Genomic DNA, 72,089 nt, shown 5'->3' on the forward strand with positions numbered 1-72,089 from the left:
GAGACTTCTGGTCATGGTGAGTCAGAGCGGTACAGGGTTCTCTAATGACTGACTATGAGCCAATAACCAGGAGGAAGGGGGGAGGAGAGGGAAGGGGAAGAAGGGAAGGGGGAGGAGGAGGGAAGGGAAGGGGGAGAAAGAGGGGGAAGGGGGAGAAAGAGGGAAGGGGGAGGGGAGGAGGAGGGAAGGGGGAGGAGGGGAGGAGGAGGGAAGGGGGAGAAAGAGGGGGAAGGGGGAGAAAGAGGGAAGGGGGAGGGGAGGAGGAGGGAAGGGGGAGGAGGGGAGGAGGAGGGAAGGGGGAGAAAGAGGGAAGGGGGAGGAGGGAAGGGGGAGGAGGGGAGGAGGAGGGAAGGCAGGGGATTGAGCTGGTGGTGTAAAAACTAGCTACTGCTGCTACTGGCTTCAGTTTCTCCTCTCCCACAGTGGAACATACACATAACTTAATGATCAGAGAGATACACCGCATGTAGAGAGAGGGAGAGAGTGAGCACAGGAGGACAGAAAGGGAGTGTGACAGAAAATAAAGACAGATATTGAGAGTGCTGAAGGAGAGTGACAGAGAGTGACAGTACAGAGAGAAAGAGAGGGAGGGAAGGAAAGAGAGGGAGAGATAGGGAGGGAGGGACTGACCAGAATGATGAAGGGAGGAGGGACGGGAGGAGGAAAGTAGAGGAGAGGAAGAGAGATATTGAAGGAGTCAGCACAGTTAGCGAGTGAGGGAGGGAGCCAGGGAGAAGAGAGAAAGAAAGAGGGAGCAAAAAAATAAAGAGCAAAAGAGGTACAGCTCAGCAAATCAGGGCTTTCAGCCAGTCACAGCTATTCCCTACTCAGCTGCTGTGTTCTAGCCAGAGAGGAGAGTTTCACTGCCTCTGAAAAGCGAGAGAGAGCAACAAAAAAAACAAGAGAAAGAGAGAGGGGAAATAGCTAACTCGCTGTGGAAGAGAGGGAGACAGAGAGAGAAAGAGCGAGAGAGCAAGGGAGACAGAGAGAGAGGCAGAGAGAGAGAAAGAGAGAGAGAGCGAGAGAGAGAGAGAGAGAGAGAGAGAGAGTGAAAGAGAGAGAGAAAGAATAAGAGGTTCTCTGTCCAGAGTTTAGGAGGAGAAAATGGATTCCGACTCGGGGGAGCAGAGTGAGGGGGATCTCCCAGGTAAGATTGCTTGCTAATGTGTGTGTGTGCTTGTGTATGTGGCTGCATTTATATGTGTGTATGTGTGTTTGTGTGTGTGTTTGTGTCTCTGTGTCTATTCAAACTTGTAGTAGGTAGAGGTTTCCACTAATGGTTAAAAGGTTAGGATTGGACTGTGATCTTTCCTGTGTTTATTTATCTCTGGTCTGTACATGCGGAGTTGCAGCCTGCCTTCCGCTCTGTGTGAGTCTGTAAGCCGGCTCAGTGTGTGAGCCGTGGCAATGATTAGCTGGCCAGGCAAGCTGAGACACGTGTGTGTGTGTGTGTGTGTGTGTGTGTGTGTGTGTGTGTGTGTGTGTGTGTGTGTGTGTGTGTGTGTGTGTGTGTGTGTGTGCGTGTGTGCGTGTGTGCGTGTGTGCGTGCGTGTGTACGTGTGTGTGTGTGTGTGTGTGTGTGTGTGTGTGTGGTGTGCGTGTGTGTGCGTGTGTGTGTGTGTGTGTGTGTGTGTGGTGCGTGTCAGTGAGTGTGTGCGTAGGTACGTACGTGCCTGTGTGTACATGATTGTGTGTGTGTCAAGCTATTAGATTTGATAATAATCAACACATCTTCTAGGGACCTCCTCTGTACTCTCCTCCCCTCAAGTCATGCTCTCAGAGGATACATCAATATTTAACAGGAGATGTCTGGGACTCAAACTAACAGACAGGTTCTATCTGACTACATGGACAGAGTGTGGCTCTCGTCTTACGTTCCAATACAGAGATCAATATATACACATAAGGTGTGTCCAAAATGGTACCCTATTCCCTATATAGCACACTACTTTAGAGCAGAGCTCTATAGTCCTTGGTCATAGTAGTGCACTAAAATGGGAATACAGTGCCATTTGGAACGCACACTTACAGATCTTAATAAAATCCATCTAAAGTTTGTAATTTCCACTTTAACATTTCAGACTTTATTTGCCCTAACAAAAAACCTACGAAGAAATTATAGTAATTATAACCCACATAATAATTCACATTTCCTGTTACTGCAGGATTATTTTCCTGGTGTATCAAACTGGCTGAAATGAAGACCCTACATCGGTATGGTTGTAAAGTCCAGGGGCAAGACCTGACTGTGGCAGTGAAAGGAGAACGTTAGCACTCCTGGTTGACAGGTTCTGGTTGTATGTTTTCCTTATGGCTATTTATAACGTAGCTGTGATCCTACAGAGAATTCCACTCAGGCAATACAACTGTCTTCAGAAGTCTCCAAGTGCGCAAACACACACACATATACTCAGACATCCAACCCATCATTAATCCAGCCAGGTCACTTGTGATACTTGTCAGTATTGGACGTCCATCCATGTGTGAGGATAGCGGGAGATGATGTGGAAACCGGCCACTAGGGGTAACAGTGAGTGTTTTGCTATGGTGGACGGGGATGGTGGAGGGGCGTAAGCATCTGCCTCTGATTCCAAGAGTTCCAATCCAGCGATAGAAAGTTTTCTTTTGATGTATTTTTTTAAGCCTATCCCAAACCTTAACCCTAACCTTAACCACTCAGAGTTAATGCCTAACCTTGAGAAAATGTGGAGTTAATGTCTGAACTTAACCCTAACCTTAAAAATTCAGAGTTCATGCCTAAATTTAACCTTAAACACTTAGAAATGTGATGTTTGGAACAACTTCCAAATGTTATGTTTGAGAAACGTGGATGGACGTCTAGTTGTGACGTGAGATTGTGAGAGCTGGTAGCATTAATCATAGGAATACTTTCAGAAGGCCTGTTTTCATAGTAATGCTGGTACATGGTGTAATATACAACAGGTGGTGTCCTCAGTATAGCTCCCTATGTCTGAAAGTCCCCTGTTCTTTACCATATCTCTAATGTCGTGGTTTGTCTTCAGTCACAGGACCCCTAACCTCTCTGAGCCCTGTGTGAAGGGCCGTGTTTACGTTTGGTCTGGTTTTTAAAATTGTTTGGGGAGACAGAGGCTTACTGTGCTGGAGGCATTAGGATATCCTTAAATACTACAGCATTCTCACTCGCCCCACATCTCACTGACTCTCTCCTCTCTCTCTTTAGTAACTCTTTCTCTCACTCGCCCCACATCTCACTGACTCTCTCCTCTCTCTCTTTAGTCACTCTTTCTCTCACTCTCCCCACATCTCACTGACTCTCTCCTCTCTCTCTTTAGTCACTCTTTCTCTCACTCTCCCCACATCTCACTGACTCTCTCTCTCCTCCTCTCTCTCTTTAGTCACTCTTTCTCTCTCTCCTCACATCTCGCTGACTCTCTCTCCTCTCTCTCTTTAGTCACTCTTTCTCTCTCTCCCCACATCTCACTGACTCTCTCTTTCTTTCTTTTGTGACTCTCTACCACCCCTATCTCTCTAACTCTCTTTCCCCTTTTTCCTGTCGCCTGTCTCTCTCTCTCTCTCTTGCCCCCCCTCTTCTACCCCTCTCTTTATCTATCTCTCTCCCTGGCATTTTAATCTTGCTCAAAGCAGAGGCTAGTGTCTAAAGCTGTGATCTTTCTTCAAATGCTTCTCTTTTTAGAGGGAATTATGCCTGAAGAAAGCTACAATACAGGACTCTTCAAACAACCATAATACTGTCTGTTAATATAGTAGGTAGGATAGGAGAGGGGAGAAGGGGAGGAGAGGGGGGGAGAAGGGGAGGAGGGGATGTTTGGTTCTGGGTATGGTCATAGCTGTGCTATATTTCTCTTTCTATGGTCTATTGACTTCTATCTACTCTCCTGGGCCCTGTGAACTCACTGGACTACTCTCTCTCTCTCTCTCTCTCTCTCTCTCTCTCTCACACTCGCACACACTCACACACACACACACACACACACACACACACACACACCTTTCCCATGGCACACATCCATTTACTGCCCTTCACACACATTATCCCTCTTGCAGCCCAAACACTCTTCTCCCCTCCTACAAACACACCCTTGAACACACATGCACATACATTGCCAAAATCCAGAAACTGGAAGCTGGAAAATCTTTCAAACTCAGAGAAGAGAGAGAGAGAGAGGAAAAGAAAGAGAGATGGAGGGAGGCCCTGACTGGAAAAGACGACTCAGGAGAAGAGAGAGAGAGAGGAAAAGAAAGAGAGATGGAGGGAGGCCCTGACTGGAAAAGACGACTCAGGAGAAGAGAGAGAGAGAGGAAAAGAAAGAGAGATGGAGGGAGGCCCTGACTGGAAAAGACGACTCAGGAGAAAGTGATTTTTCCTCTAGTTGCAGTAAAAGAAGAGTTTAGGTCATAAACGCCAGCGCACCTCGCAGCAGGGCCTGAAGTGTGTGTGTGTCTCTATGCATTCCACGGTCTGAGTCAGTTAGAATCCCTCATCTTATTCAGTTTAAAGAGGCAGACCCTTTACTGAAACATGGAATTACTCTTCACTTATAGGTTACAGGAAACACACACACACACACTGATCTTGCTTTTCACACCCGGATGACATCATTGGCTGTGGACTTTGCGGAGCCGGGCGGTCCAATGGAACCGCAGCAATCTCTTTGTGAGTGTGCGTGTCTGTGTGTGTTTGTGTGCATGTGTGTGTGTGTGTGTGGCTGTGTGATTTGCTGTGCATTTGAGTGTGTGTGAGTGTATGTGTGTGTGTGTGTGTGTGTGCGTGCGCATGTGTGTGTGAACCACAGTCGTTTCCTCCAGGCCTAGTGTAGTTGGTTAGTCAGTGGTATGGCAACCAGACTGACTATAGCAGCAGTCCCAAACCAACACTGGAGTAGACCTGATGCCTGATGGGACTGATGCCTGATGGGACTGATGCCTGATGGGACTGATGCCTGTTAGCAAAGACTGACTGATCCACTAGAACTCTGGTCAAAGTGCACTAGTCAAGGTGCACTGGTCAAAGTGCTCTGGTCAAAGTGCTCTGGACAAAGTACTCTAGTCAAAGTGCTCTGGACAAAGTACTCTGGTCAAAGTCCTCTAGTCAAAGTGCTCTGGTGAACGTGCTCTAGTCAAAGTGCTCTAGTCAAAGTGCTCTAGTGAAAGTGTTCTAGTCAAAGGGCTCTAGTCAAAGGGCTCTAGTCAAAAGTGCTCTGGTCAAAGTGCTCTGGTCAAAGTGCTCTAGTCAAGGTGCTCTGGTCAAAGTGCTCTAATCAAAGTGGTCAAAGTGCTCTGGTAAAATTGCTCTAATCAAAGTGCTCTAGTGAAAGTGCTCTGGTCAAGGTGTACTGGTCAAAGTGCTCTGGTCAAAGTGCTCTGGTCAAAGTGCTCTGGTCAAAGTGCTCTAGTCAAGGTGCTCTGGTCAAAGTGCTCTAGTCAAAGTGCTCTAGTCAAAGTGCTCTAGTCAAGGTGCTCTAGTCAAGTTGCTCTGGTTAAAGTGCTCTGGTCAAAGTGCTCTGGTCAAAGTGCTCTGGACAAAGTACTCTGGACAAAGTGCTCTGGACAAAGTACTCTGGTCAAAGTCCTCTAGTCAAAGTGCTCTGGTGAACGTGCTCTAGTCAAAGTGCTCTAGTGAAAGTGTTATAGTCAAAGGGCTCTAGTCAAAGGGCTCTAGTCAAAAGTGCTCTGGTCAAAGTGGTCTGGTCAAAGTGCTTTAGTCAAGGTGCTCTGGTCAAAGTGCTCTAATCAAAGTGGTCAAAGTGCTCTGGTAAAATTGCTCTAATCAAAGTGCTGTAGTGAAAGTGCTCTGGTCAAAGTGCTCTGGTCAAAGTGCTCTAGTCAAAGTGCTCTGGTCAAAGTGCTCTGGTCAAAGTGCTCTAGACAAAGTGCTCTGGTCAAAGTGCTCTAGTCAAAGAGCTCTAGTCAAAGTGCTCTGGTCAACATGCTCTGGTCAAAGTGCTCTAATCAAAGTGCTCTGCTCAAAGTGCTCTAGTCAACATGCTCTGGACAACGGGCTCTAGTCAAAGTGCTCTAGTCAAAGGGCTCTAGTGAAAGTGCTCTGGTCAAAGTGCTTTGGTCAAAGTGCTCTAGTCAAGGTGCTCTTGTCAAAATGCTCTGGTCAAAGTACTTTGGTCAGAGTGCTCTGGTCAAAGTGCTCTAGTCAATGTGCTCTAGTCAATGTGCTCTAGTCAAAGTACTCTAGTCAAAGTGCTCTGGACAAAGTGCTCTGGTGAACATGCTCTAGTCAAAGTGCTCTGATCAAGGTGCTCTGGTCAAAGTGCTCTAGTCAAAGTGCTCTAGTCAAAGTGCTCTAATCAAAGTGGTCAAAGTGCTCTGGTAAATTTGCTCTAGTCAAAGTGCTCTAATCAAAGTGGTGAAATTGCTCTGGTCAAAGTGCTCTAATCAAAGTGGTCAAAGTGCTCTGGTAAAATTCCTCTAGTCAAAGTGCTCTATTCAAAGTGCTCGTCAAAGTGCTCTGGTCAAAAGTAGTACACTATGAAGGGAATAGAGTGCCATTTGGGGGCAAAACTGTGATCAGTATAATACTAAATCATCACTCACACAGTATGACTATGCAACTATATTGCTGACTATGGTTTTGTAATTAGCCTTTAAATGATTAACCCTTATTGGAGCAGTGGTAAGCATGTCTGCCTTTATGGGCTGGGAAACCCGGGATGGAGACTCGCAAAGGGCGTTGCACTGTCACTGTTTGTTAAAATCACTACAGTAATGTATACCATTGGATCTGGAACTCGCCTGTCTCTTCTCTCAGATCCACCATGTGGTTAACATACACATCAGAGGAACTCAACAGACCCTGACAGGCCCAAGTGTGTGTGTGTGTGCATTTCATAGAGCTCATGGTCAGGGATGGTGCCAGTCTCTCCTGAGGCTTTGACCAGCTGTGCAGCTACACTCTCTGATGGAATTAAAGAGAGACAGAAAGAAAGAGACCCAACCAAGTCATGAGACAACAAAAATATTTACTTGACTCATTGGAAAGAATTAACCAAAAAACTGAGCAAACTGGAATGCTTTCTGTCCCTAAACAGAGAGAACAGTGGCAGAATACCTGACTTTGACTACGTACAGACTCATTGACCATAGCCTTTCTATTGGGAGAGGCCACCATACGCAGACCTGGCTCTCTTTGTGCCCACTGCCCACAAAATGAGGTGGAAACTGAGCTACACTTCATAACCTCCTGCCAAATGTATGACCACATTAGAGATACATATTTCCCTCAGATTAAACAAACGCACAAAGAATTCAAAAGCAAATCAAATGTTGTTAAACTCCCATATCTATTAGGTGAAATACCACAGTGTGCAAGCACAGCTGCAATATGTGTGACCTGTTGCTATACGAGAAGGGCAACCAGTGGAGTACAAACACCATTGTAAATACAACTTATATTTATCTGTTTTCTTTTCGTACTGTCACGGCTGTTATAAGGAGCGGACCAAAGCGCAGCGTTTGTGTTCCACATATTTATTATATTCGTGAAACGTAATGCAAATACAGAAAACTTGAAATACCAAAACAAACCGTGACGCAGAGAGGGGAAAAAAAAAACACTACTCAAGACAATAACCCACAAACAACAATGAGAAAAACCCCTACTTAAATATGATCTCTAATCAGAGGCAATGAGGATCAGCTGTCTCCAATTAGAGATCAACCCCAAACAATCCCAACATAGACAAACTAGAACCTAAAAATAGAAATATAAAACATAGATTAGCCCAAAACACCCCCTGACCACTCTACCATAGAAAATAACAACTTATATTGGTCAGGACGTGACAGTACCCCCCCCCCCCCCCCCCCCAAAGGAGCAGACTCCGAATGCCAACACCACAAAAAAAAACACAAACCACCCCCCCCCCCCCAAAAAAAAAAACACAAAGGGAGGGTAGGGTGGGTGAAAAATGTCTATGGCGGCGGCTCTGGTTCCGGGCGTAGTACCCCCACCGCCCGCTGATCCCCCCGCTTCTGTTTGTCTGGAGGAACCAGACCCTGGATCATCGTCGGAGGCTTCGGACCGCCAACCGCCGCTGAAGACTCTGGGCTAAAAGCCGCCGCTGAAGACTGGGCTGCAGACCACCGCTGAAGACTCCGGGCTAAGGAGCGTCGCTGGAGGCTCCGGGCTGAACAGCGTCGCTGTAGGTTCCGGACTGGGGAGACGTACATCGGACTGTGTGCTCACATCAGGCACCAGCCTTAGCGGGCTATGGTGTCGCACTGGAGGTCTGCTACGTGGGACTGGCATAGGAGGCGCCAGGCTAGTCACACACCTTCAGGCTAGTTTGGGGAGCAGGAACAGGACGTACTGGGCTCTGGTGACGCACTGGAGGTCTGCTACGTGGGGACTGGTATAGGAGGCGCCAGGCTAGTACCACATACATTCAGGCTAGTGCGGGGAGCAGGAACAGGACGCACTGGGCTATGGTGGTGCACTGGAGGTCTGGAGCGCACGGCCTGCACAACCCGTCCTGGGTAGATGGTCACTGTAGCCCAGCACGGGCGGAGCGCTGGCACAGAGCAAACTGGGCTGTGCTGGGGAATGAGGGCTGCCATGCGTAGAGCAGGCGCAGGATAAACTGGGCCTAGGAGACGCACTGGCGGCCAGATGCGCTGAGCAGGCACACTCCTTCCCGGCTGAGTGCCAACTCTAGCATGGCAACGCTGAGGAGCTTGCACCGAGCGCACCGGGCTTTGAATGTGTATAGGTGATACAGTGCGCATTTCCGCATAGATCGGTGCTTTCCTCATCACCCGCTCCCCACGGTAAGCACGGGGAGTTGACTCAGGTCTCCATCCTGACTTAGCAAACCTCCCAGTGTGCCCCCCCCCCCCCCAAAAAAAAATTGGGGCTGCCTCTCGCACTTGCCTTTCGGTGCATATAACGCCTCGTAGTATCATCGCTCTGCCTTCGCTGCCTCAAGTTCCTCCTTTGGTCGGCGATATTCCCCAGCCTGACTCCAGGGTCCTTCCCCATCCAAAATTCCTCCTGCTGCTCCTTCTTTCTCTGCTTGGTCCTTCTTTGGTGGGTTATTCTGTCACGGTTGTTATAAGGAGCGGACCAAAGTGCAGCGTTTGTGTTCCACATATTTATTATATTCGTGAAACGTAATGCAAATACAGAAAACTTGAAATACCAAAACAACAAACCGTGACGCAGCGAGGGGGAAAAACACACTACTCAAAAGACAATAACCCACAAACAACAATGAGAAAAACCCCTACTTAAATATGATCTCTAATCAGAGGCAATGCGGATCAGCTGCCTCCAACTAGAGATCAACCCATAACAATCCCAACATAGAAATAGACAAACCAGAACCTAAACATAGAAATAGAAAACATAGATTGGCCCAAAACACCCCCTGTCACGCCCTGACCACTCTACCATAGAAAATAACAACTTATATTGGTCAGGACGTGACACGTAATTTAATTTTATGCACATTGTTACAACACTGTACATAGCCAATAATATTAGATTTGAAATGGCTCTATTCTTTTGAAACTTTTGTAAGTGTAATGTTTACATTATTTATGATTGTTTACTTCATTACGGTGTACTGTCTATTTCACTTGCAAGGTAAACACATGTTCCCCATTCCAATAAAGCCCTTTGAAATTAATTCAATTGAGAGAGAGAGAGAGAGAGAGAGAGAGCGAGAGAGAGAGAGAGAGAGAGAGAGCGAGAGAGAGAGGAAGCGAGAGAGAGAGAGAGAGAGGGAGGAAACGAGAGAGAGAGAGAGAGAGAGTGAGGAAACGAGAGAGAGAGAGAGAGAGAGGAGAGAGAGGAGGAGAGAGAGAGAGAGAGAGAGAGAGAGAGAGAGAGAGAGAGTTGGACGTGGTGGTGTTTTGGTCATTGAAGCCACTCCATGCTAAGTCTTGGCTGAGGGGAAGACTAGAGAAGACTCTGGGACCGGAAAACCTCTTTCTTTCATTCTCTCACTCTCCCTCTTTCACTCTCTCACTATCTCCTTTTGCCCTCCTTCCCCCATTTCTCTTTCTCGTCTTCTATGAATCTGAAGGAGAGAAGAGCTCACCTGCTGGGGCACCTAGAATGCAGAGAGATGAGAACAAGTTGAGAAAAAGTAGAGAGAAAGAAAGAAAGAGAAGAGGGGAAGAGAGAAAAGGGAAAGAGAGAAATAGAGAGAAAGAAAGAGAAAGGGAATTACAGACAGCCTGAACTCAACGACCCCATATAGATTGAAGACAGACCAGACTGCAGGACAGAATACTCAATGCTAAAGAGAGCTAGTTCATTCCTCTCTGCATACCTCCCTCCCTCCCTCCTTTCTCTCTCTCTCCTTTCCTTTCCCTGTCCATTTTTATCACCCTTTCATCACTCTCTCTTGCTCTCTTTTTTCACTCTCTCTCTTTCTCCCTTTCCATTAGTTTATCTTTCATCTGCCTTTCCATCTCTCTCTCTCTTTTTTTCAGTATCTCTTCTAATTGATTTCAATTCAAATGGGCTTTATTGGCATGGGAAACATATGTTATATTGCTGAAGCAAGTGAAACAGACAAGAAACAAAAACCTCCCTTTCTATTTATCTCTCTCTCTCTCTCTCTTTCTCTTTATAGTTATAGAGAAGGGACAGTTTTTCCGATGGAAAAACTGTTCTCTGTGTGTGTTTCAGGCCAGAGAGAGGAGAGGAGAGGAGAGGAGAGGAGAGGAGAGGAGAGGAGAGGAGAGGAGAGGAGAGGAGAGGAGAGGAGAGGAGAGGAGAGGAGAGGAGAGGAGAGGAGAGGAGAGGAGAGGAGAGAGAGGAGAGGAGAGGAGAGGAGAGGAGAGGAGAGGCCTAGCGTTTTAAATCCCTCTTTTTTATTAGGATCCGTCACAGTTTATCATTAGAGCTTACACACACAAACGTATGCGCGCGCACACACACACGCACACACGCACACACACACACACACTAGTCCTACAAAAGCCTTTGAGTCTCTTGCCTCCCTCTCTTCTTCTCTCTAGAGAGGACGGAGAAGGTGAGGTTAGACAAGAAAAGACAGAGAGGGTGAATGTTCCATCCAGAGGTCACAGTTCTCTCCCCATTTCTCTCCCTTTCTCTCTGACTCTTCCTCTCTTTTTATCTCTCTGTGTCAGAGTCCGTGAGTGAGTTGATCTTAGAGGTGAGGACCAAGAGAAGCTATGACATGCTATTAGTCTCTCTCTCTCTGCCTCTCTACCTCTTTCTCTTTCTCTTTCTCTTTCTCTTTCTCTCTCTCTCTCTCTCTCTCTCTCTCTCTCTCTCTCTCTCTGTTTCTCTTCTCTCTCCATTTCTTTGTGACTCAAACTGTGACAGGCTTCCAGGCCTATGGCTCATCAGTCAGTCAAAAAGGGATATCATCCTCCCTCTCTATCTCAGCTCCACAGAGAGCCGACCACACAAACACAAACACAGAGTTCTTCAGTTGCAATGACAAGCCACCATCTCAGACTGATTACTGATGGAGTCCCAGAGGGAGAAAGAGAGAGAGAGATAGAGAGAGATGTTAAAGAGTTTGCTATACTTAAACTCTTTCACATCGTCCTTAGCTCTGGCATCTTCCCCAATATTTGGAACCAATGACTGATCACCCCAATCCACAAAAGTGGAGACATATTTGACCTCAATAACTACCGTGGGATATGTGTAAAAAGCAACCTTGGGAAAATCCTCTGCATTATCATTAACAGCAGACTCATTCATTTCCTCAGCGAAAACAATGTACTGAGCAAATGTCAAATTGGCTTTCTACCAAATAACCGTACAACAGACCATGTATTCACCCTGCACACCCTAATTGACTAACAAACAAACCAAAACAAAGACAAAGTCTTCTCATGCTTGGTTGATTTAAAAAAAGTGTTTCACTCAATTTGGCATGAGGCACTGATTTACAAATTGATGGACTGTGGTGTTGGGGGAAAAAACATATGACATTATAAAATCGATGTACACAAACAACAAGTGTGCGGTTAAAATTGGCAAAAAACACACACATTTCTTTCCACAGGGCTGTGGGGGAGACAGGTATGCAGCTTAAGCCCCACCCTCTTCAATATATATACCAACGAATTGGCGAGGGCACTAGAAATAAAGTCTGCAGCACCCGGCCTACTAGAATCTGAAGTCAAATGTCGACTGTTTGCTGATGATCTGGTGCTTCTGTCCCCCCAATTAGGATCTGGCAAAAAAATACTTCAGTTAAAGAACCCATTGCCTATTTTTGGGTGTGAGGTCTGGGGTCCGCTCACCAACCAACAATTCACAAAATGGGACAAACACCAAATTGAGACTCTGCATACAGAATTCTGTAAAAAATATCCTTGGTGTACAATGTAAAACATCCAATAATGCATACAGAGCAGAATTAGACTGATTCCCGCTAATTAACAAAATCCAGAAAAGAGCCACTAAATTCTACAAACCCCTGAAAGGAAGCTATTCCCAAACCTTCCATAACATAGTCATCACCTACAGAAAGATGAACCTGAAGAAGAGTCACCTAAGCAAGCTGGTCCTGGGTCTCTGTTCACAAACACAAACACACCCCACAGAGCCCCAGGACAGCAGCACAATTAGACCCAACCAAATCATGAGAAAGCAAAAAGATCCTTCCTGACACATTGGAAAGTATAAACAAAAAAACAGAGCAAACTAGAATGCTATTGGGCCCTAAACTGAGAGTACACAGTGGCAGAACACCTGACCCCTGTGACTGACCCAGATTTAAGGAAAGCTTTGACTATGTACAGATTGAGTGAGCACAGCCTTGCTATTGAGAAAAGCAGACCTGGCTCTCAACAGAAGACAGGCTATGTTCCCACTGTCAACAAAATGAGGTGGAAACTGAGCTGCACTTCCTCACCTCCTGCCCAATGTATGACCATATTAGAGACACATATTTCCCTCAGATTACACAGACCCACAAAGAATTCGAAAACAAACACAATTTTGATAAACTCCCATATCAACTTAGTGAAATACCACAGTGTGCCATCACAGCAGCAAGATTTGTGACCTGTTGCCACAAAAGAAAGGTCAACCAGTGAAGAACAAACACCATTGTAAATACAACCCATAGTTATGCTTATTTATTTTCCCTTTTGTACTTTAACTATTTGCACATGATATGACATTTGACATTTCTTTATTCTTTTGAAACTTTTGTGTAATGAGTGTAATGATTACTGTTAATTTGTTTTATTCTTTATTTCAGTTTAGTTTATTATCTATTTCACTTGCTTTGGCAACGTAAACATATGTTTCCCATGCCAATAAAGCCCTTCAATTGAAATTGAAATTGAATTGATAGAAAGAAAGAAAGAGCGAGAGAGTGGTTGTTCCTAAATGCTTGAATCTCTCCTGGGTTTTCAGTCTGAGCTCAGTCTCAGCGATGTCACAACACATCTCTGCTACCACCTCCTTACCCTAACCCAGCCCCAATCCTCAGCCCTATTCAGCCAGCTCAAACCCAGCCCCAACCCTCAGCCATATACAGCCAGATCAAACCCAGCCCCAACCCTCAGCCCTATACAGCCAGATCAAACCCAGCCCCAATCCTCAGCCCTATTCAGCCAGCTCAAACCCAGTCCCAACCCTCAGCCCTATACAGTTAGCTCAAACCCAGCCCCAACCCTCAGCCATATACAGCCAGATCAAACCCAGCCCCAACCCTCAGCCCTATACAGTCAGCTCAAACACAGCCCCAACCCTCAGCCCTACACAGCCAGCTCAAACCCAGCCCCAACCCTCAGCCATATACAGCCAGATCAAACAGCCAGCTCAAACCCAGCCCCAACCCTCAGCCATATACAGCCAGCTCAAACACAGCCCCAACCCTCAGCCCTATACAGTCAGCTCAAACACAGCCCCAACCCTCAGCCTATACAGCCAGCTCAAACCCAGCCCCAATCCTCAGCCCTATTCAGCCAGAGCAAACCCAGCCCCAACCCTCAGCCCTATACAGCCAGCTCAAACCCAGCCCCAATCCTCAGCCCTATTCAGACAGATCAAACCCAGCCCCAACCCTCAGCCCTATAGAGTCAGCTCAAACCCAGCCACAATCCTCAGTCCTATACAGTCAGCTCAAACCCAGCCCCAACCCTCAGCCCTATACAATCAGGTCAAACCCAGCCACAACCCCTAACGCTAGAATACACACTGTTAGCACATATGGATTTGTCTATAGGAATCTTTGGTGTTACTCTATTATTGTAACCCTATATGAAATCGCTGTGTTTGGTTATGCAAAAATACATGCTCGATTTGTTTACCTGGTACAGGTTCAGTGATGATGCTATCAGTATATGTAAATCCCCTACAAAGGAAGCTGGTTATTTTTATATTGTATCTCTAACATCTGAACAGTGCATGAGCACTATACTGAATGTGTTACTTCAGGTATCTCACCCAGCCTGCACCTGTGAAATGTACTGGTGGTGCTACAGTACGGCCTTGTAAGGAGAACACTTCTGTCAACGTCATGTGATCTATCAAACTCCAGCTGACTGTTCTGCCTCCAGTAATATGTCTACCACGAGTCTACCAGTCAGAGTCAACAGTTTGTAACAACTCCTGTAAAGTGTATATTTTATATGCTCTTAAAAACTGGACATCCCATGACAGTACTCCGTGCCAACAAAACCGGACTTACCGTAGCCTTTAGTTAATGAAAGTGTATCTTCACGAGACATAAACGCAATGAAATAAGTTAATTTTGAAACTTTTTCAAAGACATTCTCAAAGCAGCCCTCAGGGGTTTAGTCATTTCAATGAAGGTGCCTGAAAATGTAATTCATTAACTTTCTCTCTCTCTATATATATCTATATATATATATATATATAGAGAGAGAGAGAGAGAGAGAGAGAGATTACTGATGAAAACTGATGTGAAGTGACAAAGACGTCCTTTATACCCACACTCCGGCACATGTTAGTGCAGCTGGGCAGTGTGTGTGAGTGTGTATGTAGTGTGTGTGTATGTTTTTATGTGTGTGTGTTTGTGAGAGGGTCTGAAAGTGATACTGCAGAAGTGAATCATACAGTTGAGCCAGGAGTTACCAGACTAGCCCCTCTACCCCGCAGCCACTGGGCCAGATATTATATACCTCCCCTCAACAGATACAGTAGTAAAACTCCTTACATCAGCTACAGTAGTAAAACAGACACACGCACATAAAAACATGTTTGAAACAGACCACTATAGTCCCTGTGCCCAAGAACACTAAGGTAACCTGCCTAAATGACTACCGACCTGTAGCACTCACGTCTGTAGCCATGAAGTGCTTTGAAAGGCTGGTCATGGCTCACATCAACACCATTATCCCAGAAACCCTAGACCCACTCCAATTTGCATACCGCCCCAACAGATCCACAGATGATGCAATCTCTATTGAACTCAACACTGCCGTTTCACACCTGGACAAAAGGAATGCTATTCATTGACTACAGCTCAGCGTTCAACAACATAGTGCCCTCAAAGCTCATCACTAAGCTAAGGAACCTGGGACTAAACACCTCCCTCTGCAACTGGATCCTGGACTTCCTAACGGACAGCCCCCAGGTGGTAAGGGTAGGTAACAACCCATCTGCCATGCTGATCCTCAACACGGGGGCCCCTCAGGGGTGCGTGCTCAGTCCCCTCCTGTACTCCCTGTTCACTCATGACTGCATGGCCAGGCACGACTCCAACACCATCATTAAGTTTGCCGATGAGACAACAGTGGTAGGCCTGATCACCGACAACAATGAGACAACCTATAGGGAGGAGGTCAGAGACCTGGCCGTGTGGTGCAAGGACAACAATCTCTCCCTCAACGTGATCAAGACAAAGGAGATGATTGTGGACTACAGGAAAAGGAGGACCGAGCACGCCCCCATTCTCATTGACGGGGCTGTAGTGGAACAGGTTGAGAGCTTCAAGTTCCTTGGCGTCCACATCACCAACAAACTAACATGGTCCAAGCACACCAAGACAGTCGTGAAGAGGGCACGACAAAACCTATTCCTCCCACAGGAGACTGAAAAGATTTGGCATGGGTCCTCAGATCCTCAAAAGGTTCTACAGCTGCACCATCGAGAGCATCCTGACTGGTTGCATCACTGCCTGGTATGGCAACTACTCGGCCTCCGATCGCAAGGCACAACAGAGGGTAGTGTGCACGGCCAAGTACATCCCCGGGGCCAAGCTTCCTGCCATCCAGGACCTCTATACCAGGCAGTGTCAGAGGAAGGCCCTAAAAATTGTCAAAGACTCCAGACACCCTACTCATGGACTGTTCTCTCTGCTACCGCACGGCAAGCTGTAACGGAGCACCAAGTCTAGATCCAAGAGGCTTCTAAACAGCTTCTACCCCCAAACCATGAGACTCCTGAACATCTAATCAAATGGCTACCCAGTCCATTTGCATAGTCCCCCTCTTCTACGCTGCTGCTACTCTCTGTTATTATCTATGCATAGTCACTTTAATAACTCTACCTACATGTACATAGTACCTGAATTACCTCGACACCGGTGATTCTGTACCGGTACCCCTTGTATATAGCCCCGCTATTGTTATTTTACTGCTGCTCTTTAATTATTTGATATTCTTATCTCTTACTTTTTGAAAGTATTTTCTTAAAACTGCATTGTTGGTTAAGGACTTGTAAGTAAGTATTTCACTGTAAGGTTGTATTCGGCGAAATACAATTTGATTTTATTTTATTTTATTTGAACTCCTTACATCAGCTACAGTAGTAAAACTCCTCACAGCAGGTACAGTAGTAAAACTCCTTAGAGCAGGTACAGTAGTAAAACTCCTTAAATCAGGTACAGTAGTAAAACTCCTTACAGCAGGTACAGTAGTAAAACTCCTTAAATCAGGTACAGTAGTAAAACTCCTTACAGCAGTTACAGTAGTAAAACTCCTTACATCAGGTACAGTAGTGAAACTCCTTCCATCAGCTACAGTAGTAAAACTCCTTACAGCAGGTACAGTAGTAAAACTCCTTAGATCAGGTACAGTAGTAAAACTCCTTACAGCAGGTATAGTAGTAAAACTCCTTCCATCAGGTATAGTAGTAAAACTCCTTCCATCAGGTACAGTAGTAAAACTCCTTCCATCAGCTACAGTAGTGAAACTCCTTCCATCAGGTACAGTAGTAAAACTCCTTCCATCAGCTACAGTATGAAACTCTTTACAGCAGGTACAGTAGTAAAACTCCTTCCATCAGGTATAGTAGTAAAACTCCTTCCATCGGGTATAGTAGTAAAACTCCTTACAGGAGGTACAGTAGTAAAACTCCTTCCATCAGGTATAGTAGTAAAACTCCTTACAGCAGGTACAGTAGTAAAACTCCTTCCATCAGCTACAGTAGTAAAACTCCTTCCATCAGCTACAGTAGTACAACTCCTTACAGCAGGTACAGTAGTAAAACTCCTTCCATCAGGTATAGTAGTAAAACTCCTTACAGCAGGTACAGTAGTAAAACTCCTTCCATCAGCTACAGTAGTAAAACTCCTTACAGCAGGTACAGTAGTAAAACTCCTTCCATCAGCTACAGTAGTGAAAGTCCTTACAGCAGGTACAGTAGTAAAACTCCTTACAGCAGGTACAGTAGTGAAACTCCTTACAGCAGGTACAGTAGTAAAACTCCTTCCATCAGGTACAGTAGTAAAACTCCTTCCATCAGGTATAGTAGTAAAACTCCTTACAGCAGGTACAGTAGTGAAACTCCTTACAGCAGGTACAGTAGTAAAACTCCTTCCATCAGGTACAGTAGTAAAACTCCTTCCATCAGGTATAGTAGTAAAACTCCTTACAGCAGGTACAGTAGTAAAACTCATTCCATCAGCTACAGTAGTAAAACTCCTTACAGCAGGTACAGTAGTAAAACTCCTTACAGCAGGTACAGTAGTGAAACTCCTTACAGCAGGTACAGTAGTAAAACTCCTTAGAGCAGGTATAGTAGTAAAACTCCTTACAGCAGTTACAGTAGTAAAACTCCTTCCATCAGGTACAGTAGTAAAACTCCTTCCATCAGGTACAGTAGTAAAACTCCTTCCATCAGGTATAGTAGTAAAACTCCTTCCATCAGGTACAGTAGTAAAACTCCTTAGAGCAGGTATAGTAGTAAAACTCCTTACAGCAGGTACAGTAGTAAAACTCCTTCCATCAGCTACAGTAGTAAAACTCCTTCCATCAGGTACAGTAGTAAAACTCCTTCCATCAGGTACAGTAGTAAAACTCCTTCCATCAGCTACAGTAGTGAAACTCCTTACAGCAGGTACAGTAGTAAAACTCCTTCCATCAACTACAGTAGTAAAACTCCTTACAGCAGGTACAGTAGTAAAACTCCTTCCATCAGCTACAGTAGTGAAACTCCTTACAGCAGGTACAGTAGTAAAACTCCTTCCATCAGCTACAGTAGTAAAACTCCTTACAGCAGGTACAGTAGTAAAACTCCTTATATTAGCATTACACACAACACAGCATGCCCTGTTTTCTAGAGCAAAGGAGAGAAAGCACTACAGGGTCTATTAGACTTCAGTTAACTCTAGCTACCACTAACTAAAGCTCAATGGGAGTGATATAGAAAAATGTCAAATGGACAAATCAACTAAAATCAACTGATGAACTAAGTCACGCAACTTAAAGTTTAGCCAAAGTTTGTAGTGGCTGTTTAAAGAAAATCCAACTATGGTTTACAGTTTTCCCTACCAATAGACTACTTTCAGGGTGAGGAACCATGTAACATCAAGTTGTACATTCCCCAACTTTCCCTTTAACATAACTACTCAGGGTAACACTCCAACTACGTGAATTAGATATAATTACTGTTTAGTACCTGTGAATTAATTTTTAAATTCTGAGATTTTGAAAAGGTGGGTGGAAATTCGTAAACTTTTTCAAAAAGATGGAACATTGTGGAAGGCCAGGATAGATAGATGAGAGGAGATAGAGGAGAGGAGATGGAGGAGATGAGATAGAGGAGATAGAGTAGATAGAGGAGATGGAGGAGGAGATAGAGGAGATAGAGTAGATAGAGGAGATGGAGGAGATGAGATAGAGGAGATGGAGGAGATAGAGGAGATAGATGAGAGGAGATGAGATGGAGGAGATGAGATAGAGGAGATAGAGGAGGATATAGAGGAGATAGATGGAGGAGATGAGATAGAGGAGAGGAGATAGAGGAGATGAGATAGAGGAGCTGGAGGAGAGGAGATGGAGGAAAGGAGATGGAGGAGATGAGATAGAGGATATGGAGGAGATGAGATAGAGGAGATATATGAGATAGAGGAGAGGAGATAGAGGAGCTAGAGGAGAGGAGATAGATGGAGGAGATGGAGGAGATGAGATAGAGGAGATGGAGGAGAGGAGATGGAGGAAGGAGATGGAGGAGATGAGATAGAGGATATGGAGGAGATGAGATAGAGGAGATATATGAGATAGAGGAGAGGAGATAGAGGAGCTAGAGGAGAGGAGATAGATGGAGGAGATGGAGGAGATGAGATAGAGGAGATGGAGGAGAGGAGATGGAGGAGAGGAGATGGAGGAGATAGAGGGGAGGAGATGGAGAGGAGATAGAGGAGAGGAGATGGAGGAGAGGAGATAGAGGAGAGGAGATAGAAAGAGTTGTCAGTCCAGTACATTTGTATTGTTATAGCTTTGCGTTTCCATCTGAATTTAAATTTAGCTGACATTTTCTTTATGTTGATAAGCCTTCTGTCTCCCATCTCTGAGAAAGACCACTGACTGTCATGTGGAATGTGGATGACTGATAAGTCATTAGAGAAGGCGCCTTTACACTTATACAAAATGTGAAGTAACATCTGTCTTTCTTCAGCATCAGATTTGCTACTTTTCCCTTCACACTGTCCTTCCATTAGCCTCAGATGTGGTGTGTCCAGAGACACGTGTGTCCATACTATAGTAATAGAATGGCAACAGAAAGCCATTGGGAGAATATCAATTGCATACTACTTGTGTCCTCTCTCCTCTGTGTGTGTGTGTGTGTGTGTGTGTGTGTGTGTGTGTGTGTGTGTGTGTGTGTGTGTGTGTGTGTGTGTGTGTGTGTGTGTGTGTGTGTGTGTGTGTGTGTGTGTGTGTGTGTGTGTGTGTGTGTGTGTGTGTGTGTGTGTGTGTGTGTGTGTGTGTGTGTGCGTTTGCGTGCGTACGTGCGTGCGTGTGTGTGTCTGGCCACAATAACCCAGTGATAGGTGAAGACGATCTTGATATGCCACTGATTAACATGGTTCTGTTGCAGTGAACAACCCCTAACTTCCTACAGGTGGTACTTTACCTGTGTTGTATTAGTGGTGTGTGCTGTGAACACTCATAATGTTTGGATAAAACACCATTGACAAGCTGTCAGCAGAGTATAACTAGGTAAATATGGGTGTCGGACTTGGGTGTATACATACACACACAGGGGCATGCGTACACACACGCATGCACAGATGGCCACACACACACACACACACACAGTGAGGAGACCGTGCTGATACCCAGAGAGAGATGCTGAGTGACCTTCTCACTGTCAAGCTGCCACAGCCTTCTATTCTCTCTCTATGTTGATGTGTGTATGTTTGTGTGTGTGTGTGTGTGTGTGTGTGTGTGTGTGTGTGTGTGTGTGTGTGTGTGTGTGTGTGTGTGTATGTGTGTGTGTGTGTGTGTGTGTGTGTGTGTGTGAGTGTGTGAGTGTGAACAGCGTCAGTGCTCTGTTGACTCCAGATACCTGATACGTCTGTCCGATGGTGTGTGCGTAAGCAGAAACCAGGGTCTATGAATGTCCTACTGCAAAACATCATCATAAACACACACACACACAGGACAATGACATAATAACAGACCCCCACCTCAGGTACATAGACAGGTACAGGCCTTAACATGATGGTGATATGGTTTTGCTGATGTAAAGGGAATGTCTGGGTGTAAGGATATACTCTATGGTAATAGTACCACCCAGTTTGCCAGTATACTGTGGAATGCTTTGACTAAACCCAGATCTTTCATGTCTACTAACACAGAGAAGTGGAACGGGCTAGGGGTGGCCTACACACACACACACACACACACACACACACACACACACACACACACACACACACACACACACACACACACACACACACACACACACACACACACACACACACACACACACACACCTGGGGTCCAATAGTTCCTTCCATAGCAGCAGCTACTCTTCCTGGGGTCCGTTAGTTCCTGTCAAGGCAGCAGCTACTCTTCCTGGGGTCCGTTAGTTCCTGCCAAGGCAGCAGTTACTCTTCCTGGGGTACGTTACTTACTGCCAAGGCAGCAGCTACTCTTCATGGGGTCCGTTACTTACTGCCAAGGCAGCAGCTACTCTTCCTGGGGTCCGTTAGTTCCTGCCAAGGCAGCAGTTACTCTTCCTGGGGTCCATTAGTTCCTGACAAGGCAGCAGCTACTCTTCCTGGGGTCCGTTAGTTCCTGCCAAGGCAGCAGTTACTCTTCCTGGGGTCCAATAGTTCCTGCCAAATCAGCAGCTACTCTTCCTGGGGTCCAATAGTTCCTGACAAGGCAGCAGCTACTCTTCCTGGGGTCCGTTAGTTCCTGCCAAGGCAGCAGCTACTCTTCCTGGGGTCCATTAGTTCCTGCCAAGGCAGCAGCAACTCTTCCTGGGGTCCATTAGTTCCTGCCAAGGCAGCAGCTACTCTTCCTGTGGTCCATTAGTTCCTGCCAAGTCAGCAGCTACTCTTCCTGGGGTCCGTTAGTTCCTGCCAAGGCAGCAGCTACTCTTCCTGGGGTCCGTTAGTTCCTGCCAAGGCAGCAGCTACTCTTCCTGGGGTCCATTAGTTCCTGCCAAGGCAGCAGCTACTCTTTCTGGGGTCCGTTAGTTTCTGCAAAGGCAGCAGCTACTCTTCCTGGGGTCCATTAGTTCCTGCCAAGGCAGCAGCTACTCTTCCTGGGGTCCATTAGTTCCTGCCAAGGCAGCAGCTACTCTTCCTGGGGTCCATTAGTTCCTGACAAGGCAGCAGCTACTCTTCCTGGGGTCTGTTAGTTCCTGCCAAGTCAGCAGCTACTCTTCCTGGGGTCCATTAGTTCCTGCCAAGGCAGCAGTTACTCTTTCTGGGGTCTGTTAGTTCCTGCCAAGGCAGCAGTTACTCTTCCTGGGGTCCGTTACTTACTGCCAAGGCAGCAGCTACTCTTCCTGGGGTCCGTTAGTTCCTGCCAAGGCAGCAGCTACTCTTCCTGGGGTCCACAAATAAAAATGCAAGTACAGCTACTTTTCCTGGGGTCCATTACTTACTGCCAAGGCAGCAGCTACTCTTCCTGGAGTCCAGAAACATTAAGACAGTTATATACAATTTCAAATATTTCATGACATTACATTTTATAACACTTTTTACAACACATTAAGTGTGTGCCCTCAGGACACTACTGTACTACCACATATCCACAACACAAAATCCATGTGTACGTGTGTGTATAGTGCATATGTCATCATGTGTGTGTGTGTGCATGTGTCTGTGCCTGTGTGTGTCTCTTCACAGTCCCTGCTGTTCCATAAGGAGTATTTTTTTCTGTTTTTTAAATCTGATTCTACTGCTTGCATCAGTTACCTGATGTGGAATAGAGTTCCATGTAGTCATGGCTCTATGTAGTACTGTGCGCCTCCCATAGTCTGTTCTGGACTTGGGGACTGTGAAGAAACTTCTAGTGGCATGTCTTGTGGGGTATGCATTGGTGTCTGAGCTGTGTGCTCTCAGTCGTGCTAGTAGTTTAAACAGACAGCTCGGTACATTCAGCATGTCAATATTTCTTACAAAAACAAGTAGTGATGAAGTCAATCTCTCCTCTACTTTGAGCCATGAGAGATTGACATACATATGATCAATGTTAGCTCTTCGCATACATTTAAGGGCCAGCCGTGGTGCCCTGTTCTGAGCCAATTGTAATTTTCCTAAGTCCCTCTTTGTGGCACCTACCTTGTTGATAGTGCTGTTAAGAATGCAGAGCCGCGCTTTATTATGGACAGACTTCTCCCCATCTTAGCTACTACTGCATCAATATGTCTTGATCATGACCGTTTACAATCCAGGGTTACTCCAAGCAGTTTAGTCACATTCATAACAAGATTTGGTTGAGGTTTATCATTTAATTAATGATTTGTCCAAAATACAATGCTCCTAGTTTTTGAAATATTTAGGACTAACTTATTTGTTGCCACCAATTCTGAAACGGACTGCAGCTCTTTGTTAAGTGTTGAAGTAATTTCACTCGCTGTAGTAGCTGACGTGTAAAGTGTTGAGTCATCTGCATACATAGACACACTGGCTTTACTCAAATTGAAAAAAGTAAGGGGCCTAGACAGCTGCCCTGGGAAATTCCTGATTCTACCTGGATTATATTGGAGAGGCTTCCATTAAAGAACACCCTCTGTGTTCTGTTACTTTCTATACACAATATAGCAGGGGGAGTAAAGCCATAACACATATGTTTTTCCAGCAGTAGACTGTGATCAATAATATCAAAAGCTGTATTGAAGTCTAACAAAGCAGCTCACACAATATTTTTATCATAAATTTCTCTCAGCCAATCCTCAGTCATTTGTGTAAGTGCTGTGCATGTTGAATGTCCTTCGCTATTACTGTGCTGAAAGTCTGTTGTCAATTTGTTTAATGTAAAATAGCATTGTATCTGGTCAAACACCATTTTTTCCAAAAGGGACCTTTATAAGTATGATCATGTTTCTGTTACTATTAATGGTGCATGACTGATTCTCGCAGAAACATAGAACAAACACACTCACACAGAGAGAGTGCAGTCGTGTGTGTAATTAGTCCACCCAGCCTGGGGGCTGTATTCAGTATCAGTCTAGTTTGTCTTAGCTGCTGTTTCTAATAACTCCATCCTCTGATGACTGGGGAACCTTCCCAAAACAAACCTTGCGTCCCATTCCACCGCCACATTCCTGAGCCAGAGCTCAGTATTCCGGGCCTGGCAGGGTTCCGGGGATGTGTGTTCTGATGTAACGCAGCAGAAGGTGTTGAATCAGCGTTCTGAAACCAGCAGTTGGAACAAAGACATATTGTCTCTGCTAGCCAGCTAACATAGCTGTAGACAGGCTATCTCTGCTAGCCAGATAACATAGCTATAAACAGGCTATCTAGTCTCTGGCTAGACCTGCTAACATAGCTATAGACAGGCTATCTAGTCCCTGCTAGCCAGTTAACATAGCTATAAACAGGCTATCTAGTCCCTGCTAGCCAGCTAACAGCTATAAACAGGCTATCTAGTCCCTGCTAGCCAGCTAACATAGCTATAAACAGGCTATCTAGTCCCTGCTAGCCAGCTAACATAGCTATAAACAGGCTATCTAGTCTCTGGCCAAACCTGCTAACACAGCTAACACCTCCTCAATGCTGGTTGACAGTTCATGTACTAAACATTGACATAGAAAATGTTGTTGTCACATATAACATATAAGATTAAAACCTAATTTAGTTGGATGGATATATTTAGCTAGATCTAATTTCAGGCCAAACGCTAGTGAATTATGGCATATGTTGACGTATATGAAATTGTGAAATTATGGCATGGGCTGTCATTTTATTTTCGTTGCAATTTCCTAATGGCCACCAGGGGCAATGCAATCACTTATTAAACATCTAGTAGGCTCGTGAGGAGCTAGGGTGTTGGGGATGGGGGTTGGGGTTGGGGTTGGGTGATGTTGTTGGGGTTGGGGTTGGGATTGGGGTTGGGGATGTTGTCGGGGTTGAGGAGGTTGTTGGGGTTGGGGTTGGAGATGTTGAGGATGTTGTTGGGATTGGGGTTGGGGATGTTGTTGGGGTTGAGGATGTTGTTGGGGTTGGGGTTGGAGATGTTGTTGGGATTGGGGTTGGGGATGTTATTGAGGTTGGGATTGGGGTTGGGGATGTTGTTGGGGTTGGGGTTGGGGTTGGAGATGTTGTTGGGGTTGAGGATGTTGTTGGGGTTGGGGATGTTGTTGGGGTTGAGGTTGGGGATGTTGTTGGGGTTGGGGATGTTGTTGGGGTTGGGGATGTCGTTGGGGTTGAGGTTGGGGATGTTGTTGGGGTTGGGGATGTTGTTGGGGTTGGAGATGTTGTTGGGGTTGGGAATTTTGTTGGGGTTGGGGATGTTATTGGGGTTGGGGTTGGAGATGTTGTTGGGGTTGGGGATGTTGTTGGGTTGAGGATGTTGTTGGGGTTGGGGTAGGGGATGTTGTTGGGGTTGGGGATGTTGTTGGGGATGTTGTTGGGGTTGGGGATGATGTTGGGGTTGGGGATGTTGTTGGGGTTGGGGTTGGAGTAGGGGATGTTGTTGGGGTTGGGGATGTTGTTGGGGATGTTGTTGGGGTTGGGGATGTTGTTGGGGTTGAGGACAGGCTTAAACCATGAGCTACAGTACTGCTACGAGGATAGCGTATTCAATCCCTGTGCTAAACACTTGTTTTGTAATTTTGGTTAACCTTATCTTAACCCTTAACCCTTTACTTTAACCAATCGTAGTTAATACCTAAACTTAACTGTCAAGGTTAGTTTTGGTTTTACTTGTGTGCATTTTGATTGACAGCTATCGAATGTGTGTATGTGTGTGAGCGCACTCTTGTACTAAAATCTCAGTACTTCAGTCAGCTGCACAGTAGATTGAGAAAGAATGATCAAAATGTGAAAGAGAGGAGGAGAAAGAGGGAAGGGAAAAGAGGAGAGAACGAGGGAAGAGAGAAAGGCCCACTGAGAGGATTCACCATGTAGACTGGGAAATAAAAAAGCCCTACTCACTGAAATAGTCTTCAGATGTTTGTACCATGTACTAAGACATACGTGATGGTAAAAGCTACACTTTGAATGTGAAATGTAACGTATAATGGCAATTGTATAGCTGCTGTAACTACACACATCTTTCAAAACAAGCAGAGTGTAGATAGTAATCAGTGTGTGGTATGTCCAACACAACTTTCCTCTTGGGGACAATAAGAGTGGATCGTATTGTATACTGTATACTGTCTGTGTCTGTGTGCCAAGGCTACAGTGTTACTTCAGGTCAGGAGAGGCTTCTCTCTCTCTCTCTGGTTTCCAGAGAACCATATGACCAACAGATGGGGAGATGAGAGGTTTGCGGTTGTTGGACAAATGTCAAATATAGACCTGGGCTTGTAAGATCAAGTTACATATGAGAAGCACAAGAGAGGTGAGGACTCTGTGCCACCATGCCTGCATTAGCTACAAGTCTGAGAGGACACACACAAACACACACATACATACCAATTCCCTATTACACTCTCTTCACTTCTGTGCACTTCTGTGCTAAAAGCTATCTCCCACTTCTTACCATCCTTTTTTTCTCTCTCCCTCTCTCATACTCTCCCTCCTCTCTCCCCTTTCAATTCAATTGAAAGGCTTTATTGGCATAGGAAACTTATGTTTACATTGCCAAAGCAAGTGAAATAGATAATAACCAAAGTGAAATAAACAATAAAATGAACAGTAAACGTTACACTCACAAAAGTTCCAAAATAATAGTGTTTTAAAATGTCATAAGTCTATATACAGTGTTGTAATGTTGTGCAAAAAATTAAAATACAAAAGAGTAAATAAATAAACATAAATATGGGTTGTATTTACAATGGTGTTTATTTTTTTATTTCACCTTTATTTAACCAGGTAGGCTAGTCGAGAACAAGTTCTCATTTGCAACTGCGACCTGGCCAAGATAAAGCAAAGTAGTTTGACACATACAACAACACAGAGTTACACATGGAATGAACAAACATACAATCAAAAATACAGTAGGAAAAAAAAGTCTATATACAGTGAGTGCAAATGAGGTAAGATAAGGGAGTTAAGGCAATAAATAGGCCATGGTGGCAAAGTAATTACAATATAGCAATTAAACACTGGAATGGTAGGATGTACAGAAGATGAATGTGCAAGTAGAGATACTGGGGTGCAAAGGAGAAAGATAAATAAATAAATAAAGTATGGGGATGAGGTAGATTGGATGGGCTATTTACAGATGAGCTATGTACAGGTGCAGTGATCTGTGAGCCGCTCTGACAGCTGGTGCTTAAAGGTAGTGAGGGAGGTAAGAGTCTCCAGCTTCAGAGATTTTTGCAGTTCGTTCCAGTCATTGGCAGCAGAGAACTGGAAGGAGAGGCTGCCAAGGGAAGAATTGGCTTTGGGGGTGACCAGTGAGATATACCTGCTGGAGTATGTGCTACGGGTGGGTGCTGCTATGGTGACCAGTGAGCTGAGATAAGGTGGGGCTTTACCTAGCAAAGATTTGTAGATGACCTGGAGCCAGTGGGTTTGGCGACGAGTATGAAGCGATGGCCAGCCAACGAGAGCGTACAGGTCGCAGTGGTGGGTAATATATTGGGCTTTGGTGACAAAGCAGATGGCACTGTGATAAGCTGCATCCAATTTGTTGAGTAGAGCGTTGGAGGCTATTTTATAGATGACATCGCCGAAGTCGAGGATCGGTAGGATCCGAGGGTATGTTTGGCTGCATGAGTGAAGGATGCTTTGTTGCGAAATAGGACGCCGATTCTAGATTTCATTTTGGATTGGAGATGCTTAATGTGAGTCTGGAAGGAGAGTTTACAGTCTAGCCAGACACCTAGGTATTTGTAGCTGTCCACATATTCTAAGTCAGAACCGTCCAGAGTAGTGATGCTGGACAGGCGGGCAGGTGCGGGCAGTGATCGGTTGAAGAGCATGCACTTAGTTTTACTTGCATTTAAGAGCAGTTGGAGGCCACGGAAGGAGAGTTGTATGGCATTGAAGCTCGTCTGGAGGTTAGTTAACCCAGTGTCCAAAGAAGGGCCAGAAGTATACAGAATGGTGTCGCCTGCGTAGAGGTGGATCAGAGAATCACCAGCAACGAGAGTGACTTCATTGATGTATACAGAGAAGAGAGTCGGCCCTAGAATTGAACCCTGTGGCATCCCCATAGAGACTGCCAGAGGTCCGGACAACAGGCCCTCTGATTTGACACACTTAACTCTATCAGAGAAGTAGTTGGTGAACCAGGCGAGGCAATCATTTGAGAAACCAAGGCCGTTGAGTCTGCCAATAAGAATGTGGTGATTGATAGAGTCAAAGCCTTGGCCAGGTCGATGAATATGGCTGCACAGTAATGTCTCTTATCAATGGCGGTTATGATATCGTTTAGGACCTTGAGCGTGGCTGAGGTGCACCCATGACCAGCTCTGAAACCAGATTGCATAGCGGAGAAGGTACGGCGGGATTCGAAGTGGTTGGTAATCTGTTTGTTGGCTTGGCTTTCGAAGACCTTAGAAAGGCAGGGTAGGATAAATATAGGTCTGTAGCAATTTGGGTCTAGAGTGTCTCCCCCTTTGAAAAGGGGGATGACCGCGGCAGCTTTCCAATCTTTGGGAATCTCAGATGATACGAAAGAGAGGTTGAACAGGCTAGTAATAGGGGTTGCAACAATTTCAGCAGATCATTTTAAAAAGAGAGGGTCCAGATTGTCTAGCCCGACTGATTTGTAGGGGTCCAGGTTTTGCAGTTCTTTAAGAACATCAGCTATCTGGATTTGTGTGAAGGAGACATGGGGGAGACTTGGGTGAGTTGCTGTGGGGAGTGCAGGGCTGTTAACCGGGGTAGGGGTAGCCAGGTGGAAAGCTTATTGAAATTCTCAATTATAGTGGATTTATCGGTGGTGACAGTGTTTCCTAGCCTCAATGCAGTGGGCAGCTGGGAGGAGGTGCTCTTATTCTCCATGGACTTTACAGTGTCCCAGAACATTTTTGAGTTTGTGCTACAGGAGGCAAATTTCTGCTTGAAAAAGCTAGCCTTAGCTTTCCTTAACTGCCTGTTTATATTTGTTCCTTACTTCCCTGAAAAGTTGCATATCACGGGGACTATTCAATGCTAATGCAGAATGCCACAGGATGTTTTTTGTACTGGTCAAGGGCAGTCAGGTCTGGAGAGAACCAAGGGCTATATCTGTTCCTGGTTCTACATTTTTTGAAAGAGGCATGCTTATTTAAGATGGTGAGGAAGGCACTTTTAAAGAATGACCAGGCATCCTCTACTGACGGGACGAGGTCAATGTCATTCCAGGATACCCGGGCCAGGTCGATTAGGAAGGCCTGCTCGCTGAAGTGTTTTAGGGAGCATTTGATAGTGATGAGGGGTGGTCGTTTCACCGCAGACCCGTTACGGATGCAGGCAATGAGGCAGTGATCGTTGAGATATTGGTTGAAAACAACAGAGGTGTATTTGGAGGGCAAGTTGGTTATGATGATATCTATGAGGATGCCCGTGTTTACGGATTTGGGGTTGTACCTGGTGGGTTCATTGATCATTTGTGAGAGATTGAGGGAATCATGCTTAGATTGTAGGATGGCCAGGGTGTTAAGCATGTCCCAGTTTAGGTCAGCTAGCAGCACGAGCTCTGAAGATAGATGGGGGGCAATCAGTTCACATATGGTGTCCAGGGCACAGCTGGGGCAGAGGGTGGTCTATAGCAAGCGGCAACGGTGAGAGACTTGTTTCTGGAAAGGTGGATTTTTAGAAGTAGAAGCTCTAATTGTTTGGGTACAGACCTGGATAGTAAGACAGAACTCTGCATGCTATCTCTGCAGTAGATTGTAACACCTTCCCCTTTGGCAGTTCTATCTTGTCGAAAAATGTTATAGTTAGGGATGGAAATTTCTGAGCCAGGATTCAGACATGGCTAGGACATCCGGGTTGGCAGAGTGTGCTAGAGCAGTGAATAAAACAAACTTAGGGAGGAGGCTTCTAATGTTAACATGCATGAAACCAAGGCTTTTATGGTTGCAGAAGTCAGCAAATGACAGCGCCTGGGGAATGGGAGTGGAGCTAGGCACTGCAGGGCCTGGATTAACCTCCACATCACCAGAGGAACAAAGGAGGAGTAGGATAAGGGTACGGCTAAAGGCTATAAGAACTGGTCGTCTAGTACGTTCAGAACAGAGAGTAAAAGGAGCAGATTTCTGGGCATGGTAGAATAGATTCAAGGCATAATGTACAGACAAAGGTATGGTAGGATGTGAATACAGTGAGGGTAAACCTGTGCCTAGAGTGACGATGAAAGAGATATTGTCCCTAGAAATATAATTTAAACCAGGTGATGTCACCGCATGTGTGGTAGGTGGAACTAAAGTGTTAAATAAGGCCTATTGAGCAGGGCTAGAGGCTCTACAGTGAAATAAGGCAATAAATACTAACCAAAACAGCAATGGAAAAGGCCTATTGACGTTAGCGAGAGGCATGCATAGCCGAGTGATCATAGGAGTCCAGTGCGTGGCTTCAGGCAGCTTGCGGGCCGGGGCTAGCTAGCTAACAGAAGGGCCTTGGAGGGACGTCGCGACGGAAGAAAGCCTGTTGTGGCCCCCTCGTGCTATTACATTGGCAGACGGATCAGCAGGGCTCCGTGTGGTAAACCAGGCCAATTGGCAGAATAGGTATAGTGGCCAAAGAACTTGTCCGGTGGGCTCTGGACAGCTAGCAGGCCGCAGCTAGCATGCTAGCGGATGGGATTTCAGGGGACGAAGCGACGGCGGAGCCAGTTGAAAAAAACCCTATCGGGCGAATCACGTCGGTGGTCCAGTCATGATGAGTCGGCGGGGGTCCAAGCCAGTTGGCAAAAAGAGATATTGTAGCCCAAGTAGTGGCTGATGGACCTCTTTGGCTAGCCGGGAGATGGGCCTAGCAAGGCTAGCTCCAGGCTAATTGGTTATTGCTTCGGGACAGTGACGTTAGCCAGGAGTGGCCACTCAAATAGCAGCTAGCTAGCTGCGGTGATCCAGGTGAAGAGAAAAAAAAAGGTTCAGAGCTTGCGGTAGGAATCTGGAGATATGGAGAAAAATAAGTCTGAATTGCTCTGGTTTGAGTCACGCTGTGCAGACTGGCAAGAGTTGCCCGTGCTAGAGGTGGCTGATGACCGCTAGCTGACAACTAGCTAGTAGCTAGTTAGCTGGCTAGCATCTGTTGGGGTTCTGGTTCAGGCGATGGTTCAGACCACGGATCAGCAGTGCTCTGTATGGTGGGTATAGTGGCCAAAGAATTTGTCCAATGGGCCTCTTAAGCTAACAGTCCGATGTACTTTAGACAGCTAGCGGGCCGTGGCTAACTAGTGGCCAGTTAGCTGGTAGCCAGTTAGCTGGGAAGCTTTTGACGAGTTGATGAGTTCTTAAGTATAAAAATAACAGATCCGTACCACATTGGGTGAGGCGGGTTGCAGGAGAGTATATTCAGTCCGTAGATAGAAGGTGATATTAAAATATTAAATATATATACAAAAAAAACAAGGAAAAACAATGTTTACAAGGGACAGGAAGGGACAAGACAAAAACACATGTCCGACTGCTACGTCATCTTGGAAGAAAAAAATTATTCACTGGTTGACCTTTTCTTGTGGCAACAGGTCACAAATCTTGCTGCTGTGATTGCACAGTGTGGTATTTCAGCCAATAGATATGGGAGTTTATCAAAATGTAATTTTTTTCAAATTCTTTGTGGGTCTGTGTAATCTGAGGGAAATATGTGTCTCTAATATGGTCATACATTTGGCAGGAGGTTAGGAAATACAGCTCAGTTTCCACCTCATTTTGTGGGCAGTGTGCACATAGCCTGTCTTCTCTTGAGAGCCAGGTCTGCCTATCTTAATAGCAAGGCTATGCATAGTACACAGTCAAAGATGTCCTTAAGTTTGGGTCAGTCACAGTGGTCAGGATTTCTGCCACTGTGTACTCTCTGTTTAGGGCCAAATAGCATTCTAGTTTGCTCTGTTTTTTTGTTAATTCTTTCCAATGTGTCAAGTAATTATCTTTTTGTTTTCTCATGATTTGGTTGGGTCTAATTGCGTTAGGGGACCCCACAAAGCCCCAGGACAGCAACGCAATTAGACCCAACCAAACCCCACTCTTCTCCAGGTTTGGGAATCGCTTCCTTTTAGGTGGTTGTAGAATGCAAAGGCTCTTTTCTGGATTTTGATAATTAGCGGGTATCGGCCTAAATATTCTCTTCATGCATTATTTGGTGTTTTATGTTGTACATGGAGGATATTTTTGCAGAATTCTGCATGTAGAGTCTCAATTAGGTGTTTGTCCCATTTTATGAATTCTTAGTTGGTGAGCGGACCCCAGACCTCCCAACCATAAAGGGCAATGGGTTCCTATAACTGATTCAAGCATTTTTAGCCAAATCTTAATTGCTATGTCGAATTTTATATTCCTTTTGATGGCATAGAAGGCCCTTCTTGCCTTGTCTCTCGGATCGTTCACAGCTTTGTGGAAGTTACCTGTGGTGCTGATGTTCAGGCCAAGGTATGTATAGTTTGTTGTGTGCTCTAGGGCAACCGTGTCTAGATGGAATTTGTATTTCTGGTCCTGGCAACTGGACCTTTTTTGGAACACCATTATTTTGGTCTTACTGAAATTTACTGTCAGGGCCCAGGTCTGAAAGAATCTGTGTAGAAGATCTAGGTTCTGCTCTAGGCCCTCCGTAGTTGGGGACAGAAGCACCAGATCATCAGCAAATAGTAGACATTTGGCTTCAGATTTTAGTAGGGTGAGGCCGGGTGCTGCAGAGTGTTCTACTGCCCTCGCCAATTCGTTGATATATATTGAAGAGGGTGTGGCTTAAGATGCATCCCTGTCTCACCCCACAGCCTTGTGGGACAAATCCGTGCTTTTTGCCAATTTTAACCGCACACTTCTTGTTTGTGTACATGGATATTATAATGGTCTATGTTTTCCCCCAACACCAATTTCCATAAATTTGTAATTCAGATCCTCATGCCAAATTGAGTCAGAAACTTTTTTGAAATCAATAAAGCATGAGAAGTTTTTGCTTTTGTTTCTGTTTGTTTGTTTGCCAATTAGGGTGTGCAGGGTGAATATGTGGTCTGTCGTACGATAGTTTGGTAAAAATACAATTTGGCATTTGCTCAGTACATTGTTTTCACTGAGGAAATGTTTGAGTCTGCTGTTAATGATAATGCAGAGGATTTTCCCAAGGTTGCTGTTGACGCTTATCCCATTGTAGTTATTTGTGTCAAATTTGTCTCCACTTTTGTGGCCTGGGGTGATCAGTCCTTGTTTCCAAATATTGGGGAAGATGCCAGAGCTCCCTCCCTCTCTCACTGTCACTTGTCTCACACCTCCTTTTGTCAGGTTCTCTCATTTGCTCCTCTATTATCTTTGGTGTGAAACATCAGAGTTCAGTCTGAGGCTAAAGGCTGACATGTAAAGTCTCAGAGACACTCAGAGAGATGCCATCGCCTGCGTGTGAGATGACACCCTATTCCCTAAATAGTACACTACTTTTGAACAGAGTCCTATTGGTTCCACCCTATTCCTTATTTATTGTGCTACCATTTACCAGAGTCCTAAAGACCCTGGCCAAAAGCAGTGCACTAAATAGGAAATAGGGTCTGATTTTGGACGTAGCCATGGGATGAATTAGAACTTGTTGTATTGAGCTGTCAATCAAATGGCAACATCTGCTTTGGATTAGTGACATTTGTCAAACTTGTAATAGTGTTACAATTATGTTTCTGATGTTTTCAAATACGGGTGTTTCAACAAGTTGTCTATCATGTTATGTTACTCTGAGTCTGCGTCCCAATAGTAACATATTCCCTATATAGTGAACTACTTTTGACCAGAGCCCTATGGTCCTAGAGTGACATATATAGGCAATAGGGTGGCATTTGAGATGCTGTCCGAGCCTCACAACAGACACATAACCCTCCAGAGGACTGGAGGACGAGCCTCATAACAGACACATAACCCTCCAGAGGACTGGGGGACGAGCCTCATAACAGACACATAACCCTCCAGAGGACTGGAGGACGAGCCTCATAACAGACACATAACCCTCCAGAGGACTGGGGGACGAGCCTCATAACAGACACATAACCCTCCAGAGGACTGGGGGACGAGCCTCATAACAGACACATAACCCTCCAGAGGACTGGGGGACGAGCCTCATAACAGACACATAACCCTCCAGAGGACTGGGGGACGAGCCTCATAACAAACACATAACCCTCCAGAGGACTGGGGGACGAGCCTCATAACAGACACATAACCCTTCAGAGGACAAGCGGAAATGAGAACACACTAGAACAAAGGGTTGATTCAGAACTACAGGATACTAGTTACAGGGAAATGATGCCTGTGATAGATATAGATAACAGGTATGTGTGTGTGCCTGCGTGTGTACCTGCATGCGCGCCTGCGTGCGGTCGTTTGTACCTACTTGCGTGTGTGCACTTTTGTGTTTGTTTATAATTACAAATAAAGGCTGTCGATGATACAGTCAGTGTTCTATTGTAAAGAAACAAAATATTAGCCGCGAGCGAGCTCTGGCTCCAAGGGAAACGTGTTTAAGGCCAGTGACAGGCACTTGTTATTTATCCCTAAACTTAGTGCCTAACTTAACCAGCCGGGAGGTGCCGGCGACAGCAGCAGAGCAACCCAGGATGTCCAAACACATTTGACGTTTGGTGGAACATGGACAAAAGTCGGAATCTGAAGTCAAATTGGTCAAACTGTGAGATCTTGTTGGAGAGAGAAAGAGAGCAGATATGCGGCTACTGCACAGAGCAGCAAAAGAGAAAAGAGGGGATATGTCAGTCTTATCTCTCGCTGTCTCTCTCTCTCTCTCTCTCTCTCTCTTTCTCTCTGTCTCTCTCTCTCCATGTCTCTGCCTCTCTCTGTCTCTCTCTGTCTCTCTGTCGCTCTGTCTCTGTCTTTCTCTCTCTCTCTCTCTCTCTCTCTCTCTCTCTCTCTCTCTCTCTCTCTCTCTCTCTCTCTCTGTCTCTCTCTCTCCATGTCTCTGTCTCTCAATTAAATTAAATTCAAGGGGCTTTATTGGCATGGGAAACATATGTTAACATTGCCAAAGAAAGTGAGGTAGATAATATACAAAAGTGAAAAAAACTATAAAAATGAACAGTAAACATTACACTCACAGAAGTTCCAAAAGAATAAAGACATTACAAATGTCATATTATGTATATATACTGTGTTGTAATGATGTACAAATGGTTAAAGTACTAAAGGGAAAATAAATAGACATAAATATGGGTTATATTTACAATTGTGTTTGTCCTTCACATGTTGACCTTTTCTTGTGGCAACAGGTCACAGATCTTGCTGCTGTGATGGCACACTGTGGTATTTCACCCAGTTGATATGGGAGTTTATCAAAATTAGGTTTGTTTTCGAATTCTTTGTGGATCTGTGTAATCTGAGGGAAATATGTGTCTCTAATATGGTCATACATTGGGCAGGAGGTTAGGAAGTGCAGCTCAGTTTCCACCTCATTTTGTTGGCAGTGGGCACATAGCCTGTCTTCTCTTGAGAGCCAGGTCTGCCTACGGCAGCCTTTCTCAATAGCAAGGCTATGCTCACTGAGTCTGTACATAGTCAAAGCTTTCTTTAAGTATGGGTCAGTCACAGTGGTCAGGTATTCTGCCACTGTGTACTCCCTGTTTAGGGCCAAATAGCATTCTCGTTTGCTCAGTTTTTTTGTTAATTCTTTCCAATGTGTCAAGTAATTATCTTTTTGTTTTCTCATGATTTGGTTGGGTCTAATTGTGGTGCTGTCCTGTGGCTCTGTGGGGTGCGTGTGTGTTTGTGAACAGAGCCCCAGGACCAGCTTGCTTAGGTGACTCTTTTCCAGGTTGATCTCTCTGTAGATAATGGCTTTGTTATGGAAGGTTTGTGAATCGCTTCCTTTTAGGTGGTTGTAGAATTTAATGGCTCTTTTCTGGATTTTGATAATTAGCGGGTATCGGCCTAATTCTGCTCTGCATGCATTATTTGGTGTTCTACATTGTACACAAAGGATATTTTAGCAGAATTCTGCATGCAGAGTCTCAATTTGGTGTTTGTCCCATTTTGTGAATTCTTAGTTGGTGAGCGGACCCCAGACCTCACAAACATAAATGGCAATGGGTTCTATAACTGAGTATTTTTAGCCAGATCCTAATTGGTATGTTGAATTTTATGTTCCTTTTGATGGCATAGAAAGCCCTTCTTGCCTTGTCTCTCAGATTGTTCATAGCTATGTGGAAGTTACCTGTGGTGCTGATGTTTAGACCAAGGTAACATAGTTTTTTTGTGTGCTCTAGGGCAACGGTGTCTAGATGGAAATTCTATTTGTGGTCCTGGCAACTGGACCTTTTTTGGAACACCATTATTTTGGTCTTACTGAGGTTTACTGTCAGGGCCCAGGTCTGGCAGAATCTGTGCAGAATATCTAGGTTCTGCTGTAGGCCCTCCTTGGTTGGTGACAGAAGCACCAGATCATCAGCAAACAGTAGACATTTGACTTCAGATTCTAGTAGGGTGAGGCTGGGTGCTGCTGACTGTTCTAGTGCCCTCGCCAATTCGTTGATATATATGTTGAAGAGAGTGGGGCTTAAGCTGCATCCCTGTCTCACCCCACAGCCCTGTGGGAAGAAATGTGTGTGTTTTTTGCCTATTTTAACCGCACACTTGTTGTTTGTGTACATGGATTTTGTAATGTCGTATGTTTTTCCCTCAACACCACTTTCCATTAATTTGTATAGCAGACCCTCATGCCAAATTGAGTCGAAGTCTTTTTTGAAATCAAGAAAGCATGAGAAGACTTTGCCTTTGTTTTGGTTTGTTTGTTTGTCAATTAGGGTGTGCAGGGTGAATACGTGGTCTGTCGTACGGTAATTTGGTAAAAAGCCAATTTGACATTTGCTCAGTACATTGTTTTCACTAAGAAATGTACGAATCTGCTGTTAATGATAATGCAGAGGATTTTCCCAAGATTGCTGTTGCTGTTGGGGTGATCAGTCCTTGGTTCCAAATATCAGATTTAATGTCTCTGTGGACTGGATTCAGATTTAACGTCCCTGTAGACTGGATTCAGATTTAATGTCTCTGTAGACTGGATTCAGATTCAATGTTGACGCATATCCCACAGTAGTTATTGGGGTCAAATTTGTCTCCACTTTTGTGGATTGGGGTGATCAATCCTTGTTTCCAAATATTGGGGAAGATGCCAGAGCTAAGGATGATGTTAAAGAGTTTTAGTATAGTCAATTGGAATTTGTTGTCTGTATATTTGATCATTTCACTAAGGATACCATCAACACCACATTACTTTTTGGGTTGGAGGGTTTATATTTTGTCCTGTAGCTCATTTAAGTTAATTGGAGAGTCCGTAGGGTTCTGGTAGTCTTTAGTCATTGATTCTAAGATTTGTATTTGTTCATGTATATGTTTTTGCTGTTTGTTCTTTGTTATAGAGCCAAAAAGATTGGCGAAGTGGTTTACCCATACATCTCCATTTTGGATAGCTAATTCTTCATGTTGTTGTTTGTTTAGTGTTTTCCAATTTTCCCAGAAGTGGTTAGTCTATGGATTCTTCAATTACATTCAGCTGATTTCTGACGTGCTGTTCCTTCTTTTTCCGCAGTGTATTTCTGTATTGTTTTAGTGATTCACCATAGTGAAGGTGTAGACTTTGGTCTCTCTCTCTCTGTCTCTCTGTCTCTCTACGTCTCTCTCTGTCTCTCTCTGCCTCTCTCTCACCATGTCTCTGTCTCTCCCTGTCTCTCTGTCTCTATCTCTTTCTGTCTCTGTCTTTCTCTCTCTGTCTCTGTCTCTTTCTGTCTCTCTGTCTCTCTCTACATCTCTGTCTCTCTCTCTGTCTTTCTCTCTCTGTCTCGCTTTCTCTCTCTGTCTCTCTCTGTCTCTCTCTCCCCCTCCCCCAGGCTGAATTCCTACTCAGGGAAACTAGAAAGAAGCCAAGAAGAAAAAAAGCCTCTTTAATCATAGTGGTTGACATGTGGTGTGTAATTTGGTGCTGGGTGGGATGAAAATAAAACCCATTCACATTTATGTACTTATTTATTTATGTATCATCACGACTTCTCCTTGTTCGGGCGGCGTTCGGCGGTCGACGTCACCGGCCTTCTAGCCATCGCCAATCCACTTTTCATTTTCCATTTGTTTTGTCTTTGTCTTACACACCTGGTTTCAATTCCCCAATTACTTGTTCATTATTTAACCCTCTGTTCCCCCATGTTTGTTTGTGAGTAATTGTTTATTGTAAGACGGTCCGTATTTGTGGGCTCGCATATTTTGCATTTGTGTTTTTGAGTAAATATACATTGATTACTCATATCTGCTGTCCTGCGCCTGACTCTCTACACCAACTACACACAGGATGTCTTTACATGTATTTATTCATGTATTCATTAATTTATTCTTTCATTTATCTATCTATCTATTTATCAGTGGTAGAAAAAGTACCGAATTTTCATACTTGTGTTATGTCCGTCGATTGAGGAATTAGACCAAGGTGCAGCGTGGTAAGCGTACATCTTTCTTTTATAGATGAACACTAACAAAATACAAAACCGAACGTAACATTCTGCAGGGCTAGACAGCACAATGCAAAAACAAGATCCCACAATCTCAGGTGGGAAAAAGGGCTGCCTAAATATGATCCCCAATCAGAGACAACAATAAACAGCTGTCTCTGATTGGGAACCATACTAGGCCAACAAAGAAATATAAACATAGATTTGCCCACCCAAGTCACACCCTGACCTAACCAAATAGAGAATAAAACAGACTCTCGAAGGTCAGGGTGTGACAACTTGAGTAAAAGTATAGATACCTTAATAGAAAGTTACTCAAGTAAAAGGGAAAGTCATCCAGTAAAATACTACTTAAGTAAAAGTCTAAAAAGATTTGGTTTAAAATATACTTAGGTATCAAAAGTAAATGTAATGGCTAAAATATATTTAAGTATCAAAAGTAAAAGTACAAACCATTTCAAATTCCTTATATTAAGCAAAGCAGACGGTACCATTTTCTTGTTTTTAAAATGTATGGATAACCAGGGGCACACTCCAACACTCAGACATTATTTACAAAAGATCCATTTGTTTTTAGTGAGTCCGCCAGACCTTAGGGAGTAGGGATGACCACGTGTTCTCTTGATAAGTGTGTGAATTTCACAATTTTTCCTGTCTTGCTAAGCATTCAAAATATAACGAGTAATTTGGGTTGTCAGGGAAAATGTATGGAGTAAAAAGTGTAATATTTTCTTTTAGATTGTAGTGAAGTAAAAGTAAAATTTCTCAAAAATATAAATACTAAAGTAAAGTACAGATACCCCAAAAAACGACGTAAGTAGTATTTTCAAGTATTTTTACTGAAGTACTTTACACCACTGATATTTATTATTGTTCATTCTTTCGTTCATTCATTTGTTTATTAATTAATGAATTTGTTCAGTCATAGGGACAGGAGTTTTCCATGTGAAATGGCCAGGAGAAACTACTGACCCAACTCTAAGGCCCTCACCATCCCCCTCAGTCTGCCAGTCAGTCACCATCCCCCTCAGTCTACCAGTCAGTCATTATCCCCTCAGTCTACCAGTTAGTCATTATCCCCCTCAGTCTACCAGTCAGTCATTATCCCCCTCAGTCTACCAGTTAGTCATTATCCCCCTCAGTCTACCAGTCAGTCATTATCCCCCTCAGTCTACCAGTCAGTCATTATCCCCCTCAGTCTACCAGTCAGTCATTATCCTTCTCCGTCTACCAGGCAGTCATTATCCCCCTCAGTCTACCAGTCAGTCATTATCCTTCTCCGTCTACCAGTCAGTCACCATCCCCCTCAGTCTACCAGTCAGTCATTATCCTTCTCCATCTACCAGTCAGTCACCATCCCCCTCAGTCTACCAGTCAGTCATTATCCTTCTCCATCGACCAGTCAGTCATTATCCCCCTCAGTCTACCAGTCAGTCATTATCCTTCTCAGTCTACCAGTCAGTCACCATCCCCCTCCGTCTACCAGTCAGTCATTATCCCTCTCAGTCTGCCAGTCAGTCATTATCCTTCTCCGTCTACCAGTCAGTCATTATCCCCCTCAGTCTGCCAGTCAGTCATTATCCTTCTCCGTCTACCAGTCAGTCATTATCCCCCTCAGTCTACCAGTCAGTCATTATCCTTCTCAGTCTACCAGTCTGTCATTATCCTTCTCAGTCTACCAGTCAGTCACTATCCCCCTCAGTCTATCAGTCAGTCACTATCCCCCTCAGTCTACCAGTCAGTCACCATCCCCCTCAGTCTACCAGTCAGTCATTATCCCCCTCAGTCTACCAGTCAGTCATTATCCCCCTCAGTCTACCAGTCAGTCATTATCCCCCTCAGTCTGCCAGTCAGTCATTATCCCCCTCAGTCTACCAGTCAGTCATTATCCCCCTCAGTCTGCCAGTCAGTCATTATCTGTCTCAGTCTACCAGTCAGTCATTATCCCCCTCAGTCTACCAGTCAGTCACTTTCCCCCTCAGTCTACCAGTCAGTCACTATCCCCCTCCGTCTACCAGTCAGTCATTATCCCCCTCAGTCTACCAGTCAATCACTTTCCCCCTCCGTCTACCAGTCAGTCAGACCACTGTAGTTTTACTGTAGTATGGAGTGGAATGATTATGTAAAATAAGTGAGAATGTAAGAGGTAAATGACGCAAAGCTATCCAGACTATTGTACTGCGTGTGTGTGTGAGAATGTGTGTGTGTCGGCCATTTCACTGCAAGTTTCAGACGGTTTGATTTTCCAGATCATTTACTGTTCTGACTTCATTTAACCTTTACTGATCCAGGAACTGATCCTCTTTAGACTTCCCCTTTAATGCTACTGATATAATTGCTGCTGGTCTGACAAGCACAGTACAACTGTAGAGCTGTGACAAAGTGTTATGAGTTTGACTCCTGTACTCTGAGTTTACACTGTGTTCACTGTAAGAAGTGCCTGACTATGGTATGACTTTAAAAAGAGGGTTAGTATAAAGCATATCTTCTCTGTGTGTTTGGTCCTGATTCGTCCTTCTCTTTGACAAGAGCTTTAAACAGAGAGACAGAGAGGAATGTGTGTTTGACTGGGTGGGATTTGGAGCTAAACACTAACTCTCTCTCTCTCCTTCATCCACACCTCTCTCTATCTCTCTCCCGTTACTCCCCCTATCTCCCTCTTCCCCCTCTCTCCTCCTACCTCCCCTTCCTCCATCCCCCCTCTCCCCCCTAACTCCTCCCCTCTCTCCCCCACCATCCTCTCCTCCCCATCTCTCTCTCTCCCCTCCTTCTCCACCCTGTCACCCCTCTCCAGGCCAGGATTGTTTCAACTCTCGCTCCCTGGCCCTCCAGGCACAGAAGAAGATCCTATCCAAGATGGCGACCATGGCGGTGGCCAACCTCCTGACGGACGACGTCAGCAGTGAGATCCTGGACGAGCTGTACAAAGCCAGCCGGGAGTTCACTAAAAGTAAGAAGGAGGCCCACAAGATCGTCAAAGACGTCATCAAGATCGCCCTGAAGATCGGCATCCTGTACCGCAACAACCAGTTCAGCCCAGACGAACTGGACACAGTCGAACGCTTCAAGAAGAAGATGAACCAGGCGGCCATGACAGCGGTCAGCTTCTACGAGGTGGACTACACGTTCGACCACCACATTCTGTCAGAGTTGCTGCTGGAATGCCGGGACCTTCTGCATGCGCTGGTGGAGCAGCACCTGACCCTGCGGTCGCACACTCGCATCGACCACGTGTTCAACCACTTTGCCCACGGGGAGTTCCTGGCCGAGCTGTACGGAGACGGAGAGGAGTACAGACTGTACCTGAGGAAGATCTGCAACGGGATCAACAAACTACTGGATGAGGGAACGCTTTAACCTCTGACCCCTGATCTCTCACCTCTCACCTTTGACCTGAAGTTTGACCCTGCTCATCCCATCCCTTACTCAATCTCTATGGTTGCGCCTCAATAATCTCCCCTTTCTCCTGAAGTGTGCACTTGTCCACTTCCCTTCATGGATTTGATGCCTACACTAAACCAATAATTTTACATTTGTGGAGAGTAGCAAAAGAGTGCACACTTCAGGAAGAAGGAGAGATTATTGGGACACACTCCTCGTCTTCCTCCGGTCTCTCCACGGATCTGCTTTCCCTCCTCCTCTCATTCCTTCTGTTTTTTTAAATCAGCTCCTGATCTGTTCTGTTCTACCTTTACCCTTCTTTTTCCTCCTGTTCTCCCACTTCCTCCTCTCTTTTCTCTCCTCCTCTCTTTTCTCTCCTACTCTCCCACTTCCTCCTCTCTTTTCTCTCCTACTCTCCCACTTACTCCTCTCTTTTCTCTCCTACTCTCCCACTTCCTCCTCTCCTTTCTCTCCTACCCTGATCTCCCTTTTATTCTACTGAGCTTCCTGGACAGGGATGTGCTTTAATCTTCCTGTCCTTGTTTCTCTCCTTATTCTCCTGCTCCTCTTCTTTCCTCTCCTTGTTTCTCTCCTTATTCTCCTGCTCCTCTTCTTTCCTCTCCTTGTTTCTCTCCTTATTCTCCTGCTCCTCTTCTTTCCTCATTCTCCTGCTCCTCTTCTTTCCTCTCCTTGTTTCACTCCTTATTTCTATGGAGTTTCCGTGACGTTGATGAACTGTATGAATAATTCTAAGATATTTAACTGGTGTCACAGCTCTGTTCTGTGAGGTGTTTTCGCTACATCCCTCACCCTCACCCTCTCCCTCTCCCTCTCCCTCACCCTCTCCCTCACCCTCACCCTCTCCCTCTCCCGCACCATCCCCAAAGTTGGTAAGAGTGTGGCGCTAGCAAATCCAAGATAATTGGTTCAGTTCCCACAAGGATCATACACACATATTAAAGACATATTCACTCACTGACACTGTTCTGTTAGTGGCTTTGCATAAAAGCATCTGCTAAGTGACAGATATTATGTCCTAATAAAGTCTAGGAAGTCACCACAGGAGACTGTAAAGGGGGTGGGGATCACCAGCGTAGCGTCTGATAGGCTATGACTGTGACTGGTCGTTCACATAGCAACGTAGCCCACATAAAACAACAAGATCCATGAGAGACCTGTGAATCAGAAGAGTTTTTTCCCTCTTTGGCATTCAAGAAATCCAAAATCTGTGTTGATTACGTGATAGCAACATTATACGTACTTATAGCTTTACTGCTCTGAATCAAGGCCAAAAAGAATGATGATGTTTTGTAAATACACTGTTTGTTCTCTCTCCTTTTGTCATTATGACTGTGTGTGGGCGTCATGGTGTCTTATATCAGGACCTGGAGTTTTTCCTGACCACGTGACCTTCATTACCAGGAAAAACTCCTGACCGTATAGTTCTGTATACTGTATACATCGTTAACCAATCACAGCCAACTGTCACCATTTCCTGCCAAATACTAAGGCTGGGATTCAATCCTCCACACACTATAATAATCTTTTAAAGAAGGAGGCCCACAAGATGTTTACCATGAATACGATCTCCGTGAATGTCGGGGCAAATGCCTTTAAAAGCTGCATTGTTGGTTGTATAGTGACCTGCGGTGTAGCACGCCACAGATTGAGGCCAGGCCTAAATGAATCTTACAGCTCTGACTGTTAAGGCCTTGATGATAACTCTGTCCCTATGGTTTTCTCTGCATTTTCCCTATAGAGCAGTGTTTTTGTGTGTGTGTGTGTGTGTGTGTGTGTGTGTGTGTGTGTGTGTGTGTGTGTGTGTGTGTGTGTGTGTGTGTGTGTGTGTGTGTGTGTGTGTGTGTGTGTGTGTGTGTGTGTGTGTGTGTGTGTGTGTGTGTGTGTGTGTGCACATTTTACTATACTTGAGAGTACAAGAATAGTAAACCAACTAAAATGCAGGGAAAAGAGGAAATTTAGCCTGTCCTCACTTGCAAAAATGCTTTTAAGGCTAGGGATTAGGTTAAGGGTTAGTGTTAGAATTAGGGTTAGAGGTTAGGTTTAGGGTTACGGTTAAGGTTAGGAGTTAGAGGTTAGGGGTTAAGGTTAGGGTTAAGGTAAGGATTCGGTTTAGCGTTAAGGAAAATAGGATTGTGAATCAATTGTTGGTCCCCAAAAAGTCCTCACAAGTATGGTAAGACGTACAGTATGTGTGTGTGCTCGCGTGCACATCATGTGTCTATGTCTGTATCCTCTCTGCCAGGGTGTAACACGTTCATCTTTTATTAAAGATTCCTTATAAATCAGAGCTTGAAGTGTGATGCTTTGTTCAGTTACATTTTATGACCTGTTACGTACCTCTCATCCTGCTCCCCTCCACCCAACCTCTCCTCCTCCTCTCCTTTCCCATCTTCTCCTATCCTTTTATCCCCCTCATTCCCTCCCCTCCCCTCCCCTCCCCTCCCCTCCACTCCCTTCCCCTCCTCCTCTCCTCACCTCCTCAGGACAATGAGACTGAGGAGACAGAGGATAGAATAGGACCTCAGGACTATTAGACTGAGGAGACAGAGGATAGAATAGGACCTCAGGGCTATTAGACTGAGGAGACAGAGGATAGAATAGGACCTCAGGGCTATTAGACTGAGGAGACAGAGGATAGAATAGGACCTCAGGACTATTAGACTGAGGAGACAGAGAATAGAATAGGACCTCAAGACTATTAGACTGAGGAGACAGAGGATAGAATAGGACCTCAGGACTATTAGACTGAGGAGACAGAGGATAGAATAGGACCTCAGGACTATTAGACTGAGGAGACAGAGGATAGAATAGGACCTCAGGACTATTAGACGGAGGAGACAGAGGATAGAATAGGACCTCAGGACTATTAGACGGAGGAGACAGAGGATAGAATAGGACCTCAGGACTATTGGACTGAGGAGACAGAGGATAGAATAGGACCGCAGGACAATGAGACTGACTGAGGAGACAGAGGATAGAATAGAGGCGCAGGACAATGAGACTGAGGAGACAGAGGTTGGAGTAGGACCTCAGGACATGGCCTGGTCACACATACACATCCACGCACGCTCTCTTGCTCACGCACACACTAGCAGGCACACATATATGCACACTCGCACACTCTCACACACACACACACAGAGATATGCATAAACACACACACAGCACACAGGCGGTGTGGGTTATAAATACCAAGTAATAAAGCATGGATGAAACACATCCAGTCTTTCCAGACTGGCCTCTGTCTCAGTGACCTCATGAGGAGGCCATGCTCAGATCGTCCCAAATGGCACCCTATTCCCTATGTACAGAAGTGCACTATCTTTGACAACAGCACAATATCAGAGGAGACCTGTGACCTCTAGTGGCAGGAAAGTGGAACATCATAACTGGCTCTACAGATACTTGGTCTTTGTTACAAATTGCACCCTAAAGTACTTTGGACCAAGGCTCATAGTGCACTGTGTAGGGAATAGGGTGCCATTTGTACAATCTGTATTGCTGTATAGCTGCTGTGTTTAAGTGTTCTGTGGATTTATATTTCACCTTGTTGCTGATACTTATTCAACACTTTCTACAGAGCATATAGTTTGGGGCCAATAGGTAGCATGGTGCTTGTAACGCCAGGGTAGTGGGTTTGATTACCAGGACCACCCATATGTAACATGACTGTAAGATATAAGAGTCTGCTATTAGAGTCTGCTGGCATCTATTATTATATTAGGACATCAGATGAGCGATGATACAGATGATGAGGAACTGACACTCAGTATCTTACCGCACACACAACCCCAACCCCCCAATGATGAAGCTGATTCAAGTTAATAAGTTCTCTTTAATATGATTTATGTATCATCAAGTGCTTTGAGAGGCTGGTTATGACACACATCAACTCCAACATCCCAGACACCATAGACCCACTCCAATTTGCATACCGCCCCATCAGATCCATAGACAACGCAATCTAAATTGCGCTCCACACTGCCCTCACCCACCTAGATAAGAGGAATACCTGTGTGAGAATGATTTTCATTGACTACAGCTCAGCGTTCAACACCTTTGTCCCCTCAAAGCTCATCAGTAAGCTTAGGACTCTGGGTCTGAACACCTCCCTCTGCAACTGCATCCTGGACTTCCTGATGGGCCGACCCCAGGTGGTGAGGGTAGGCAACAACATATCCACGCTGACCCTCAACACGGGGGCCCCTCAGGAGTGTGTGCTTAGTCCGTTCCTGTACTCACTGTACACCCACGACTGCGTGGCCACACACGACTGCAACACCATCATCAAGTTTGCTGACGACACGATGGATCACCGGCGATGATGAGACAGCCTATAGGGAGGAGGTCAGTCACCTGGCAGTGTCGGGCCGGAAACAACAACCTCTGCCTCAACGTCAGTAAGACCAAAGAGCTGATAGTGGACTACAGGAAACAGGGGGCTAGCACTCCCCCATCCACATCAACTGGACTGCAGTGGAGCGGGTTGAGAGCTTCAAGTTCCTCGGTCACCAAATCTCTAAGAATTTAAAATTGTCCCCTCAGGAGGTTGAAAAGGTTTGGCATGTACCCTCTAATCCTCAAAAAGTTCTACAGCTGTACCATTGAGAGAATCTTGACTGGCTGCATCACAGCTTGGTATGGCAATAGCACAGCCCTCGATCGCATAGCGCTACAGAGGGTGGTGTGGACAGCCCAATACATCACTGGGGCCAAGCTCACTCCATCACTTGCTCACACACACATAATATGCACATACATTTATATTGACTCTAAACACACGCACATCCACTCACATACAACACCAGAGGCTGCTGAGGGGAGGTCTGCTTATAATAATGGCTGCAATGGAGTGAATGGAATGGTATCAAACACATGGAAAACGTGTTTGATGTGTTCGATACCATTCCATTGATTTTGTTCCATCAATTACTGGAGCACTTCATCCCCGATTAAGGTGCCACCGGCCACCTGTGACATACAATCATCATATAAATCAAAGATGGAACCTTGGTTTCTCTAATGACTGCCTTGCCTGGTTCACCAACTACTTCTCAGACAGAGTTCAGTGTGTCAAATCGGAGGGCCTGTTGTCCGCACCTCTGGCAGTCTCTATGGGGGTGCCACAGGGTTCAAACCTCGGGCCGACTCTTTTCTCTGTATACATCAATGACGTCACTCTTGCTGCTGGTGACTCTCTGATCCACCTCTACGGAAACGACACCATTTTGTATACTTCTGGCCCTTCTTTGGACACTGGGTTAACTAACCTCCAGACGAACTGCTCTTAAATGCAAGTAAAACTAAATGCATGCTCTTCAACCGATCGCTGCCCACACCTTCCCGCCCGCCCAGCATCACTGCTCTGGATGGTTCTGACTTAGAATATGTGGACAACTACAAATACCTAGGTGTCTGGTTAGACTGTAAACTCTCCTTCCAGACTCACATTAAGCATCTCCAATCCAAAATTTAATCTAGAATCAGCTTCCTATTTTGCAACAAAGCATCCTTCACTCATGCTGCCAAACATACCCTTGTAAAACTGACTATCCTACCGATCCTTGACTTCAGCGATGTCATTTAGAAAATAGCCTCAAACACTCTACTCAGCAAATTGGATGCAGTCTATCACAGTGCCATCTTTTTTGTCACCAAAGCCCCATATACTACCTACCACTGGGACCTGTACGCTCTCGTTGGTTGGCCCTCTCTTCATATTTCGCCACTATGGCCTATTTATTGCCTTACCTCCGTTATCCTACCTCATTTTCACACACTGTATATAGACTTGTTCTATTGTATTATTGACTGTATGTTTGGTTATTCCATATGTAACTCTGTGTTGTTGTTTGTGATGCACTGCTTTGCTTTATCTTGGCCAGGTCGCAGTTGTAAATGAGAACTTGTACTCAACTAGCCTACCTGGTTAAATAAAGGTGAAATAAAATAAAAAATTTAAATCAAATCACATTTTATTTGTCACATGCTCCGAATACAACAGGTGTAGACCTTACCATGAAATTCTTACTTACAAGCCCTTAACCAACAATGCAGTTCAAGAAATAGTGTTAAGGAAATATTTACTAAATAAACTAAAGTAAAAAATTAAATAAAAAGTAACACAATAAAATAACAATAACGAGGCTAAATACAGGGGGTACTGGTACAGAGTAAATGTGTGGGGATACAGGTTAGTTGAGGTAATTTGTACATGTAGGTAAGGGTGAAGTGACTATGTAAAGATAATAAACAGTGAGTAGCAGCAGTGTAAATACAAAGGGGGTAGAAGCTGTTAAGGAGCCTTTTGGACCAGCATATACACTGCTTCTACCTGGTTTATCATATACCCTGATGCCTAGTCAACTTGCCCCTATATATCCCTATATATATCTACCCTGTACATAGTGTGCTTTCATACTTTATCGTGTTTTCCTTATTTTTATATGTTGTGTGTTTTTGTTCTACATTGTTATTGATTACTGCATTATTGGGGTTAACGCTTGCAAGAAAGGCATTTCACAGTACTTGGAAAACTTGTTCAGAATATGTCAATACATTAGGCTTACATACTGTATAAGGCTACATGAAGACAACATGGAAACCAAAGGATGACATTCAGCAGAAATGATACAAGGTGTGAATTCCCTCTCTGTTAGTATACTATATACAGTTGAATTCGGAGTTTACAAACAGTGAGGGAAAAAAGTATTTGATCCCCTGCTAATTTTGTACGTTTGCATACTGACAAAGAAATGATCAGTCTATAATTTTAATGGTAGGTTTATTTGAACAGTGAGAGACAGAATAACAACAACAGAAAAACGCATGTCAAAAATGTTATAAATTGATTTGCATTTTACTGAGGGAAATAAGTACTTGACCCCCTCTCAATCAGAAAGATTTCTGGCTCCCAGGTGTCTTTTATACAGGTAACGAGCTGAAATTAGGAGCTCCTAATCTTAGTTTGTTACCTGTATAAAAGACACCTGTCCACAGAAGCAATCAATCAATCAGATTCCAAACTCTCCACCATGGCCAAGACCAAAGAGCTCTCCAAGGATGTCAGGGACAAGATTGTAGACCTACACAAGGCTGGAATGGGCTACAAGACCATCGCCAAGCAGCTTGGTGAGAAGGTGACAACAGTTGGTGCGATTATTCGCAAATGGAAGAAACACAAAAGAACTGTCAATCTCCCTCGGCCTGGGGCTCCATGCAAGATCTCACCTCGTGGAGTTGCAATGATCATGAGAATGGTGAGGAACCAGCCCAGAACTACACGGGAGGATCTTGTCAATGATCTCAAGGCAGATGGGACCATAGTCACCAAGAAAACAATTGGTAACACACTACACCGTGAAGGACTGAAATCCTGCAGGTCCCAGCTGGTCCCCCTGCTCAAGAAAGCACATATACATGCCTGTCTGAAGTTTGCCAATGAACATCTGAATGATTCAGAGGACAACTGGGTGAAAGTGTTGTGGTCAGATGAGACCAAAATGGAGCTCTTTGGCATCAACTCAACTCGCCGTGTTTGGCGGTGGAGGTGGAAAAATTATGCTTTGGGGGTGTTTTTCTGCTAAGGGGACAGGACAACTTCACCACATCAAAGGGACGATGGACGGGGCCATGTACCGTCAAATCTTGGGTGAGAACCTCCTTCCCTCATTGAAAATGGGTCGTGGATGGGTATTCCAGCATGACAATGACCCAAAACACACGGCCAAGGCAGCAAAGGAGTGGCTCAAGAAGAAGCACATTAAGGTCCTGGAGTGGCCTAGCCAGTCTCCAGACATTAATCCCATAGAAAATCTGTGGAGGGAGCTGAAGGTTCGAGTTGCCAAACGTCAGCCTCGAAACCTTAATGACATGGAGAAGATCTGCAAAGAGGAGTGGGACAAAATCCCTACTGAGATGTGTGCAAACCTGGTGGCCAACTACAAGAAACGTCTGACCTCTGATTGCCAACAAGGGTTTTGCCACCAAGTACTAAGTCATGTTTTGCAGAGGGGTCAAATACTTATTTCCCTCATTAAAATGCAAATCAATTTATAACATTTTTGACATGCGTTTTGGGGATTTTTTGTTGTTATTCTGTCTCTCACTGTTCAAATAAACCTACCATTAAAATTATAGACTGATCATTTCTTTGTCAATGGGCAAACGTACAAAATCAGCAGGGGAGCAAATACTTTTTTCCCTCACTGTACACTTAGGTTGTAGTCATTAAAACTCGTTTTTCAACCACTCCACAAATTTCTTGTTAACAAACTATAGTTTTGGCAAGTTGGTCAGGACATCTACTTTGTGCATGACACAAGTATTTTTCCAACAATTGTTTACAGATTATTTCACTTAGAATTCACTGTATCACAATTCCAGTGGGTCAGAAGTTTACATACACTAAGTTGACTGTGCATTTAAACAGCTTGGAAAATTCCAGAAAATGATGTCATGGCTTTAGAAGCTTCTGATAGGCTAATTGACATCATTTGAGTCAATTGGAGGTGTACCTGTGGATGTATTTCAAGGCCTACCTTCAAACTCAGTGCCTCTTTGCTTGACATCATGGGAAAATCAAAAGAAATCAGCCAAGACCTCAGAAAAAAGATTGTAAACCTCCACAAGTCTGGTTCATCCTTGGGAGCAATTTCAAAACGTCTGAAGATACCACGATCATCTGTACAAACAATAGTACACAAGTATAAACACCATGGGACCAGGCAGCCGTCATACCGCTCAGGAAGGAGAAGCGTTCTGTCTAATAGAGATGAATGTACTTTGGTGTGAAAAGTGCAAATCAATCCCAGAACAACAGCAAAGGACCTTGTGAAGATACTGGAGGAAACAAGTACAAAAGTATCTATATCCAACGAGTCCTATATCGACATAGCCTGAAAGGCTGCTCAGCAAGGAAGAACCCATTGCTCCAACACCGCCATAAAAAAGCCATACTACGGTGTGCAACTGCACATGAGGACAAAGATCGTACTTTTTGGAGAAATGTCCTCTGGTCTGATGAAACAAAAATATAACTGTTTGGCCATAATGACCATCGTTATGTTGGAGGAAAAAGGGGGAGGCTTGCAAGCCAAAGAACACCATCCCAACCGTGGAGCACGGGGGTGGCAGCATCATGCTGTGGGGGTGCTTTGCTGCAGGAGGGACTGGTGCACTTCACAAAATAGATGACAACATGAGGAAGGGAAATTATGTAGAATTATTGAAGCAACATCTCAAGACATCAGTCAGGAAGTTAAAGCTTAGTCGTAAATGGGTCTTCCAAATGGACAATGACCCCAAGCATACATTTACATTTACATTTAATAACCTGGGGCACCATGGTGTCATGTCCTGACCCTAGTAAGATGTAATTTTCTATAGTAGAGGTGTTTTGGGGTTTTATATTTCAATGTTTAAGTTTTAGTTTTTCTATTTCGATGTTGGGATTGTTTGGTTTGATCTCTAATTGGAGGCAGCTGAACCTCGTTGCCTTTAATTAGAGTTCATATTTAAGTAGGGGTTTTTCTTCCTGGGTTTTGTGGGTAGTTGTTTTCTGTTTAGTGTAGTTCACCTGACGGAACTGTTGTCGGTCGTTTTGTTAAAAAGTATATTCATTAAAAGTAAATATGAGCACTCTACACGCTGCACCTTGGTCCCCTTTATACGACCCTCGTTACGGAACTACCCACCACAACTGGATCAAGCAGCGTGCTCGGGAGGAGATGGACACCTGGTCACATCAGGAGTGGATTGAGAGGAGAGACTGAACTTGGGGCCAGGTAATCGAGTGTCATCGGAGCCTACCTGGGAAGCACGAGAGGCTACAAAAACCCAAAGATATTTTTTTTTGGGGGGGGGGGGGGCACATGGAGCAGTCGGCGGAGCCGAAGAGCAAACCAGAGCCAATCCGGGAGAAGAGGGAGAAATGGGAGAGCTATTGAGTTGGTGGAGGACGCACAAGTTTTTCCTAAAGGAACGTGTCGTCAGTTTGGTGCTACCTGAGTCAGCTCCCCGTACTCAACCTGAGAAGTGTGTGTGGAAGTTCCGGAACAAGTGATACCGGTGATACACACCAGGTCTCCAGTAAGTCTCAACAGCCCGGTATGTCCTATGCCTGCTCCTCGCACTCTCTCTCCAGTGCACCTCCATAACCCAGTACAGCCAGTGCCTGCTCCTCACACTCTCCTTTCAGTGCGCATCCATAACCCGGTACAGCCAGTGCCTGCTGTGAGCACTCGGCCCTTAGTGCGTCTCTCCAATCCGGTGAGACCAATTCCTGCTCCTCGCACTATTCCTCCAGTGCGCAGCCATAACCCGGTACAGCCAGTGCCTGCTGTGAGCACTCGGCCCTTAGTGCGTCTCCCCAGTCCGGTAAGACCAATTCCTGCTCCTCGCACTCTCCCTCCAGTGCGCCTCCATAGCCCAGTACATCCTGTGCCTGCTCCCCGCACTCGCCCTGAGGTGCGTTTTACTAGTCTGGCGCCTCCTATGCCAGCTCCACGCATCAGGCCTCCAGTGCGCCTGCCCAGTCCGCGGTGTCCTGTTCCTGCTCCCCGCACTCGACCTGAGGTGCGTGTTACCAGTCTGGCACCACCTATGCCAGTCCCACGCATCGGACCTCCAGTGCGCATCCCTAGCCCAGAGCCTTCAGCGGCGGTCTGCAGCCCAGAGCCTTCAGCGGCGGTCTGCAGCCCAGATCCTGCAGCGGCGGCTTGGAGGTCGGAACCTCCAGTAGTGGTCTACAGCACAGTGATTCCGGTAAGGATCTACAATCCGATTCCTCCAATAATGATCTACAGGCTTATGTTACAGAAGCAGAGGAATCTACGGGCGGAATAGAGGTTTCGCCCTGAGCCAGAGCCACCTCCATTGCTGGAGGATCGGGAGAAGAGGAAGGTTCTAGGTGTTGCATATGAGCCGCCATACACTTTTGTCACCCTCCCTTTTGTTTTGTGTTTTTTTTATGTTCGTTTTGTTGCATTCGGAGTATGCACCTTTGGGGGGACGGGGGGGTACTGTCACGTCCTGACCCTAATAAGATGTAATTTTCTATAGTAGAATTGGACAGGGGGCGTTTTGGGGTTTTCTATGTTTTATATTTCTATGTTTAAGTTCCAGTTTTTCTATGTTGGGATTGTTTGGTTTGACCTCTAATTGGAGGCAGCTGAACCTTGTTGCCTTTAATTAGAGATCATATTTAAGTAGGGGTTTTTCTTCCTGGGTTTTGTGGGTAGTTATTTTCTGTTTAGTGTAGTTCACCTGACGGAACTGTTGTCGGTCGTTTTGTTAAAGTATATTCATTAAAAGTAAATATGAGCACTCTACACGCTGCGCCTTTGTCCCCTTTATACAACCCTCATTACACACGGAAGCATTAATTTATATAGAGCAGTTATCTCCCGACTCCAATCTCTTGAAGATCTTTAATATCAATCGCAGTCAATAATTAATCATCACCTAATTCAGTCTCATTCCGATGGTCATAAAGTACTGCACGAACCCTGGCTAACAAGTTGAATCAGCAATACACAAATTGGTGTAATTATTTATTTACTAAATACTGAAATAATCACACAGAATTACATATATACACAGGATAGATCATACATCGATTACTAATCATGTCATGAAAAGCCCCTAGTGGGCTAACCCCATATGACGGCTGGTTACACAAAAGAAGGGGGTTGGGTTTGAATGAAAGAGCGGGAAGACTGAGGGACAAAGGGATTGGGTCTCTATCGGACCTTGAAAAGCTATGCAACCGTAAATACAGAATCTTATGAATTCTAATAACCACCCATTCGGAAAAGGAAAATGCAACATACAGTGGGGGAAAAGTATTTGATCCCCTGCTGATTTTGTACATTTGCCCACTTACAAAGAAATGATCAGTCTATAATTTTAATGGTAGGTTTATATGAACAGTGAGAGACAGAATAACAACAAAAAATCCAGAAAAACGCATGTCAAAAATGTTAGAAAATGATTTGCATTTTAATGAGGGAAATAAGTATTTGACCCCTCTGCAAAACATGACTTAGTGCTTGGTGGCAAAACCCTTGTTGGCAATCACAGAGGTCAGACGTTTCTTGTAGTTTGCACACATCTCAGGAGGGATTTTGTCCCACTCCTCTTTGCAGATCTTCTCCAAGTCATTAAGGTTTCGAGGCTGATGTTTGGCAACTCGAACCTTCAGCTCCCTCCACAGATTTTCTATGGGATTAAGGTCTGGAGACTGGCTAGGCCACTCCAGGACCTTAATGTGCTTCTTCTTGAGCCACTCCTTTGTTGCCTTGGCCGTGTGTTTTGGGTCATTGTCATGCTGGAATACCCATCCACGACCCATTTTCAATGCCCTGGCTGAGGGAAGGAGGTTCTCACCCAAGATTTGACAGTACATGGCCCCGTCAAATGATGCGGTGAAGTTGTCCTGTCCCCTTAGCAGAAAAACACCCCCAAAGCATAATGTTTCCACCTCCATGTTTGACGGTGGAGATGGTGTTCTTGGGGTCATAGGCAGCATTCCTCCTCCTCCAAACACGGCGAGTTGAGTTGATGCCAAAGAGCTCCATTTTGGTCTCATCTGACCACAACACTTTCACCAGTTGTCCTCTGAATCATTCAGATGTTCATTGGCAAACTTCAGACAGGCATGTATATGTATTCTTGAGCAGGGGGACCAGCTGGGACCTGCAGGATTTCAGTCCTTCACGGCGTAGTGTGTTACCAATTGTTTTCTTGGTGACTATGGTCCCAGCTGCCTTGAGATCATTGACAAGATCCTCCCGTGTAGTTCTGGGCTGATTCCTCACCATTCTCATGATCATTGCAACTCCACGAGGTGAGATCTTGCATGGAGCCCCAGGCCGAGGGATATTGACAGTTCTTTTGTGTTTCTTCCATTTGCGAAAAATCGCACCAAATGTTGTCACCTTCTCATCAAGCTGCTTGGCGATGGTCTTGTAGCCCATTCCAGCCTTGTGTAGGTCTACAATCTTGTCCCTGACATCCTTGGAGAGCTCTTTGGTCTTGGCCATGGTGGAGAGTTTGGAATCTGATTGATTGATTGCTTCTGTGGACAGGTGTCTTTTTTACAGGTAACAAGCTGCAGTTAGGAGCACTCCCTTTAAGAGTGTGCTCCTAATCTCAGCTCGTTACCTGTATAAAAGACACCTGGGAGCCAGAAATCTTTCTGATTGAGAGGGGGTCAAATACTTATTTCCCTCATTAAAATGCAAATCAATTTATAACATTTTTGACATGCGTTTTTCTCAATATTTTTGTTGTTATTCTGTTTCTCACTGTTCAAATAAACCTAACATTAAAATTATAGACTGATCATTTCTTTGTCAGTGGGCAAACATACAAAATCAGCAGGGGATCAAATACTTTTTTCCCCCACTGTATATATTTACCCTGAGCTGCGCTTCGATAGATGGGTCGAAGATGGAAGACTGGTTTGCCCAGCAGAGATCGCCATTGTCCTTTGAAGAATGTTTCTGGTCGTAGTGTTGTAGAGCGGGTACATTAAAGTACCCTGTCTTTCTTAGGAGATTGTCTGTCCTTTCCTAGGCCACATACGTTTACAGCTGATAACTCGACGTCTAGGATGTATCACTTCTTCAGTAAATAATCGTTCAATGTTCATACTAAGTTGCCATAATCAGCTTATGCTGTATTCTGGCTGGTCTAGTCGAAATTCACCATTTCAGCGAGGTGATCATCACCTCCATGTTGAAATTTGCCCTTTTAAACATTAGGACAGCAGTCCTAACATTTCTGGAACTAAATGTTAATTTTGCTAGGTTGTAGTTGAAATTAGCCCTTTTAAACATACGGACACCAGTCCTCGGGAACTAAGGTTAACTTCCGTCAACGGACTTTTGTACTGGGGGAGAGAAGGGCGTGTTTCATAGTTCTCAACCAATGTCTGTTCACTTGGGCGTGGCCACTGAGTGAGCATAGTTTACTTATGAAAACAATTCTCTCATTTAGAAGTTAAAATTACATGTCATCTTTTCACAAATAGTTTCATATTTAAACGTTTAAATTGCACAACAATTCCATGTGAATCTGATAACTAGAATGTGTAGACTTTCCAAGATACAATTTATGTCGTCCTATCATCAGATATAATGTCCCAGACAACAACTGATCTGACATCATATTCTTTAAGTACCAACGGACACTTTCAACTGGTTGAGAAAGGGAACTATTGTTCCATTCCCGAGCATTTTGATATTACCATACTTTCTCTGTGGTAACACAGGGCTTTCCAAGAGTCCATTCTGAAGAGTGGAGAAAAAAGGAGAACAGGTATTTATGGGGAGGTCATAAAGCTCACCCAACAGGGCAACGTCATGACAGTAACACACACATTTGCACGAACACACACACACACTGCCAGTATTTCAATGTTTGATATAAAACAGTTAGTCAGTGACACCTACAGGAGTGATGACCAGTGGGGCTGAGTTATCAATAGTACCACAATAAAAGAATGGACAGAGTTTCTCAGTGAAGGTGTAGCCAGTGAAAGAGAAGATACGAGAACTGGCCTCTACATTGTAGAAAGAGACCTGACCCTCCTCATAATCCACAAACACCCCCACCTTCCGGGGCTTCTCTCTCAGGGAGAGGTGGACAGCGGGGCCAGTGAAAGCCTCGTACTCTCCACCCCTCAGCCACACAGTCCAGCATCCATTCTCAGGTCTCAGGTCAATCATCTTCTTCCTGTCGATGGACTCTCTGACCACTCCTAAAGTCCACCCATCATTCACCTGAACCTCATAGTAGAATCTCCCTGAGGAGAAGCCCTCCTTTCCCAGGACATAGTGAACAGTATTAAACCTCTCTGCGTTATCAGGGAGATCCTGTTTTATGTCTCCACGTCTCACTTGTTTCCTGTCTTCAGACAGGATGAGTTTAGGATGTGCTGTATCAGGATCTAGAGTCACATCCACTGTGGAGAGAAACACACACTTTATTAGAATAAAGAAAATAAACATATCAATATGCAGGACTGCATTTAACTGCTCAGTACATTACTCTGGGACACATGAATAGTGATGTGCTGTATCAGGGTCTAGAGTCACATCCACTGTGAAGTAAAAAATAGTCTATAAAAATAAGAACATCAATATGTGGGAGGACATTTTATTGAAGGACTTACTGCACAGTACATTACTGTAGACATATGTAGCCTATAAGTTGTTATTGATAACAGCATAAGTATACTGTAGATGTGAATGTGTGGTCATGTTATTTCAAGTAATACCAGTATGTGAAGATATTAATATTAATGTGAAACTCTAGTAGGGCTGGGCCATATGGTCAAAATATCATATCACATTACTTAAAACAAATTGACAGTATGACAGTATTTTATACTTTTGAATAATAAAAGTTCCGAATTTGCTTTATGAGTAGTGCGTGGCAAAACATACATTTGAAGTGATTGCAATGGGTCTTTCTCTATTCCGATTGTTTTATACTGTTCAATTCAACCCAAAATATTTTTCAACATTGTCATCAATTTCTGTATTTCCTGCACTCATTTGAGATCATTTCCACAATGCCACGTAGGGCTGCACGATATGGGAAAACAATCTAGGCTTTATTTTTAACCGAATGTTGCAATTGTGATTTGACTTGCGATTTAGAGCAAAATACTTGGGTGAACTGTTGGAATCAAGGAAATAGAATGATTATTCCAATTCAATAGTTTGAATATAATAGTGGCCACTTTAAATACAGTGTTTGACATGACAACAAATGAAAATGCCAGGGAGGAATTATTGTGACACGGTAGAAACCAAAGTGTTGACAAATGTTTCCTAGGAGACTCTACAATCTTTGGATACATTGCATGTTTTTTCTTAGCTACTTCATGTTCTTGCTTTGCGTATTCCTCTTTGATTTAGAAGAAACTGTTGTGCAAAAAAAACATGCAGATATACATTACCGGTCAAAAGTTGTGACACACCAACTCATTCAAGGGTTTTTCTTAATTTTTTACTACTTTCTACATTATAGAATAATAGTGAAGACATCAAAACTATGAAATAACAATTATGGAATCATGGAGTAACCAAAAAATGTGTTTAAAATTCAAATGTATTTTAGATTCTTCAAAGTAGCCACCCTTGTGCTTGATGACAGCTTTTTTTGCACACTCTCTCAACCAGCTTCATGAGGAATGCTTTTCCAACAGTCTTGAAGGAGTTCCCATAAATGCTGAACACTTGTTGGCTGCTTTTCCTTCACTCTGCGGTCCTACTCATCCCAAACCATCTCAATTGGGTTGAGGTCAGATGATTGTGGAGGCCAGGTCATCTGATGCAGCACTCCATCTCTCTCCTTCTTGGTCAAATAGCCCTTACACAGCCTGGAGGTGTGTTTTGGGTCATTGTCCTGTTGAAAAACAAATGATAGTCCCACAAAGCGACAAACCAGATGGGATGGCGTATTGCTGCAGAATCCTGTGGTAGCTATGCTGGTTAAGTGTGCCTTGAATTCTAAATAAATCACTGACAGTGTCACCAGCAAAGCACCCCCACACCATCACACCTCCTCCTCCATGCTTCACGGTGGGAACCACATATGCATATCTGTTCACCTACTCTGCGTCTCACAAAGACACATTCAACCATGAAGGCCAGATTCACAGAGTCTCCTCTGAACAGTTGATGTTGAGATGTGTCTGTTACTTGAACTCTGTGAAACGTTTATTTGGGCTGCAATTTCTGAGGCTGGTAACTCTAATGTACTTATCCTCTGCAGCAGAGGTAACTCTGGGTCTTCCTTTCCTGTGGCGGTCCTCATGAGAACCAGTTTCATCATAGCGATTGATGGTTTTTGCAACTGCACTTAAAGAAACATTAAAAGTTCTTAACATTTTCCAGATTAACTGACCTGCATGTCTTAAAGTAATGATGGACTGTCGTTTCTCTTTGCTTATTTGAGCTGTTCTTGCCATAATATGGACTTGGTCTTTTACCAAATAGGACTATCTTCTGAATACCACCCCTACCTTGCCACAACACAACTGATTGGCTCAAATGCATTATTAAGGAAAGAAATTCCACAAATGTACTTTTAACAAGGGACATCTGTTAATTGAAATGCATTCCAGGTGACTACGTCATGAATCTGGTTGACAGAATACCAAGAGTGTGCAAAGCTGTCATCAAGGCAAAGGGTGGCTACTTGAAGAATCTCCAATATAAAATACATTTGATTTGTTTAACACTTTTTTGGTTACTACATGATTCCATGTGTTTTTCATAGTTTTGACGTATTCACTATTATTCTACAATGTAGAAATGAGTAAAAATAAAGAAAAACCCTGGAATGAGTAGGTGTGTCCAAACTTTTGACTGGTACTGTAGTTCTACATCATTACTGGGATTATAAATCTGTATACAGTAGCTAGTTACGTTTGCTCTGACTCGGTACATTTATTAGCTAGCTAACGATTAGCATTAGCAGCTAACAAGATTTAGGCCCAACTTGCTTAGAAAATACAAACCAGCTGTTTGCAGATGTAAGAAACACAAACTTATAGTGTAATTATAGAACGCTAGTGGATAGTGGATTTATATTAAGAAGCAAAGTGAAAACAGCATCGTTGTCATCAACATTGTTGCACATACTGCATTGATGCGGAGACTGAAAGCAGTTCTCTTAGTGAGAGGAACAACAAATCCATGAGTGACAGGGGGCGGGGCTAGGTCTGTGTGGAATGCGGCATGGAGAGAGAGAGAGCGGAGAGAGATGACTCAAGTAGCGAAGTAAACTATAAAAATGGACGTAACACAGGGCGTATCACATTTAACAAACCAAACAGTCAAATACCGTTATAGAAAGTAAAGTAAAAAAACAAACCTTTTCGTGCATCAATACCGGAATATCGTAAAATACGGTATACCGCCCAGCCCTAAACTCTAGGTGGATGGACTGGAGAGTACAACAAACACACTGACCTGCATGTTTTCTGATGGTTTCAAGTTCTACAATATAAACAGAGAGTATGTCAGAATTAGGGGATACCAGAAACTATGGTAATATATTACAGTAGAGTATACTGTATGGTGCCATTGGAACACTATGACAAATCTCCTTCTCTTAATCTCTAAACTCAGAACCAGAAACATATCCAAAGTGACATGGTGTAAAAATACATCACTCTACCATAATATAGTATACATTAAGCAATACAAATATGATATGAAATATATTTTAAATACAATTCAATATCATTCATTTACCTGGACAGCCCTTCATGTTTACTAAATCTGTGGGTAAATTAAACATAAAACAAATTATAATTCTTGATAATTAAAGTGAGAACATTTTGAAATAAATTAATAAAACAATATAATTCTTTGTGTGAACATTGCCATCACAGTGAGTAAAAAATGATTCCCATACAGTGATATTTTACCACATAATTATGACTCATCTTTGTGCTATTTGCACAATGCTAATTGTAAGCCCTTGGAAATGGGCTCTCCAACCCTGTTCCTGGAGACCACCCTGTAGGTTTTCGCTCCAACCCTAATCTAGTGCACCCGATTCTAATAATTTGCTGGTTGATAACTTGAATCAGGTTAGTTATAACTAAGGTTGGATTGAAAGCTACGGGACGGTAGAGCTACAGGATCAGGGTTGGAGAACCCTTCCTATGAATATACATGTATGTATTGTATATTGACCATAAGGGTCTAGTAATGCATCGTGTATAGCTCCTACTTACCCAGCTGATCAGCAAGTATCTCTGCAGACAAACAGATAAATTAAAGTCAAAGTAAAGCATTCTTAAATGGTGAATAATTAATTCAACTCCTTGAGTGGTAGGGGGATGGGGACAGTAAAAACAATGTGATGAAAAGTATTAATGTCAAATATGTAAGGATTTTCAATCCATGAAACAAGCTGTTGTATGCTATCCATTTCTGTTACATATTCATGTATTGGGAATTGTTTGTCTCCAATTGTTGTTTGGTATCCCAGTATAATTGTGAGTATACAAATGATGCATAGGGCTGTTGGATACAACTTACTCAGCTTAGTGTTGAGAATTTTCTCTGCAGACATGAAAAGAGAACCGTTAGAGTGAACATCCTTAATGAACACATCTCACATCCATGGAGAAGACAATTATTAAAATATGAACATATGACACATTGATGCCGGACCAGGAGTGTCAAACTCCATGGAGGGCCTGGTATCTACTGGTTTTAGTTTTTTCCTTTCAATTAAGACCTAGACAACCAGGTGAGGGGAGTTCCTTACTAACTAGTGACCTTCATCAATCAAGTACAAGGGAGGAGTGAAACCTGCAGACACTCGGTCCTCCATGAAATTAGTTTGACACGTGCAAAGGACTGTTGGACACTACTTATTCAAATCCTCTTTAATTGCAGACATACAAAGAAGACCGACATTAGAGAACATCGCTTAATGAACACAGGAACCACAGTGTTTTCTCTGACAAAGTTCCAATTTCTGGAGGAGAAAACGACATGTTTGACAGTAAGACACTACTTACCTAGTTCTTGACTGTGTTCAGCTCTGGATGCATCTATAGACATGGAAATAGATAACAGTTAGAGGAAAGGTCCACAAAAGGACCTACTCAAGATGTTTTTGGAAAAAGTTATTTCCATGAAGGAAGAAGTTACTCTAATGTGCTTCAGGTAAACCAGGCACTGTTATTTAAATAACCTTATATTAAATAATCTAGTATTTTTGTGGAGAAAGTTGTTTTAAATAGAAATTGTTTGCCCTATACAGAGAACTGAATTTGTTAAAATTCAAAACCTTAAATCCACCTGTACAGTATCTGACCAATGTCTGCTTTTTACTTCTAAAGGTCAAACAGGGGGTGCTTATATTTGTCCTGTTTCACTGTATATACAAGTGGTTAACTTCTATGAGTGTGAGGTGTGAAGTGGAAATGTGCTTTTTGCATATCCCAACCCCTTGAGATACACTCAGAGAGTGTGGTCACTGCCAGGGATCAGCCATTATTGATGGCCACCCTGGAGCAGGTAGGGTTAAGTGCCTTGCTCAAGGGTAGATACACTGAATTTTGTATTACTTTTTTCACCTTGTCGGCTCAGTGATTAGAACTAGCCAGCTTTGAGTTCTAGTACCTAACTCCTTGTGTATGCCACTCTGTAAACTGCACTGTAAAACATTTACTGTAGAACATTTATATTAAGTCAAATGAACCCTTTAATTTGTCTTTTATTACCATAGTCATTGCACAAAGCAATCCAGCGCCAAATGGTGAAAGCTAATATGACCATAAGGAAAATGCCCAGAGAGCCAATCACTGCAAGGGCCACTTTCCGTGTGTCTGTGTGAACAAGGATCGGCTCGCCTGCAAGACACAAATCAACTGAGATCAGAGACATGCTACCTAATAATAATAATAATAATAATAAATAATAATAAGACATTTCACTCCAAGAAAGCTTTGTCAGAAGTTTACAGACCTCAAATGTAGGCAAAATGAAACCGCGTCCCATGACATCAGTTGTGTAGATCCAGCAATATGCCTCAATGCCAAATGAATGGAAAAGATGAGCACCATCTAATTTCCTGGTTTAATGTTGTGCTGATATTTTCCATTCATTTAAGGTGGAGGCATATAGCTGGATCTTCAAAACCAACGTGGTTTCATCTTGACATCAGAATACTTTAGAGTTCTAAACAATAATATGATGTTGTGTTACTCACTAGGGATGTGAAACTCTGTCTCCATCTTAATCACCTCATGTTGCTGCCTCTGTCTCAGTCTGCAGGTAAAGAGGTTGTCAGTCTCCTTAACGGGGATCTTTAGTTTGACTATGTAGAATCCCTTATCGTCCCTGTCTGTCTCTGAAGGTCCAGCAGACAGAGTGACCCCTTCACTGTCCAGCCACTCCAACTCAGGCTCAGGGAACCAGCCTTTAGATACACACAGCAGACCCATCCCTCCTTTCTGTCCCTCAATGGAAACCTCTGGCTTGGATCCTATAGCTACAGACACAAAGGGAGACTGGAGATGAAGTACTGCTGAGATTGGGAGGAACATCATATGGGTTGTTGTATTTAAGAAATGTACCTCTGACGTTGACTTGAACGGTGGAATCATCATAATGTGTCTTAGACTCAACAAGACATTTATAACGTCCATCATCAGTGCCTTGTACCCTGGTCAGTTTCAAAGAGGTGTTGCCCTTCTTCAGTTCCTCTTTAAACAATGATGTCCTTCCCCTGTAGGAGAGGACCTGATCATGGTATTTGTCTCTGCCGTCTTGATAGAGATGGACTCTAATGTTTGACTGAGGGTCTGGGAGGTTGATTCTGAACCAGTCAACTCTCATGTCCTCAGCACTGATGTTGGGTTTGATATAACAGGGCAGAATGATGTCATCACCAGCCACAGCAACAATGGCACGAGTCGAACCAAGAACCTCAAACCTTTCTGGAAAGAAAAACAACCATTCAATATCAAAAACAACCATGCATATCATCAACTGTTGGTCCCTTTCAGACTTCAACAGACCACACTAAAGATCAACACCAAACCTGGCCCAAATACTTAAGGTTTGCTTGATTTAGCTTGGTTGCCAATGGAATAGCCTAGTACCGAAAGTGCAAACCGTAGCCATCGTTCATGCAAATCCTCACATCGTTCACACACACACACACACACACACACAAAGAACATGTGAGGTCACTCTACCAGAGCCTGCTCTTTGGAGGAGAAGCAGGAGATTGACACACAGACAGTCTGTCCAAGTCCACATCATTTCTGAAAGAGAGGATAGCATACTGTATATAAATCAAAAAGATCCTGAGCTCTAGACCCTCAATGTGATTCAAAGTAGGCGATGTTATGGATCATATGATATGGATTCATTATGTAATCACCTGAGACCACCTGAGACCTAAGACAGAAGACTACTTAAGGCAGACTTTCAAAAATATGTAAAACTTGGTCCTTTTATTTAATAATATAAAACATTTCTCCCATTATCTCCATAATCCCTGTCAGCTGCACTGAGGGATATGACAGACACACACACACTATTTTAAAACATCTGGCCAAAGACTACTCAAGACAGACTTTCTTAAATATGCAAAACTTGGCCTTTTTATCAAGGCCTGTCTGGTTCTCACACACAGTTATTGCCAACCATCAACATCAACTTCAATATTAATTGCGGGGATTTATTAGTATAAAGCATTTCTGCCGTTAACTCTATTTTCCCTGACAGCTTTAAACATATATACAAATAATACTTACGATTAGATACATGCAGATCACAATTGAGAAGAGTTTGGCTTAAAGCTCGCTCGCCTGTGGTGGAAAGACTGGAGAGAAAACAAATCTGGTGTGTCTATTGCAAGGCAGGAAGTGGCTTCAACATAACTTGATATACTTGTTATTCTTGTAGATGAGATGGAATCCACACTTTAATCAGCTTGAGTTGACTTGAGTTAACTTATGAGGAAGTAGGTGAGAGGTGGCATAGTTTCTGGAAACAAAACTGACAAACTGGCTACACTAAGATGTCACACATAGAGATCACAGGAGGCTGGTAATGGGAGGACGGCTCATAATAATGGCTGCAATGGAGTAAATGGAATGGTATCAACAACATGGAAACCAGGTCTTTGATGTGTTTGAGACCATTCTATTAATTCCATTCCAGCCATTACTATGACTGTCCTCCCCAATTAACGTGCCACCAGCCACCTGTTATAGAGATGCAAGCGATCGCTGAGGGATCATCCACTTCCCTAAACCTGTTGCTTGTTCACTTTCACAGGATTGTTTTTCTTACTCTCCTTTCAGTTTTTAAATCTGTCCTCTTTATATGACCATCCATATGTCACATATTGATTGTGGCATCCACTGTGGTGGGTTGTTGACATGGACTAAAAGAGAACCATGGCCTTATTGCACTGGCATAAAGTTGACACTAGAGGGCAGTAGACACACTGAACACAGGGACATGTCATTGCAGCGATGGAAGAGGAAGTAGGACATCCCACACCCTAATTTATTTTTTCAATGGAAGTCAATGAACTAAGAAGACCACACCCATCTGCTATCGCATTGGTGCCTATGGGAGAGCCGCCCCCTTAAGAAGACTGGAACTGACAACTTTTTTTCATTGGTAAACGAAAGTAGTCAACCATCTTAATTTATCCACCATCTTTGGCCATGTCAGAAAGCCTGTGGTGCTGTAGAGGTGAAAGCACGTGATCATGTAGGGAAATACAAACTAGATATATTATCCTATTTCAGCTCGTATTATTAAGAAATAATGTGGTACTACTGACTATTATATCATGTTACCTACATAAACTCAGCAAAAAAAAAGAAACGTCCCTTTTTCAGGACCCTGTCTTTCAAAGATAATTCGTAAAAATCCAAATAACTTCACAGATCTTCATTGTAAAGGGTTTAAACACTGTTTCCCGTGCTTGCTCAATGAACCATAAACAATTAATGAACATGCACCTGTGGAACGGTCATTAAGACACTAACAGCTTACAGACGGTAGGCAATTAAGGTCACAGTTATGAAAACTTCAGACACTAAAGAGACCTTTCTACTGACTGAAAAACCCCAAAAGACAGATGCCCAGGGTCCCTGCTCATCTGCGTGAACGTGCCTTAGGCATGCTGCAAGGAGGCATGAGGACTGCAGACGTGGCCAGGGCAATATATTGCAATGTCCGTACTGTGAGACGCCTAAGACAGCGCTACAGGGAGACAGGACGGACAGCTGACCGTCCTAACAGTGGCAGACCACGTGTAACAACACCTGCACAGGATCGGTACATCCGAACATCACACCTGCGGGACAGGTACAGGATGGCAACAACAACTGCCCGAGTTACACCAGGAACGCACAATCCCTCCATCAGCGCTCAGACTGTCCGCAATAGGCTGAGAGAGGCAGGACTGAGGGCTTGTAGGCCTGTTGTAAGGCAGGTCCTCACCAGACATCACCTGCAATAACGTCGCCTATGGGCATAAACCCACCGTTGCTGGACCAGACAGGACTGGCAAAAAGTGCTCCTCACTGATGAGTCGCGGATTTGTCTCACCAGGGGTGATGGTCGGATTTGCATTTATCGTCGAAGGAATGAGAGTTACACCGAGGCCTGTACTCTGGAGCGGGATCGATTTGGAGGCGGTGTGTCACAGCATCATCGGACTGAGCTTGTTGTCATTGCAGGCAATCTCAACGCTGTGCGTTACAGGGAAGACATCCTCCTCCCTCATGTGGTACCCTTCCTGCAGGCTCAGCCTGACATGACCCTTCAGCATGACAATGCCACCAGCCATACTGCTCGTTCTGTGTGGGATTTCCTGCAAGACAGGAATGTCAGTGTTCTGCCATGGCCAGCGAAGAGCCCGGATCTCAATCCCATTGAGCATGTCTGGGACCTGTTGGATCGGAGGGTGAGGGCTAGGGCCATTCCCCCCAGAAATGTCCGGGAACTTGCAAGTACCTTGGTGGAATAGTGGGGTAACATCTCACAGCAAGAACTGGCAAATCTGGTGCAGGCCAAACCAAACCGTACTGGGTTGGCGCTGATATTTACCTTCAACATGGTCCTGTCTATCACGTTTCTAGCAACTAAGTTAAATGTGTAACCAGGCCAGGCCAGTACAGCTCTGTTCAGCTTGGCTCCTCTCTCCTCTCATAACTCCTCTCTCTCATCTCTTCTCTCATCTCTTCTCTCCTCTCTCTCCGATCTCTTCTCTTCCCTCTCTCCTCTCTTCACTCCTCTCTCTCCTCTTCTCTCTCTCCTCTTTTCTCTCCTCACTCATCTCTCTCCTCTTTTCTCTCCTCTCTTCACTCCTCTCTCCTCTCTTCACTCCTCTTTACTCCTCTCTCCTCTCCTCTTCTCTTCACTCCTCTCTCTCCTCTCTTCACTCCTCTCTCTCTCCTCTTTTCTCCGCTCTTCACTCCTCTCCTCTTCTCTCTCTCTCTTTTCTCTCCACTCCTCTCTCTCCACTCCTCTCTCGCCTCTTTTCTCTCCTCTCCTCTCCTCACTCCTCTCTCTCCACTCCTGTCCACTCCTCACTCCCCCTCCTCTCTCCTCTCTTCACTCCTCTCTTTTCTCCTGTCCTCACTCCTCCCTCTCCTCTCTTCACTCCTCTCTTCACTACTCTCTCATCTCCTCTCTTCACTCCTCTCTTTCCCACCTCTCTTCACTCAAATAAAAAGGCTCCAAGGCTCTTCCAATGCAAACCTAATGCTCATATGTATTTCCATATCCCAGATTGCAATACCTATGGCTTCCACTAGATGTCACCAGTCTTTATACAAGGTTTCAGGCTTGTTATTTGAAAAACAAACAAGTAATTGTAGTTTTTCTGAAGAGAGCTCCATAAGAAAAGTAGTTTTTTGGCACGCGTGAATGAGGGCGCGCTCTTCGTTATTTTCCTTTCCTATTGAACATACTACTTTCCGTACAAAATATGATCATTTATTTAGATATTAGAGTACCTGAGTATTAATTAGAAACATCGTTTGACTTGTTTGGACGAAGTTTACCGGTAGCTTTTTGGATTCCTTTGCATGTTGACCGAGTGGATTACTGAAATCAATGGCACCAAATAAACTTACTTTTTGGGATATAAAGAAGGACTTTATCGGACAAAACAACCATTCATTGTGTAGCTGGGACCGTTGGGATTGCAAAGAGAGGAAGATCTTCAAAAGTAAGTGATTTATTTTATCGCTATTTGTGATTTTGTGACGCCTGTGCTGAAAAATATGTTGATGTGGGGTGCTGTCCTCAGACAATCGCATGGTATGCTTTCGCTGTAAAACCTATTGTAAATCGAACAACGCAGTTCGACTAACAAGATTCTAAGCTTGTGAATGATGCAAGACACTTGTATTTTCATGAATGTTTAATATTACAACTTTTTCCTTGAATTGCCCTCCAATTTCACCGGAAGTTGTCAACTAGTGTCCCGCTAGCAGGATGCCTATCCCCGAGAGCATCATTCTCAGCTCTGGCATCTTCCCCATTTGGAACCAAGGACTGATCACCAAAATGCTGAGCAAATGTCAAATTGGCTTTTTACCAAATTACCGTACGACAGTCCACATATTCACCATGCACAACCTAATTAATTAACAAACAAACTAAAACAACGGCAAAGTATTCTCATGCTTTGTTAATTTCAAAAAAAGCTTTTGACTATATTTGGCATGAGGGTCTGCTATACAAATCTATGGCACGCAGTGTTGGGGGAAAACATACAACATTACAAAATCCATGTACACAAGTGTGCGGTTAACATTAGCAAACAACACACACATTTCTTTCCATAGGGCCGTGGGGTGAGACAGGGATGCAACTTGAGCCCCACCCTCTTCAACATATATGTCAACAAATTGGTGAGGGCACTAGAACAGTCAGCAGCACCCAGCCTCACCCTACTAGAATCTGAAGTCAAATGTCTGTTTGCTGATGATCTGGTGCTTCTGTCCCCAACTACGGAGGACCTACAGCAGCACCTAAATCTTCTGCACAGATTCTGTCAGACCTGGGCCCTCAGTAAGACAAAAATCTCAGTTCCAAAAAAGGTCCAGTTGCCAGGACCACAAATACAAATTCCATCTAAACACTGTTGCCCTAGAGCACACACGAAACTATACATAGCTCGGCCTAAACATCAGCACCACAGGTAACTTCCACAAAGCTGTGAATGATCTGAGAGACAAGGCAAGAAGGGCCTTCTACACCATCAAAAGGAACATAAAATTCAACATATGAATTAGGATCTGGAAAAAAATACTTGAATCCGTTATAGAACCCATGGCCCTTTATGATAAACAGAGAGTAGCAGCGGCGTAAAAAGAGGGGTTGGGGGGCACACAATGCAAATAGTCTGGGTAGCCATTTGATTACCTGTTCAGGAGTCTTATGGCTTGGCGGTAAAAAGCCTTTTTGTCCTAGACTTGGCACTCCGATACCACTTGCCATGCGGTAGAGAGAACAGTCTATGACTGGGGTCTTTGACAATTTTTAGGACCTTCCTCTGACACCACCTGGTGTAGAGGTCCTGGATGGCAGGCAGCTTAGCCCCAGTGATGTACTGGGCCGTACGCACTACCCTCTGTAGTGCCTTGCGGTCAGAGGCCGAGCAATTGCCGTACCAGGCAGTGATGCAACGAGTCAGGATGCTCTCGATGTTGCAGCTGTTGAACATTTTGAGGATCTCAGGACCCATGCCAAATCTTTTTAGTTTCCTGAGGGGGAATAGGCTTTGTCGTCCCCTCTTCACGACTGTCTTGGACCATTCTAGTTTGTTGTTGATGTGGACACCAAGAAACTCAACCTGCTCCACTACAGCCCGATGAGAATGGGGGCGTGCTCGGTCCTCCTTTTCCTGTAGTCCACAATCATCTCCTTAGTCTTGGTTACATTGAGAGATAGGTTGTTATTCTGGCACCACCCGGACAGGTCTCCAACTTCCTCCCTATAGGCTGTCTCGTCATTGTCGGTGATCAGGCCTACCACTGTTGTGTTGTCTGCAAACTTAATGATGGTGTTGGAGTCATGCCTGGCCATGCAGTCATGGGTGAACAGGGAGTACAGGAGGGGACTGAGCACGCACCCCTGGGGAGCTCCAGGGTTGAGGATCAGCATGGCATGCTACCTACCCTCACCACCTGGGGGCGGCCCGTCAGTAAGCCCAGGATCCAGTTGCAGAGGGAGGTGTTTAGTCCCAGGATCCTTAGCTTAGTGATGAGTTTTTAGGGAACTATGGTGTTGAACGCTGAACTATAGTCAATGAATAGCATTCTCACATAAGTGTTCCTTTTGTCCAGGTGGGAAAGGGCAGTGTGGAGTGCAATAGAGATTGCATCATCTGTGGATCTGTTTGGGCAGTATGCAAATTGAGTGGGTCTAGGGTTTCTGGGATAATGGTGTTGATGTGAGCCATTACCAGCCTTTCAAAGCACTTCATGGCTACGGATGTGAGTGCTACGGGTCTGTAGTAATTTAGGCAGGTTGCCTTTGTGTTCTTGGGCACAGGGACTATGATGGTCTGCTTGAAACATGTTGGTATTACAGACTCAATCAGGGACATGTTGAAAATGTCAGTGAAGACACCTGCCAGTTGGTCAGCACATGGCCGGAGCACACGTCCTGGTAATCCGTCTGGCCCCGCAGCCTTGTGTATGTTCACCTGTTTAAAGGTCTTACTCACGTCGGCTACGGAGAGCGTGATCACACAGTCGTCCAGAACAGCTGATGCTCTCATGCATGCCTCAGTGTTGCTTGCCTCGAAGCGAGCATATAGGCTCGTGTCACTGGAAAGCTCGCGGCTGTGCTTCCCTTTGTAGTCTGTAATAGTTTGCAAGCCCTGCCACATCCGACGAGCATCGGAGCCGGTGTAGTATGATTCAATCTTAGCCCTATATTGACACTTTGCCTGTTTGATGGTTCGTCGCAGGGCATAGCGGGATTTCTTGTAAGCTTCCGGGTTAGAGTCCCACACCTTGAAAGCGGCAGCTCTACCCTTTAGCTCAGTGCGATGTTGCCTGTAATCCATGGCTTCTGGTTGGGGTATGTACGTACAGTCACTGTCGGGACGACGTCCTCAATGCACTTATTGATAAAGCCAGTGACTTGATGTGGTGTATTCCTCAATGTTATCGGAAGAATCCCGGAACATGTTCCAGTCTGTGATAGCAAAACAGTCCTGTAGTTTAGCATCTGCTTCATCTGACCACTTTTTTATAGACCGAGTCACTGGTGCTTCCTGCTTTAATTTTTTCTTGTAAGCTGGAATCAGGAGGATAGAGTTGTGGTCGGATTTACCAAATGGAGGGCGAGGGAGAGCTTTGTATGCGTCTCTGTGTGTGGAGTACAGGTGATCTAGAATTTCTTTCCCCTCTGGTTGCACATTTAACATGTTGATAGAGATTTGGTAGAACTGATTTAAGTTTCCCTGCATTAACCTGTTATGGCTAGGGGGCAGTATTTTCACGGCTGGATAAAAAACGTACCCGATTTAATCAGGTTACTACTCCTGCCCAGTAACTAGAATATGCATATAATTATTGGCTTTGGATAGAAAACACTCCAAAGTTTCTAAAACTGTTTGAATGGTGTCTGTGAGTATAACAGAACTCAAATGGCAGGTCAAAACCTGAGAGATTCCTTTACAGGAAGTGGCCTGTCTGACCATTTATTGTCTTTCTTTGACATCTCATTCAATTACAAAGGATCTCTGCTCTAACGTGACACTTCCCACGTCTTCCATAGGCACTCAGAGCCGGGGAAAAACCTGAATGGCGTCATTCCAGCCCCAGGCTGAAACACATTATCGCCTTTCTCAAGTGGCCGATCAAGGGACTGTGGGCTTAGGCGCGTGCACTGGCCGCCCCCGTCTTTGTGTTTTTCCCTCTGTTTGCCGAAAAGGAGATTCCCGGTCGGAATATTACCGCTTTTTTACGAGATAAATTGCATAAAAATTTATTTTAAACAGCGGTTGACATGCTTCGAGGTACGGTATTGGAATATTTAGAATTTTTTTGTCACGAATTGCGCCATGCACGCAACCCTGATTTACCATTTCGGATAGTGTCTGGGATGCACGAACAAAACGCCGCTATTCGGATATAACGATGGATTATTTTGGACCAAACCAACATTTGTTATTGAAGTACATATCGATTGCATAGAGGAGTTCTGTATCTATAATTCTTAAAATAATTGTTATGCTTTTTGTGAACGTTTATCGTGAGTAATTTAGTAAATTGTTAGTAAATTCCCCGGAAGTTTGCGGGGGGTATGCTAGTTCTGAACGTCACATGCTAATGTAAAAAGCTGTTTTTTGATATAAATATGAACTTGATTGAACAAAACATGCATGTATTGTATAACATAATATCCTAGGTGTGTCATCTGATGAAGATCATCAAAGGTTAGTGCTGCATTTAGCTGTCTTCTGGGTTTTTGTGACATTATATGCTAGCTTGAAAAATGGGTGTCTGATTATTTCTGGCTGGGTACTCTGCTGACATAATCTAATGTTTTGCTTTCGCTGTAAAGCCTTTTTGAAATCGGACAGTGTGGTTAGATAAAGGAGAGTCTTGTCTTTAAAATGCTGTGAAATAGTCATATGTTTGAAAAAGTGAAGTTTTTGTATTTTTGAGGAATTTGTAATTCGCGCCACGCCTATCATTGGATATTGGAGCAGGTGTTCCGCTAGCGGAACGTCTAGATGTAAGAGGTTAAAGTCTCCGGCCACTAGGAGCGCCGCCTCTGGGTGAG

General features: G+C 44.3%; 2 protein-coding genes across 3 annotated transcripts; one reads left to right on the plus strand and one right to left on the minus strand.

Annotated features, from left to right (window-relative positions):
* The first annotated feature begins 436 nt into the window (after positions 1–436).
* On the plus strand, positions 437–44,042 carry LOC106587176 (tumor necrosis factor alpha-induced protein 8-like protein 3). Its single transcript, XM_014175256.3, has 2 exons — positions 437–1,147; positions 41,150–44,042. The coding sequence occupies exons 1-2, from the start codon at positions 1,105–1,107 to the stop codon at positions 41,710–41,712; spliced, it is 606 nt and encodes a 201-aa protein (XP_014030731.3). The 5' UTR covers positions 437–1,104; the 3' UTR covers positions 41,713–44,042.
* An 11,670-nt stretch (positions 44,043–55,712) lies between these two features.
* Positions 55,713–64,191, minus strand: LOC106587168 (butyrophilin subfamily 1 member A1). 2 transcript variants are annotated; one of them, XM_045713453.2, is made up of 9 exons: positions 64,067–64,191; positions 63,503–63,571; positions 62,879–63,241; positions 62,512–62,793; positions 62,024–62,152; positions 60,521–60,541; positions 60,033–60,059; positions 59,748–59,774; positions 55,713–56,725 (listed from the first exon to the last, which is right to left on the minus strand). In XM_045713453.2, exons 2-9 carry the CDS (start codon positions 63,567–63,569, stop codon positions 56,196–56,198), a joined length of 1,446 nt encoding a protein of 481 aa, XP_045569409.2. In that variant the 5' UTR covers positions 63,570–63,571; positions 64,067–64,191; the 3' UTR covers positions 55,713–56,195. The 2 variants fall into 2 exon arrangements, with proteins under 2 accessions (XP_045569409.2, XP_082825774.1); XM_082969648.1 differs by lacking the exon at positions 60,033–60,059.
* Positions 64,192–72,089: the final 7,898 nt, after the last annotated feature.

Source organism: Salmo salar, chromosome 26 (genome assembly GCF_965601325.2).
Source record: "Salmo salar chromosome 26, fSalSal1, whole genome shotgun sequence".
Taxonomy (NCBI): domain Eukaryota; kingdom Metazoa; phylum Chordata; class Actinopteri; order Salmoniformes; family Salmonidae; genus Salmo; species Salmo salar.

Coding starts and splice junctions, on each gene's coding strand:
- LOC106587176 (XM_014175256.3), top strand. CDS start 1,105: ATGGATTCCGACTCGGGGGAGCAGAGTGAGGGGGATCTCCCAG. Junction 1,148..41,149: donor GAGTGAGGGGGATCTCCCAG/GTAAGATTGCTT, acceptor ACCCCTCTCCAG/GCCAGGATTGTTTCAACTCT.
- LOC106587168 (XM_045713453.2), bottom strand. CDS start 63,569: ATGATGTGGACTTGGACAGACTGTCTGTGTGTCAATCTCCTGCTTCTC. Junction 60,542..62,023: donor TGCTTTGTGCAATGACTATG/GTAATAAAAGAC, acceptor GTTTGTCTGCAG/AGATACTTGCTGATCAGCTG. Junction 56,726..59,747: donor AACCATCAGAAAACATGCAG/GTCAGTGTGTTT, acceptor TTCTCTCCACAG/TGGATGTGACTCTAGATCCT.